Source organism: Poecile atricapillus, chromosome 2, assembly GCF_030490865.1.
Source record: "Poecile atricapillus isolate bPoeAtr1 chromosome 2, bPoeAtr1.hap1, whole genome shotgun sequence".
NCBI classification, from domain to species: Eukaryota; Metazoa; Chordata; class Aves; order Passeriformes; family Paridae; genus Poecile; species Poecile atricapillus.
Window position 1 is genome coordinate 55460690 of NC_081250.1, and position 65631 is coordinate 55526320.

General features: G+C 40.1%; 1 protein-coding gene across 1 annotated transcript; it reads left to right on the forward strand.

Annotated features, from left to right (window-relative positions):
- The first annotated feature begins 11888 nt into the window (after positions 1-11888).
- ITPRID1 (ITPR interacting domain containing 1) lies at positions 11889-59710 on the forward strand. Its single transcript, XM_058831103.1, is given in 18 exon segments — positions 11889-12005; positions 20331-20404; positions 20977-21179; positions 28688-28930; positions 29175-29392; positions 29942-30130; positions 37878-37991; positions 41241-41385; positions 52207-52284; positions 52700-52947; positions 54782-54970; positions 54972-55344; positions 55347-55496; positions 55499-55663; positions 56807-56894; positions 56896-56937; positions 58493-58603; positions 59491-59710. Coding segments are annotated over 18 exon segments (2967 nt in total).
- The last annotated feature ends 5921 nt before the right edge of the window (positions 59711-65631 follow it).

The following is a 65631-nucleotide window of genomic DNA, read 5'->3' on the forward strand; positions in this document are numbered from 1 at the left end:
GTACTAGCTGAAATATATTTATCATACTTCTAATTCTGGCAGTATTAAAATATTTGTTTGTATTGATGGATGAGTGAAAACTATAGATTTTTTTTCTCCTTCTAACTCCCCACATGCTGGAGAAGAAAAATCAAGCAAAGATGCTGCTTAACTTAAAGAACTTTTATGCATTTAGTTTCAACACAACCTGTGTAGATGTTGTGAAGTCTTTTGCAAACTCATTAAATGACCAGCTTTGATTCTTCAAGATTCCCCTGACTTCAGTAGCTGGAGCTATTGTGATACATACTTTTTAATGTAATACATTAATGGGATTTAAATGCCTAATAATGCATAATAGATATAGAGCTCAGACTCTAGGAGTGAGCTTCCACTTTTTCTGGATACACTTTGGGTTAATCAACCTGTAACTTCCTTCCCTTGTGGGATTTCCTGGGTGGGGGATGCAGCAGTCTCATTGCTGCTGATCTGCACTGCTCCTGCATCCAGTCTGGCTCTTGGTTTGAGGTTTTTCTGCAATGTCCTCCTTCCACACTGTTTAATGGATGTCCTTTATTGGCTGCACCATCCAAAAGTCCAGAGGTCCCTCTGTGACTGGAGTTGAGGTACCCTTGAAAGGGTAGAACTATGGCTCCCAGTTTGAAATGTATGCACATTAAGAGGTAATCTCTGAGCAGCAGTGTCACTAACCATGGGAACTCATAATTTCTTGTGTGTCATGGTGACCATTTATATTTTGTGAAAAAGTGTCCCTAAATAATTAATTATTAGTATTGGGAGAGTATGTACAGCTTTTTATAATTTAATAATAATTTATCAGCCTCTCCCCTGCAGTCCTGTGCTGGCTGGCTGCTCTAAAAGCATACAATCAACAAGACAACAATGAAGAGAAGTATTTTCAAGAGCAGATGGGATGTACCTTCAAAACAAGAACTGTCACAGTGAAACTGGGGCATCTGGCAATCTTAAAGAAATCTCAACTAGATTAAATTAAAATTATGAAATGGAGGAACAGAAGAATAGATTTTCACATTTATTAGCAGGCAAACTAATAAATCTCCTTCAATTCCTCTTTTGGTCCTTGATGTAAACCAAGGGGAAATAGAGATATTGTTTTCAGACTTAGAAAGGCTATTTCACACCCTTTCCACCCTTTTTCATGTTGTCCCCAGTAACAGGGTCTATGGCACTTATAAACAAAATCCATCCCTTGATATCTTTGTTTCTGGGTCCAATCAAAGTTTTACCATTGCCTTTCAGGTGCTTTGCATCAAGCTCAAGTCCATCTTTGCTGAGTGTGTTGTTGTGCAGGATATCACCTGTTCAGAGTCCAGTTTGCAACTGAATTTCTTTCCTGGCCAGCATATATTGGCCTTCTCAAAACACCAGACAGACAAGGTAGCATATCCAGCTGGTCTCTTTCAAGTGTGGGAGAGCCACATGTACACTGGATCTGCAATAAAAATACCATAGTGCTTTTCCTATCAGTTGTTTTTAACTGCATTATACTACTATGAAGTCAAATGTTACAGAGCTACATAAATGCATTTAGACTCAGTGATCTTAAAGGTGTTTTCCAATATAAATGGTCAACAATTCTGTATCTGTACTTTCATACACATGATCTAGTCTCGGGTTAGGTTTTGGGGTAGGAAGTCCACAAAAATGTTAAGTGTGGAAGACAGGGAAAATGGATCTCTCTGTTTAGGATGTATCTTGCTAGAAAAATGTGATATAATTACAAATGAATTATAAAATGATGCTTCTTGGATTGCTAGGAATTATTTAAATTTATATAGAAATTATTTCTACAACACTTAGAAGATTGTGTGCTTATAGACACAGTGTCTAGTGCAGTGGAATTCTCACCTCTGCTTGGGTGTGGGAAAACGTCATGTGATGTTACAGATGATAAACACTGCAATAAAGTTAAGCAGTACTGGTTTTATACTCCTCTTCATCAGCAGATAACACAATATATCCATAACAGAAAACTGTATTTTCAGTAAAGTGAAAAACTAAATAGTAGATCTTGGCCAGTGAGTGCTTGTATTTTAATGGCAGTTTGACAATATAGAGGGAAATGTTTCTCTAAACATCTTTTCACCCATAAATTAACAAGACAACCCAAAAATCAGAGCTCCCTGATAACTAGCATACATGTGTTTCTGAGTGATTATATGAGGAGTATGATCCCATGATTGTATGAGGAATAGCTACTATCAACCCTTCTCCCACACGTCTACTTACCCAAATCAGTTACCCATTTCCCTTCATTTGTATTTTTAATTTTTCACAGTACAATAGTTCAATGCTTTCTCACATTCATGCCATAGTTGCGCCTAAGAGATATTTCTTAAATTTTAATTTTTGTTTTTTTAATTCTAGATCCTTTTCTAAATAACACTTACTGTTGTTTAAGCTAAGAACCTAAAAGGAGCTACCTTCCTCAAACTCAAATATCAGTATGTTTTAGTTAATAATTTGATCTTCAGACAAATTATATGCATGCATATCCTTGTGAACACAGTCTGTTTGTCAGAGATGCCCCTCAATGACAGCCATGCCACCAGGGAAGTTATATGAGGGTGGGATTTGTCTTTCTGAGAAGGGAATCACAGCTGATGCTGGTAGACATAAGAAAAAGGGAGAAAACAGGTGGCTCCCTTTTGCCCACTGCATTTTTACTGAGACTTAGTGGAAATTTTAGTGTTGCATAGGAAACCTTTTTCCCAACAAATATAAATATTCAGGAAAAAATATTTAAACCAGCAAGGTCACTTAAATGTATCGATCTCATATATATAAGAAATGTGAAAACAGAGGTTTTCTTGATATCCCACCCAAGATTGCTTTGATGAAGAATATTGCAGAGACTGGGACTGTTTTTAAGATATTCCTTTAGCTAAAAAGACAGCCTTTTATGAACTCCTTAACTCATTTTAGAGTGAAAATGACCTCTGCTGGTGGAAATTTGCACATCTATTCAAATAATCATTATTCAGGTCTTTTCATAAACATTTGTGTCCAAATGCTGTTGCAGTACTTTCTCAGTATGTTTTTTTACAGTAATATTCTAAGAGGAACTGGAATATTTCAGAGTTGCTGCATGTTAGAAGATTATCACCTATATTCAGTACCAGAAATATATATGCCCAAGAAATATTACTGAGGGTGCCACAAATACTAAAAAAATAAAGAAAAGACAGAATGACCCCAATACTTGTTCTTATATAAAGCATTTTGCCTGTGGCATCCATTGTGGCTTCATCCTCTCCTTATAAGGAGAAGATTCCTGTAAGGATAAAATTAAATTATGTAAGTGATACTAGAATCATCTGCACAGAAGATAGATTTGATTTGGAAGACAATGGCCTTTGTGCACTTACTAATTGATTGTTTCTAATCTTTTTATATGATCCAAAATTTGTATTTTACCTCCCATGAATGGTACTTAAGGAGTGATAACAGCCAACACACTTTGCAAGGATCATGGTATTAATTTTTAGGCAAGCATGGAGAAATAGAAAATTATGGCCTCTAGACTTCCTAGATTATGTCTGTTTTGAAAACATTACCTAAATCTGGAATAATCTAAATTCCTAAAGTTACAGTACCATTTTCTAGCTCACTATTTTCTATGAAAATATGTGCACATTTCTGTTATTGATAAAGATCTGAAAGCAATAAAGAAAAAATGGGGGGTTTTACAGGTTTCCCTGTAGTTGCTGAGCAATGTTGCTAACATAGTAGCAGAATGGTAATATGCAATATGAAATGACTGGAGTATTTATAAATGTGCTTGGTTGTTTTTTTTTTTTTTAAAGCATATTAAAAAATCCCAGTTTGTGAAAGCCTCAGTTTCAGAAGACTCTCAATTTCAACATAACCCTGTTTTTTGCTGGAGAAAGAAAGTTCTTCAGAAACTTTCCAACCAGCCAGATATCTCTAGGGAGAATGCTATCACAGGACAGGGAAATTCCTGTCATTTATATGCTGTTTTCATAAATTGCTTTTAGCTCTCCATCTTCGAGTGTCCTGTATGACAAAAAAGGTAGCAGAAAAGGCATGGCAAGATATACTTGTGCCCTGGGTTGCAAGAGAACTTATTAGTTTTTCACCATCCAGATTTGTTCTTTATCAGGTTTCTGCCTAAGTTCACAGAGAATGCTGGAAAAATATACTTTCAGCACTTTCTTCTAATTTAGTACACTCCCCATATGCACCCATAGAAGAGCAGACACATTTACACATGAAAATAGCTCCTTATTAATGGCTGTTCTGTTGAAAAATGTTCTCTTTTTTTTGCCTAGTATTTTAGAAGGAGCTCTGAGAGGAACAGTTTCCTTCAGTGTCACAGGTCATGAACCAAACTTTTTATTTGTACAGATTCCACTTGTGGCTTTAGAGCTCTGAGAAAGAATTTGTGTTGTTGCTGTTGTGGTTTTTTTTTAGGGTTTTAAACCAGGAGATTGGGAAGGAAAATTTAAAATATTATCCAAGAAAAGCTGTTGCTGAAGGGCTGAGTTCAGCTTGCTGAGAGCAGCTTTATAAGCTTGGATTATTTGTTTGTCAGGCTCTAAAGTTTTTTTTCAAGTCTGACCAGAGCGGTTTTGTAGATTTTGGCTGTGTAATTTTCATTAGTTTTCCAATGCTGAGTTTGTTTTTTGTTAGCTCACCTAGTTTTTTTTTTTTTAAGTCTTGTTTATTATTGGGATTGATGTTTGAGAGAATTCTGTGCAGTTTCCATGAGTTGTGAAGGCATCAGGAATTTTTTCTGTTCTGATAAACTCTGTGATCGCTGCCATCCCTGGGCACCTTACTGACAACTGGTTAGGCTGACTTCTCACAGGCATCTGGTCCTTCATACCTGTAGAAGATAGCATAAACTAACATAGGCAATCCAGTTTTGGATGTCATTAGGGCCTCTTCCCAGTCTGTCTCTGCCTTGCCCTGCAGGATTGCCTAGAGTGTTTTGCATTCATATATGCCTGTGTGCAGTGAGGATGGCTGCCATCAGCAGGATGGCAGCACTCAAAATAGTTGTTGAAGGCCCTAAAATCTGTGCCACATCAACTTTTCACATCACTTTAAGAAAAAACTCAACAATACAAAACTTCCTGAACATGTCTGTTGTTGAAAACATTTTTGAAAACACTTACGTGACACAGAGTATTTGAAAAATGGGGAGGTTGAGCATTAATGGGTGGAGATTATGAAAATATCATCCCATGTTAGGCAAATGTTTGTTCTCTCTCCTTTAGAAACAGGAAAGCTGTGAGAGTTTTTCAGAGCTGTAAAGCTGAGACAGGAGAGCTGCTTTACAGCAGACTCTAACTTGTCCCTCTTCTGGCTTCTGAAGAAGCATTAGAGCATGCCCTGCAGTACCTGTGCTGGCACTGGTAAGACTTGTTTACTTTCCCTTATTCTTTATTTAAACATGTGTTTTGTACACCTACTCCACAAAAGCACTGCTGGCAGAAGGGTGATGCCAAGGGAAGTTGGAGGACAAAACTCCTTTTCTGCTGTCCCACTCTGTTCAAACACATTTAATAGAGAGGGAAGATGTGTCTTACACAATAGGACTGTCTCTCATACCATATTATTCCATGTGCATGGGACAATGCCAGGACCAGTGGCTAAAGCCTGAAACTTCAATCACTGAATAATTAAATATACACTATCTAAGATAGTAAGCTGTGTAGTTTTATTGGTTTGTATAAAGTCTGATTAAGTGATTGACTTATTAACTATACTCCTTGTTTTCTCAGACATAGAGATAGGAATAGTAATTGCTTAAATGAAATATCTAGTTGACTAAGGGACAAAAAATCTGGCCTACAACACAAAAGACTACATGTACTTACAGTGCCCCTCCCGCCCACTCCTGTATGCCAAATATGCTCTTATCGACACAGAAATGTTTGCCCTCAGGGTAACTGTGCCAAGTGGACAAAGTTAATGCTCATGAAGGCTAGCAGCATGATGTGAATGAAACCTTAACCAAATTTTCAGTGGTTAACTTTCAATTTACTTTTTTAGCCTCAGAATTAGACCTGAAGTGACTGCCAGTTAAATCAGGAGTAATTTTGGACAAAACCTATCTACTAAAAAAGTCAGTTGAAACTTTATACTGCAGAGAGAAAAAAGGAGTAATTACTGTTAGACACTTGTCAGGCCAATTCTGGTGAACCTGTAATATTTCTAATCTGAGATACAAGATCAACCTCATCTGGTTTCTTTCTGTATAAACTGACACACACCAAGCATGCTGGCTTCTGACTGAAGTCAGCCAGGCTGCCTGTGAACCAACCAAAAGTTATCTGAATCTGAATCCAAAAACAAAATTGTGTGGTACTAGCTGCAAGCAAGCTGAATCAGTGTTTGCTTCATTGTGTTAAACTTTTATTGAGATATTAGTGAAATGCTTACCCATCCTATAATGGCTTTTTGAACCATTATCTTCTAATAAGAAGTTTGAACTCATATGTAAAGATGAGGTAGGGATAAAAAGTTTGATGAGAACCAGATTCAACTTGAACTGTATTCCTATAAATAGCAACATGTAAAAATAGTTTGCACTGCTGCTATATCTTGAAATGAGTCCGTATACACTTAACTATTACTGTAACCTTTATGACTTACAGAGACTAATTTTATCAAGAAAAGAAAATGTTCTAACTTTTAGTTCTGGAAATTTAGCTTTGTCCATAAGAATGAGAGCAGTTATTCCTGGCTCTAATAACTCTAAAAATAAAAACAACCAGGCCATTTGCCTCTTCTGGAATATCTGTATGTAACTCTCTTGAAACCTGTAGAAATGGAAATAGCAGGATATTATAGATTTATCTTATATAATTATATATTTATCCTATATAGATTTCACTGTCATGCTGATATGAAGAAACAGGGAATGTTACTTTTGCCATTTCTCTTGAGGTTGTGCAGGATTTTTAAAGTACAATATGTTTTTTAATAAAATAAACAGAAGACTGAACACAGAGGGAATAAACCTATTGATTGGAAGACAGAGCCCAAACATGTTTTCAGACATTAAAGAAGACAGTACTTTTCATAGGTTATTCCCTGTAAGTAATTTTGTCATTCAAGAGACTTACCATCCAGTTTACCTCACTCATCTCTACTGGCTGGTGCTCTATTGTTTAAAGAAATGCCAAGAAAACTGTTTCCAAACAAATTTTGTAGCAGAAGAAGGAAAAGATCCCACAGGGCAGGAGGATGAGACTAACAGGAAACAAAATGCTAAATTCAGTTTTCAAGGAGACTTACACATAGTAAGGATTTGTAATTGCTTTGGCTTAGCAGGACATGTTGGCACTGGAATTTTCTATGCTTTCCTGTTGCTGCTGTGAAGTGCATATGGAAGAGCATTATATATGTGTGGCCCATGGGCAACACAACCGCACTCTGCACTGCTGCAAGGGTACTTGAAGAGAACTTGAAGCCCTGGAGAGCTGTTGCAGGCAAGCAGGGATTGCTGCTGGTTCAGCTGTTTGCTCCCATTTCAAATGGAGCTTCCTTCTTGACTTGCTTCGTGGGCTTCCCCCCACTTCCTTCTTGACTTGCTTCATGGGCTAGTGCAGAAAGGGAAGAGGAAAGAGTAGACCCAGGGCTTTATTTAATTGCCAGGTGCTCTGAAAGGGTAGACAAAGATGGAAGTATGTGTTCAATTGTCCTTACATAGGCAACATGAGGCTAGGGCAGTATTTCTGTGTTTTATACATGCTCCCTCTCTCTTTCACCAGCAACACGTGGCTGAAAGGCCTGACAGAATCTGTCCCCTCAGTAGTTAGTATTAGGGTTACTGGAAATGCCTGAAATAATCCTCAGGGTATCTGAAGATCTTGGTCTGGTGATGTTGCTGTCCACTTCTAAAACTGGCCTCAAGAGTATATATGACTGCTAAGGGGTCTGAGTTCAAGGAGCATGCTGAGGTGGGACAGAGGAGCAAAGAGGTAACTTAATCCACTTGTCAAGCTCCCTCTTCTTTGCTTCCAGTATTTGCTCAGGGTCACAATGGCAGCAGGCTTCAGCTCCCCATGACAACAGTGATAGAAAATACATTGAAGGATAGCCATGGTGCCAGCTGCTTGGTTTGGAAGAAAGGAAAAAGGCAAAGATGTTTTTTGGGGCTGATGCTTCTCTTACTTGCAGATAGCAACAGGAAACAAATCCACTGATGTAAGTGGGATTATATTGGTGCAAATCTATTATTTCATGGGCCCCTATGAGAGCAATTGAAGGGTTGATGGTCCTAATTAGCCTCCTGTACCCACAGAAAATGATGGTGTGAGAACAGAGAGGTCTGATTGCACTCTTCTTTTCAAAGGAAACCTACTTAGATGGTGCTGGTGCCCTGTCACCAATTGTGGGCCACTCTCCCTAAGTCAGGAAAGAAGAGTATCTTGGAATGGTATCGCTGACCCAACCCCATCAGAGAAGCACCTAGTCCAGTGCTAAGGGAGGAAAATATTTTTGCTCAATGTCTAACCTATTATTCTGCCTAAGATCGTTTGGAAAGAAAACCTTGATTCATATATGTGGACAAACCATTTGGTATCCAGTTCTCTTTTTGCCAGACCAATGGCACTTTCTTTGGCCAAGTCTCTCCATAGAAGCAGGGCCACATCATTTGTATTCCATGTCAGTTGGAATAAAAATGACACATGACTATATATATCTGGCAGAGCTTTAAGTAGTAATAATAAAAAATTCTAATGATATAGCAATCTAACAGCCAAACAATCATCCATGATTTCTTTTTGGGAAACAACTCAATTTCCCTCCTCTCTATTAATTGTACTGAGCTGGTTCCAACTAGATCTCCTTAGAGAACTGCTCATTTAACTGGACTTTTTATAACAAAGTTAAGGTATTATACAGTACTTCTGCAGAATGAAGAGGGCACTCGGCTAGATAAAAACTGTTGCAAAAAAGCCCAACAATCCTAAAATCTGGTGTTTCTTAAGCAATTCCAGTGCTTATGGAAATTACTTAGTCCAGGTTTCCAGCATATTCATTTAGCTTTAGTATCCCATAGGGAAAATGATAGAAAGCTGAATTATTGTCATACCAATCTCTTAGCTATTTCACACAAGGTTGTGTAAGAAATACCAAGTGTTCTTCAGATGTGGGTGATTCTGCCTCTTGCTTCTTCACCTGGAGTGCAACATCCCTTACCTTTTTTCTCTTCATAGCAAATGCAGACCCAAAGCTGGTGATTGTTTTACTTGTGATCAGTCACAAGGAAGATCCTGGGACAGTCTTTTGCTAGAATATCATATTCTGTGTCCTTCACTCCTCCTGGTTGTTTGCAATGCAAATTGTAGGCTTTGTCTCCTGTAGTGCCATATCCATGGTAACCAAATGAAGGTAAGTTTGCATTACTTCCTTAGTAAAGTGTAATCCTTCCCCTGGTATATATGCCAAGAAGGCATACAAACTGAAAGGGACAGTAATATATTTCAAAAGGAAGCAACCAAAGCATCTTCTGCTTTTTCTTTTTTTCAATTTTTTCCCCCCTGTGTCAGTTATTGCTGCACTCACTCCTCCACCTTCTCTCTCCTATCTTGTCCTTCTCTATAATTCCCATTGTTAAAAGCTAGACTAGTTCTGATTTCTGCTTTCCCTTTGCCTAGAGGCTAAGCAAACAGTTACCAAGTCAAACTGCCAACTTAAACACTGTTTATTGGCAAAAGCCTTTCTTTGACCTTCTTGGTATCTTAAAAAAAACCATAAACAATACGGGTGGAAAGCCAAGCAGAGAATGCCAGTGCTTGTATTCCAATTTTTCAGACCTTGGGTCTCTGGTAGAGCAGAGGTGCACTAGCCTCCTATTATTCCACTATATTAATAACTGGATCAAGCCATACAGGTTAAAGTTATCATTTCCTTCGTAATGGCAAAATATTTTAGAAAGACTTTTTTTTTCCCCCCTGATCTGTAAGATATGACATAAAACATAATTGTTTTTCTCTTAATTTCTGGTTTTAATTCCAGATAAAAGAGCTTAATTCCAGATTTAAAGAGCTGCTTTTTTTTTTTTTCATAGCTTCATAGACTCTCTTTTGACTGGATAGATTTCTGAGCAAAGGAAACAGACTCAAACTGAATGTACTGCAAAATTATTGCTGTTGATACTGTTTCCAATGCTGTTTTGGTTTTCTGCTTTTGACTACCTCTGCACTGAATTTATGAACTTTCCCTTATGTATCTGGAAGGCTTAAAATGCAACCCTTTCCCTCTTCAGCACAGCCTCAGGCTGTTTGAATACAAGGAAGTACTTCTTTACTGTGTAGGTGATCAAGCACTGGAACAGATTGTCCAGAGAGGGTATGGACTCTCCCTCACTGGAGATACTCAAGAACCATCTCAGCACAAACCTGTGCCAGGTGTTCTAGGATGAGTCTGCTTGAGCAGGGAGGTTGGACCAGATGACCCACTGTGGTACATTCCAGCCCCACCCATGCTGTGATTCTGTGATTCTGTGAGACATCTGTAGCTATTGTTATTTACCTTTACGTAGTGTTCTCAATTAGAGTGGACTCATGTAATTAAAATGCAGCATGAAGATATTATTATATCTTATTATTTAGACTGAACAACACTGCTTGTCTCAACCAGCTTTATGACTTCTACTTTGAAAACAGCAGAACAAGTTGATATTATGGCCTCTGGACAGAAATTTTGCCAAAGGCTTCACAAGGGTAGAACCATCTCAAAATTTATATTTACCAGCCTATGAGAAGGCTTGAAGTGTTATTACAGCATTCACTACCTGTTATGCTTTCAGAAAAGCTTAATTTCCTGGAGTCACTCATCCTTGTGATTTTTCACATAGATGTTCCAGCAGTGCTTTGAATATCAAACTGAGTGTCCTTTGTTTCTGTCAAAGCAAATGGCAGGCATGCTGAAGGGACAAAATAAATTAAATCATCCTACAGCAGCTATGAGTCCAGTGTGCTTAACAATTTGGATATTGATGGGCAGGGAAAGGGGACCTCAGCTTCATTTAGCTGCCCAAAGTCAGATCCTAAAGCTAAAGACTGAAAAGGTTTTTGTCATCTCCTTTTGCTTCTGATTAAGACAGAGAGAAAACAGTAAGTTTTCAAGCAGTGATTTGCCCTAGTACATGGCAACTGAAAAGAAAGAATAATACAGACCAGAAAATATGACTATTTTGTGCCTCAGGGCACCTGGCTAGATGCACATTTCTTCTTGTTTACTGAAGCAGCCACTGGTAGATAGATATTGTGCTCTTTCCCTGATGGAACTGCTATAAGATGTCTGGTTAAATCAGAATGCAGAACACAACTGTGTCACATAAGTGACTCCACAGTAGGAGTATGAAGGAGATCTGCTGTTTTCCTCCCATTTTCTTTTTCAAGTGTTACCTAAAAGCAACAATTAATTCATAAATGATACAGAGTATGAACTCTATACTTCATAGAGTTGATAATGGAAGAATTTTCATCCTAGCTATGGGATCTGAAAAAAGCATATTTTTTTCCTATTCATACTTAAACATACTTAGTATTCTGTTGTCATGCCAAAACAGCCCAGTTACCAAAAATATACTCAAATACAGATGACATTGAGGTGCTGGAGCATGTTCAAAGAAGGGCAATGTCTCAGTTTTGAGACATTTAAGAGAGGACACTCTGTAATGAGTAGTCTCCTCTAAAAGGTTTCAACAATCCCCCGCCACCGATAGAAAATGAATACTAATAGCAGAAAGTGAAAAAAAACCCAAACAACCCAGAAGTTTATTAACAAGGCAAGGAAGAAAAGTAAATAACTAGTAAACACCAAATTATCAGAACTCACACACCTCCCCCCCACACACACAGAGGAAAAAAGACCCAAAAATGCCTGGAAAATGGGAAAAATGTAGAAGAAATATCCCTTCCCGACATGTGGTGCAAGATGGCACCAGCTTTCACTCTGAAGAAAGTGGAGCTTCCATGCAGGAGGTCCAGCGGAAGGTGAAAACCTGGTGGTTCTCTGGCATCAATCTCCTCTCCACAATTGCCACAGTGGGTGAGGCAGCTGGGCTGGAGCCTCTTGGTGTGCTTTTTGTCCCTGGCTGGTCTCCCCAAGGCTTGGGGTTGGAATGGGATGGCCCACTCTGGCCAGTCCTGCTTCTCCATTCTCAGAACAGCAGCTGTTTAGTTAACCTCAAGGCAACTGAAAGATTTCTATTGCAGCTCCTCCAAGACATGGAAGGGAAAACCTTTCTGCCTGGGCCAAGAAAACCAAGCTAACTAAGCAAAACCTAACCACACAGCACCACAGAATGTCTGGGCAAGGAAGCTTTGAAAATGCTCACCAAAGATCCCAAAGCTCCCCCCTTCCCTGGTCCAGCACACATCCAGTCAGAGGATCATGCAATAGACTATCATCATAAAACACTCCAAGACAGGCTAGAAAGCTGGTGAAGGGTCTAGAAAATATGTCCTATGAGAAGCAGCTGAGGGAACTGGGGTTGTTTATCCTGGAGAAGAGGAGGCTCAGGGGGGACTTAATTTCTCTCTACAACTACCTGAAAGAAAGTTGTAGTGAGGTAGGGCTTAGTCTCCTCTGCCATGGCTCAAGTGAAAGAATGAGAGGAAATGGCCTTAAGTTGCACTAGGGGAGGTTTTTATTAGATATTAGGGGAAAAAAGTTCACTGAGTGATTAGTCATTGAAATAAGTTTGTAGATGTAGTCACCATCTCTGAACGTGTTCTTCGGGGTATTGTTTAGGGGTCATTATGATGGTTCTACACTGATGGGTTCACTAGATGGTGTTGAAGGTGTCTTCCAACTTTGTTATTTTGTGATTCTGTACCAGGAAAGCAATTTTTTTTTCCACCCCAAACATTTGTAGTGTCTTTGCAACATATTTTGCCTCTGCTGTTACATCTGAGCTGTTGTGCATGACTGTGGCTGACCTAGACACTGATTTTTTTGTGTTTCATGCCAGGAAAGTCATAAAATCACTTCTCTTAAATGCAGTTCACCTCAGGAATGGGGTTTCCTCAGGTGGTAGTGGCATTGTCCCAGGTGATGCAGATCGTCTCAGCAAAGTGAAGACATTTCTTCTGTGGCAGCTGAACTGTGCCTTGAACCAGCACTCCCAAGGTCAGACAAGAAGCTTCCCAAATTCACTGAATAATGCAGCATTTTATAAGTCTTCCCTTTCAACACCATGTTCCCTGATACCGAGACATTTAAAAGCTGCTTTTGCAGGGCTTAATACATTTTTCTCTCTGAATGCCTTTAACATAGCCTGGTTTCTAGCTCTTCTCACCATCCCAGGAACCTTGATGTGATAAAAAATTGCATTGAAGGAACATTGCTTTTGTGGTTTGATGGAGCATTTTGCATGGTCTGAGGGCTTGCAGCTGGACAGCTATGTCAGTGCCATCACACTAAACTCAAATTTGGTTGCAAAGGCATCTGACCATTTGGGAAAGGTTTAATTTCTGAAAGGCATGAGAACTGATAAAAAACAAGATGCTCCAGCACTTGCTGTTTCAGAGGGCTTCAAAAGGACAGAAATCTTACCATTTAAAATGATACTACTGGCAAGACAGAGTGTAGAAATGAGGAACAAAGAGACACAGACCCCCTTATGCATCCAAAGGAGATCAATTTATTGTAGAAATCATGCCCCCTTTTGTACCTCTAATTTCCACCAGACATAACCAAAATTAACAGAAGAAGGGCACCCATTGGCTGCTCAGCTGCAGTGCTGCTGTCCACACATCCTATCACCCAGTCAGCTTCCCATTCATGTTCTGTCCACGTGTTCCGCCTCATAACTGCCTCTCACCCCCAGCCGACTTCCAACCATCCCACCTGCAGCTGTGCCTGTCCAACAGAGCCTTCTGGTGAGCATAAGCCTCAACAACCTTAACAGTTATAACCCCATGCAGAGTATTATTACATTTGTGTCACACACAGGAAACTGATGTGCAACAGAAAGAGGAGATTTTTCCATTTGGAGCTCATGTTTCCAGAGTATCAGCCCGAAGATTCATCCTTAAAAAATATCTTCCCACAATATCATCAGCAATAGAGCCTTCTACTGACAGACTCTAAAAACACTGATGTTTCACAATAAGTAAGTGCAGGAAATTTTTTCTTTGGTTTCCAGACTTGCTTTTTGGGATGGCATCAGACCCAGACCAATGGATTGTACTGATGACAAGCATTTGTGCTTTGCTCTTAGTTACTAATTTCATCTTTGTTTTTATTCTCAATGTTTCTTTCTTGCTCACAGAGGTTCTGGTGGAATCTTTGCCCTTGTTTGTAATTCCTATTTGTTGTGGTTTAACATAGCTTGGTTTTTAGCTAAGGAGAAACCCATCAGTGATCCTCTGTGAGGACTGCTAACAACTTCCACCAGGCCCAACAAAACCAATCAGCTGGCTAGGTCTGAGTATTGACACCCTGTTAAACCACTTAAGAAAGCTGAACACGCCTCTGTGAAATCACATTTGAAAATGAACAAAGCCTGGGGAAAACCTTCTTGTTTCTAGCTTTTGGAAAGGTAACTGGGAGCCTGCATGGCCCAGCCTTTGTTGTGTGGCCCAGTTATAGCTAGGCAGACATTGACAGTCTTGAAACAACTCTGTTGCTCTGTAGGTTAACAAAAAAAAAAAAAAATAGAGTATCTTTGTAAATTAATATTCCACATGTCAGAATTAGGTCTCTAAAGACTTGAGTGTAAAGACTTGTGATTGCTGCAGTCTTTCCATATCTTTTCACTGTGCTAATGAGAGTTGCAGCATTGAATCCTGGAGTAATAATGCAATGAAGCCACCTCCCGCTTTATCTTATGTCTAACTCAGCCGTGTTGTAGATCAGCCCTTCCCTCCCTCCGCTGTAATGGAAAGCAAGGCAGCTCCTTAAACTGATAGTCTGAGTGGCTTTGGTTGAACCTGCAGAGAAAGAAACTGCCTTTGATATTTCTCAGCAATGACTTAACTGTCTGTGAGCCATGTTTGTTTATCTTTGGGTTAAAAAACTGAACAGAAAGGTAGGAGAGCTGGGAACCATTTCTGGCTCTGCTGGAGGCTTCCTCTGTGCTTGGTAAAAAGGCAATAATCCTCCCTCTACACAAGAGCAGACAGTCTCCACAATTCAAACTATGCTGGAACTGTGTATTGGGATGCATTCATGCAGAATAAGAAAAGATTGTTTTCAATTCTTATTAGGACTGCTAGATACTTACAGAGTATTTATGGCTGCATATAATAACGGAATGGTTTGTGATTTCATTTTGCTTTTAGATTTAGTTATTAAAAAACCCTCAGACCACCAAAGGAAATTACTAGACACTTCTCACAGTATTTCCTATCCATTCCAAGTTTCACCAAAAAATGAAGTCATACTCTAGGGTCATTGATATAAGATGATTTGGCAATGGTCTTCCAGAGAGCTCTACTTTTATCTTTAGAGGACTACATGGAAGAAAATATCCATCACTGGTTGCATTCTTGTGTTCTGTAAGTTTGTGTTGCTTTATTATACAATTATTTCTCTTTTTTCTCCAGTAAGAAATATAGTCTCTTCAGTATTGAAGATTCTGGTAGGAAAATTGTGACCAATTGTGAAAATTCAGAACTAAATGTTCTACTTTGGCTGATTTGAACCAAAGATTGAGCTTTTTATTTTGTTGAACTACATCAAAAAGCTTTTTTTCATAACTGTTTCTTCTGAAACAACCTGTCTTTCTTATGACACAGTCCCTCATGAGAAATGTGTCTCACTGCTCCATTAATTTCCAGGCTATTCTTTGAAGATAGAATTTCCTATCATGTGTCTTGATCTCTTTCTGATCAAATAATCTTCTTTGTCATGGGAATTTCACAAGGCTGTGTGCCCCACAGTAGATATAACACACTGTACAAGAATGATTTACAGCTAAAATTGTGGTTACACATACTGTACCTACAACCCCGTAGGCAAAGTACCACTATAGAGAAATACAGTTTAACCTTAAACTTACTAAAAATTAATTGAATTTTGATCACCAAAACTGAGATTTTTTTTTAACTTTTGTCCAACTTTGGGATAAAAACAAAGCCTGTAAGACTGATATTTCCTGTGAATTCTTCAGTATGACTTCATACATTCACTGCTTTTAAAGTGTAAAAAAAAAGGAACATATGGAGACTTAGGAATGATATTTGGAAGTGAGATGAGGAGCAAAAAAACAAAATAACAGTAGTCTTATATTACAGTCATAGCAACATTTTTCAATATTAGAGTAAGACCAAGTCAGCACATTCATAGAATGGAGAGCTAGCTATTATTGCAAGTGTCACTACTAATAGCCATGCCACTATGCAAATATGGAACAGTTAAGAGCTATCATACAGCTTCCTCTTAAGTGATACACTGAAAAGGCTTTTGCTTCCATTCTACTCACTCCTGGCCCAGATAAGCTGATTGAATTATGTTCTTAGTAACATTTAAGTTCAGAAATGACAGACTCTATTCATGCAGAATGCTAAAATTTCATGGGTTTTGTCTTAAGCATAAACTCAAGATTTGAATCTCAACACTTAACAGAAGTCAATATATATTGAGGGGAAAGTAGGTGATACATACAGGAAACATGAACCTATGGCTCTGTTTTCCCACAAACCATCCTCATCCATGTCCTGAATGACCTGTGTTGTGCCTGCTCATTGGACTGCCTCCCTGACCTTGTCTCTCCTTAGGACAGACCAGATGTTCTTCTTGGGGGAATTTTAGGTGTTTTATTATTATTATTATTATTATTATTATTATTATTATTTTCTTTGTCTTTCTTCAGGGGTTTTTATCTTGAAGTCTACCAACTAGGGGGAATAAGCTGCGAGGCCAAGAGCAGAAAGGTAAGACAGAACATCAGAACATTATTAATCTTTTCTAATAGGGACTGCTTAACAATAAAATATCAAGCACCACAGATCTCAGTCTGGGCTGGGGGCAGCTATTGGGAGAATATGATACCATGGATAAGGTGTATATTTTTTTCTCTCAAGAGCCCTTTAACTGAAAAGTTCCAGGCTCACCTTTTTCACTGGCATGATTTAATTTTCTTCTGCTGAAGGAGTAGAGGTTTCTAGGATGGGTTTGCAATGTACTCTGGAAATTATGGTATTAGATTATTAGATGACTGCAACTCTGCTTGACCTAAATGCAAAACTTCTCACTTGTTCTTACCTACTTTCCTGATCTGTCGAACACAGGGAATTCAGAGAATTTTTTTTTTAATAAGAAAGGAACTAGAAGCTCAAGTCACCTCACAGTTCTTCACATCCACAGAAAAATATTTTGGAAACCCAAAATATTATTTATCAGTCTTTCCATATCTACAGTTTTGGTTTATTAGTTTCACAAGCAGAAGATGCAGTTAAACGATTTGTGATTTAAATTTGTCTCTTGTTAATAAGAGATTTCAAAGGCTAACATGTCCTATCTTCCAAGTATATGAGGCCACATTTTGGTTAGAAAAGGTATACTTAGATGTTCAGTGAAGAGTCACACTTAGTACCACAGGTGGTTTTAGAAGCATTTTTTATTTGTTTATGTTGACTAGGTTTTTCTGACAGATTTCTAAAGGGCATTATTTCCCTTAGTATCTTCCAGTTTGGTAATGAGATTCAGTGTTTCTAGTGTTGGGACCAAAATACTGACGCAGATCAGGAAACATAAATACCATGCTCTCCCCATAACTATTTCTATGATGTCTTGAATATGGAGAAAACAAACTCTAATAAATGTCAACCTCTCTAATGAGAAGCCTTTCATGGGAGTCTTCTCAGTAGAAAAAACGCTGGAGACTAACCATGAGTGAAATTACCTGTGAAATTGTCTGTGTTACAGACATGCAAACTTTGTCCAAGTCATGAGGTGGACATGGGGTCCGGAGCAATTTATTACCACTTAGCAGGTTTGATGGTTTAGTCTCTGTAGAAGTGCATTGGCATGCTCTTGCCCCCAGAAATATGGGACGATTCAACTTACTTTGGCCTACAACAAAAGCTAGTTAAGGTGTCACAGCCTGTGTTTGCCTGATTTTAGAGTACAGCCACACCAGCTACTTCCTCTTACCCAACTTGCAATAACCTATCATGTTCTGCCCATTTGATCTTTTGGTGACCTACTACTGCCTATATCACCTATAAACACAGCATCATTAAAGTCATCATCAAGTTCTTAACACCCTAGCCAGTGTTTCATTGTCCTAGGTTTTTATTTTGCAGCATTTGTATTCACTGAGTCCTGGCAATGTGAGATACTGAGGAAATCACAGCAGCAGCCAGCTTGGTATAATGTTCTCTGACAGAGAGGAGTACGTATGTGCTGCTAGGGGAAAAATTGTATTAATTCTCACTTTCTAATCTTATTTTTTACATTTCAAAGGATTTTATACCGAATTTACAGCTTCCGTTGGCACATGAGTAGGAAATAGTATACAACTAACAGTAGATTCTAATTCAAAATATGCTCAGTTTGCTGCTAGAAAGTCTGTTTTATGTTACTACACAAATTACAGGATGTCAGCAACATTTATGTTCTCGATTTGGATGGATATCCTTTTAGTGAATAAGCCAGAAGAAACTCATGTTAGAATTTACAAGCAGAAAAATAATCCTCTGAAAGGATGTTTTTTACCTTCTTTACTGAGACAATTTTGTTAAGTAGAAGAGAAAACTTTAAAAGTTTTTCTTCTCTATTTATTTTTATAGATAAAAAAGCCCCTAGCATTTATCTTATGGAATTCAGGTATCTTCTGCTGCTCTTAGGCAAATGTTACCCTAGCTTTCAGAAGATCAGCAAGTGTGTTATTTCAGTGTTAGAAGAGGAAGTTACAACTACAGGCACTGTATATTTTCACCTAATTTATTCTTATCTCATCCTTAAGAAATAATCAAATATATACCTTACAGCTCACAGGTGTAGCACACTGGGAGTCCACTAAACAGTGTCATAAGTTCTTGGACATATATTTCCTCCTGCAGAAACTCTTGCAAGTGTTCCTCATCTGTCACTACCCTCAAACATATTTAGTGCATGATGCTAAGCCCAGAGAAATCAATATTCACAAATATTCACAAAATTTTGAATATACTTGAAAAACTATTATGTACCAAAAAATTATACCTGTATATGTTGGAAAGAGAATATAAAGTTATATATTGGAATGAGAATATGAAGTAATATATTACAATTGTGGCTTTTTTATTAAAAAAACAGGGATTGAAATTGATTTTAATAAAATTTACTCTATATATATATATATATCTTCAATGGTTCTGCAGCACACGGCAGAACCCAATTCATAGTGCCTACTTTTAAATACAGGGGCTTACAGTGTACTGCTACTGATTCATAAAATGTAAAGGTACTTATTTTCCCTTTCTTATTGACATGTATTGCATTATTCTATGACTAAACTATACTTTGTGCTTCCCACAGTGATATTGTTTGGCAACTTTGTCACTCACACTGAATTTTTTCCTTATTTCATTTAATCAGTATTTTGGTCTTTTCTTTAGTTTGACAGATTTCTGTTTTGAGGAGAAAATGTAAGAAAAATAAATTATTTTTAGTTCTTCTTTGCAGTTTCCTTCTCCCAAACTTATATCAACAGTGTTAGTTAAAAAATCTGCATATCCCTCTAGGCCTGTGTAATATGTGAGCTGATGGATAACTTGCAATAGTCAAAAAATTAACAATGCAATGCTTCCACTCTATATAAACATTTGCTATTGATCTTGATAGTTTATTTTGGGAATGTTAAAACCTGTTGACAAAGACTACCATGGTGTGGGATATTCCTTTACGGTGTGAGGGCTCTGAAAAGCAGTTATTTCTCTACAGATTAGCAAATATAGACACAATAAAGTGAAGAACAGAATCATTCTCAGCTGCCACTCGTACTTCTGCAACTCATTGTGCCTTGTCTCTCCAAAATTTTGTTATGAGCAATTATATCTTTTGAAGTAGGTGGCTAGAGAAACCATACTCCATAAAGGTTCCCCAAAGATTCACCATCTGTCAAAAGTGAGCCACTCTGCCACCTTTATAATTAACTGGTACCTTACACCTACATTCTCACACCTACTGTAACATACTGTTCTTGAAAATAAGTGTATTGCCTCACTCATATCAACTCCTCTTCTAAGACATTGCTATTATGTATCATAATAAACCAAGGCAAAATGCAAATGTTTACTCTAGGAAAAAATAATAATGACATCCCAGAGAAGTACGTAAGTAAACACATTTCATGGTTGCTTTTTTACCAACCAGGTCCCTGGTAGAGTTTTCCAGTTATGTCAAGCTGCAAGAATCTCAGCTTTTCCCACATGCTCACGCTCACTGGCCCATCCCAAAGGTTAGTTATATCTACAAACTACCAGCAAGGAATACAAGTTATTAGTCTGTCAAGAGATCAACAAATGTGAGTACAATTTTAAATAAGCAATCAAGGTCCTCATCTGTAAAAAGCATGTACTGGTTTATTTGAACAAGATAAAAATAATCTTCTCAGTAATAGTTATCTGATCTCAAGTGAATTTTTAAAAAATCAAAACCTACCTGAAGCTACAGTGGGCTTTGGATCCTCTGGAAAGTAAAAAGCTGTGAGACCTCATGGCAGCTGCAGCATGCCTTGTCTGTGTGTGTCTAGAGCAAAGACAGCCTGCAGAACTGTGAACCTACACCTTTTATTAATGCTCTACTTGCCAAGCTATCTAGATTATTATGGGGAGAGAAACATATATTAATCTTTTAGCAACATGACACAAAATGCAAAGTGACTACTTCCACTTCAGCAGTATTCCCCACAAGAGGGGAAAAGAAGGGAAGATAATTATTGAAAACAAGACCATATGATAGCTAGATAATCTGCAAGATAAAAATGGCACCAAGATAGTGATGTAAATAATTTTGATGTTTCCACCACAGCATCACTGAATGGCTAATGCTCTGGGAAAAGGATCCAGTGGAGATTCTGCTTAATCTGGGGTTTGGTAGAGAAGAACCTGATGTGCGCACAAAAATCCCTCCTCGGTTCCTCAGTGGTGTTTCTGTAGCAAAAGGATTTGATGTCCAAGCCTTTTTGGAAACTCAGAAGAAGCAAATGGACACTGAGAAGCCAAACTTATGTGGTAAGGAGAATTATTTTGGCAAAAGGAGAAGTTTTAGCCATAAATAGTGTGGGAACTGAGAGAGTAGAGAAGAAGAGGCTTATGAAAGAATATTAATGAAAAAGAGATCTATTAGGAGACATTGAGGAACCTCATGCAGCCCTTCGTGGCAATGATACTTCCTGATAGGGCTGAACTACTGTTTAGCTCTACTCAGCTATGGACTCTGATTTACGTGCTGAAGTTACCGGCTTGTGGCATTTTAAAACAAAACTGCATGTCCTCTGTAAGACTTACCCCTATTGCCACAACCAGAGATAGGCCTTGGTGTTGCAGAGGCTGCAGAATTAAACGTGTCCATTGACTCAGCCACTTCACCAGCAGTATATTATGTATATAATATGTACCGACCATCACTGGTGATGTAAGTCAGTAGAGAAGATACGGAACTCAGCCAGGCCAGACGTGGACCTATGTTCCCTTTTACCCTTGGCAGATTCCTCTCATAGGGCAGATAACAAGATACTAACTTTCCATGACTAGAGGTGCCAGAGCTTGTGCATTAGACCCTAACTAGAACCTAACAGTTTTGTGGCTCAAATATGTGCTAGGGGTAGATTATGATCATATTTTAAATACAACAAATTCCTTCTTCAAAATTGCACCATTTAAAGCACACAGTCTTGATTTTTATTAATTTAGATGCTTTTAGTTCTTGTTTTGTGTATTTTGCTATTGAGAAATGAATACAAGATCTTCATCCTTAAGATATATCTGCATTAAAATAGTATTGTTAATCCTCTGGTATATCATCCATCTGAAAAGTCCCTTTTTGACATCATATTCCCACAAGTTGAGGCACAGGATAGCCAGATGGCTCTTGAAATCTTCTGTTTACTGAAGATGCTCAGTGAAGCAGGATCTCTCACACAGCTCATGTATTGTTGTATACAAATGCACCAAGCAAGAAGGATGGATTGAGAACTGAAAGTGAAATGTCAAAGTATTGTGAAAAATGTGTTCCTCCCTGCTCCCCCCCAGCCCCTCTCCTTTTATAGCAAGGCCTATGCACACATTTCAATATTTACAGCAAATTGACATATCAAAGAGGTTTCTCAGCTCTCACTTTATTTCTCTCCTTAGAGAGAGGAAGAGAGGGATCTGAGCTATCGGGATGGAGATGTATTTGATAAGACTCTTAAATGGATGAGAAATTTGTTGGATAGATGCATCCAGAGGGTAGTAGTCAATGGCTCAGAGTCCAAATGGATTCTGGGATCCAGTGCACCTTCAGTAAATTTGCAGATGACACCAAGCTGGGTGGTGCAGTTGAAGAACAGGATGTCATCCAGGGGAACCTGGACAAACTCGAAAAGTGGTCCTATGGGAATCTTATAGTGTTGAATAAAACCAAGTGCAAGATGCTGCCTCTGGGTCAGGCTGGCGGATGAACAGATTGAGAGCAGCCCTGCCAAGGAAGAATTGGGGGTGTTGATGGATGAGAGGCTGGACAGGACCCAAGAATGTGTGCTTGCATCCCACAGAGCCAAATGTGTCTTTGGCTGCATCAAATCAAGCATGGCCAGCAGGGTGTGGGAAGCGATTCTGCCCCTCTGCTTTGCTTTAGTGAGATCCCGTCTGGAGTGCTGCATCCAGCTCTGGGATCCCCAAGCCAGAAAGGACCTGTTAGAGTGTGTCCAAAGGAGAGCTACCAAGATGATTAGAGGGATGGAGCTTTTAGGAAGATAAGAGAAAATGCTGTGATAAAAGCTAAGAGAGTTGGGATTGTTCAGGCTGAAGAAGAGAAGGCTTCAAAATTACCTAATTGCTGCCTTCCCTTCAGTACCTGAAGACAGTGACAAGAAGGCTCTTTTTTATAAGAGCATTTAGTGATAGGATAAGGGAGAATGTCTGCAAACGAAAAGAGAATAGCTTTAGATTAGATATTAGGAAGAAACCCTTTACTGTGGCATTGGTGAGGCACTCAAACAAGTTGCCTTGTAAAATTGTGGATGCCCCATCCCTGGAAGTCTTCCAGGCCAGATCAGATGGAGTGCTGAGCAACCTGCTGTGCTGCACTGAAAGATGTCCCTGCCCAGGGCAGGAGAGTTGGAATTAGATAGTCCTTAAGGTTTCTTCCAACCCAAGGCATTCTATGATCCTCTTATGGTGGATGGAGACTTAGAGAAGTAGAAGGGAATGAGAGCAGAGAAAAAGACTTTGAGGGAAGGAGTTTGCATAGTGTGGTAGACAGTCAGTAACCAAGGCGTAATTTAACGATTTGTCCTGTAGTCATTCTCAGTGTACAGAATTGTACAACTACAAATATTTTGTACAGTCTTCTACAGTCCCTGTAATGACAATGAGAAGAATTTTGAATGTCTCCAGAAAAATAATGTTTTCTGAAAATTAAGTAGAAGGTTGTGCTGCTTTTGCATTAATTGATTTGTGGTGAAGATGGAAAAAGTCAGCCATGGAAGTGATTCTCTGTGAGGAGCTGCTAGCAGCTTTCTCTGTGCCTGGCAAAACCAATCACTGGCTAGCTCTGAGAATTAGAAGCCAATTAGAAGCTGATAACGCCTCTATTATAACATATTTAAGAATGAAAAACCATGGTAAGCTCTCTTGCTTCCTGATCTCTAAAAGGAGGTGGGGGGCCAGCTGGGCCCCCTTTCTGGAGGGGCTACTGGACCTCATCCCGGTGCAGCTCCATGCTGCCAGGGGCCATCCCAGCACCGCAAGCAGCCATGCAGCCGAGGCAGCACCGCGTGGCCGTGGTTGTGTCAGCATGGTTCACAATGGACTTTACTTGCTTAGCCACTTTTAACCAGCCCTGCTGCGGACTGAGAGGTAAAAGCAGCAGCAGCAGCTTTTCTTTTTTCAGCATCCCGCATGAAGAAAAGGCACAGAGTGGAGCCGGCAGCTGGCGCGGTTTGTGCAGTGCTGGCAGAGACCAAGTGACCAACAGAGAGAGAAGCACAGCAAGCCATTCCCCGATCGCAGAGCCTGGACAAGGTTAACCTTTCAGCTCTGCAGAGCTCCGTAAAAACTGATAGAACTGATAGAACTCCAATTGGTAGAACTTGGGAACAAATGAACCTATGAACACCAGTTCTCTCCTGAGTCAGGAAAAATGCAAAGGTGAGGACACGTGAGGAGAACAATATGGTAACACTAAGGCTGGTGCAATGGGGAGAGGAGGAGGAACTTTGAGAGTCAGAGCTGAGATTTTTCTGCAAGCCATGGTGAGGGCTATAATACAACACACTGTTCCCCTGTAATTCATGAAGTGCACGGGGGGATGCATCATTCACCTGCAGCCCATGAGAAAAGGCACTCGTGCTGGAGTGTGTGGATGCTGAAAAGCTGTGATCTGGTGAGAGGCTTGCACAGAGAGAGAGAGAGATAATCCCTGCTTTGAGAAACAAAGAGGCCCCTTGCTTTTATACTCTAGATCAGCTCATCCTTAAAAACTGCACCCCATAAGCTAGATGGCTCATGAAAAGCAATTGTGGGAAGACTGTAAGCCGTGGGAGGGACTCCATATTGCATGCAGTTTCCAGGTGGACTGTTAGCTGTGACAATTAAAACCAGGATGGAAAAGTTCACAGGGAACTGTTTCCCATAGGAAGGGCACCATGGCATAGCAAAAGCGATTCCTCTCCCTAAGTGAACTGAAGAAAGATTTTAGAAGTGACAAACTGGCTAAAAATACCATGTTTTGTCTCCCTGTACTGTGGAGGAAAGAAGGCTGGGGTGGGGGGTGGGGAAAGCATTCTAATGATTTATTTTTTGTTCTCATTATCCTCTTTTAATTCTGATAACAAGTTTTTCTTTATACGTTTTAAAGTTTTAAGCCTGTTTTGCCCTTAAACTGTTTTTCTCCTAATACTTATCTCACCTTATGAATTTTCTTTACCCCTCTGCTTAATTATAGCAGAGGAAAATGAACAAATTATTTTTGTGAGTACACTGGCATTTGGCCAGCATCAACCCGTCACAAAGGTTCAGGTCTAGAGATGTTCTACAGCATTTACCTTTCTATGAAAAATTTAGGGAATTCCAGAGTCCTTAATGTTGGAGAATGCCAGAATAAATACCAGAATAAGGTAGACCATGTGCCACTTCTGGAGATCTAAGACTATTGAAACGCTGATTCCAGGGATGGTGGTGTTGGATGAATTCAGTTATTGTTACCCTGTTTGCTTTACTATCACTGGGCCATTTCAATGTTAAAGCATTCTGAATGTCTCTCATTTGCTTCTAAGAAGAAATGGAAGAAATTGCATAATATAATATATATGCATATATATGCATAATATAATAGTGAATACTTGAAAGGTTTTCTCATTTTACATTTACAAGTCAGTTTACTTCTTCATATTCTCTGAGTCAGCAAAGAAAGTTGATTTAGTATGATATGTGTTACTCTGAAAAGGGAAGAGATAAGGAGAAAGATTATAGATAAAACATGGAAGACAAGAAACCTTTCCTGGAGGAAAAAGGGAGAGGGAGGTGAGAGACTAAGGACTTCCATAGTAAAGTGATACCTCTCCATTTTCATATTTCATTCATTTCCTATTGCAGTCCTTCTTTGTTTTTGTCAGGCTCTTCCAGGAATATAATTTTCTAGGCCTCCTTCACTGCTGGTTGGATTTTTTAAATAACATGGATTGCTATAGAGTTACTAATTTTACCCTCACTCAGTGCTGTTTCCTCAGCATTGTCAGAGTTTTTAAGAGATTCAGTTAAAAAAAAAAAAAAAAAGTGTACTTTCAGAAACATCAGTCACCCTTTTAATTTCTCAGCCAGATCCAAAGGAATTACTATCCCTATCATTTGATGAAAATTTTACTGACCTCATTAAATATGAGAATATCAACTTCCTAACTGAAGAAATAGTTACTTAACTGTCAAAAATTTTAAGTGAAAAGTGATTATATTTCTGGATATATTGATCCCCAAGTTCTTTGAAAACTTCAAGTTTCTGAACATCTTAGTGCAGAAACATTGAAATGTTTCAATCTGATGCTTAATAATAAAAAAACCCAAGCCACCATATTTCAGTACCACCTTTCTGTAATGCCGTATCTAAATTTACTTCGGGTTTTGTGTCTTCTTTCTGTATATTTTTCATTCTCATTTCTGTGTGTCTTGGCTGCTGCATGCCCCTCACTGGAACAGTTCAAGTCTCACTACTCTCTGTGAGCTGAGTATATTGGGTATCTTTCCCCATGACACATTGCTATCCTGTGACTACCACAGGTTAGTTAGAACAGAGGAAATATGTGTCATCCACTCCTAAAAGAGGAAGGAAATGTAAATTGATAAATGCAGCCTCTGAAGCACAGCTTTGATTCAAGCAAAGGCAGTATTGCCAAAACTTGAGTTGAAACAATCTAGAAAAACCAATATATTTTAATATATGTCAAAGTAGACAATGCTGAAATGTCATTTTTAGTTCCCCTGAGAAAACCCTGAACAACTTCAGATGTCTTGATTTTCCCATTGAAAAGATAGATTTTTTTTTTATTATTTTTTTTTTAATTCTGCCATTTGCTATGAAAAAAAAAAACTTTGAAAAAAACTTTGAAAAAAAGTTTGAAAATTTTTTCTTGGCTCTGGAAATTTTGGGCCTACTGAAGACTTTCCAAATCTTTCACACAGATAATTACATCAGACTATGTAATCCCAGGTTTAGGGAAGGAGGAACAAAACTGTAAGTTTCTCCTCCTAAATTATAAAATGGTTGCTCATAAAATCATTAGAAACTCTATAAAATATACAGATGCTATTCTAGATTGATTGATCCTATTTACAGCATGATCACTTGCTTTTTTGGCTGAAGATTCTAGTGAAAATGAATCCATATTTATGTCATTTAATATGTTATCTGCATTACAAATTTAGACTGTTTTGCAGGGATTAAAGAGACCTTTTTAGCCTCTTGCTCATTTGAGACACAATACTTGGAACATACCTAGAAATTAAAGGAGAGAAATAGTCCATGAAACAAGGCTATTCTGACATAATTTCTTCATGACCTGAGTATTTATTACGCTGCACATGAGTGAGGTGTTTATTTTTATGTCATTTATTTATAATTTATCTTGTTAATTTTGCTCTTTAGGTGTCTCAAGATCTTTGAATTAATTTACGAAATCTAAGCAGCGGGTAAAAAAAATTCAAATTGCTCTGGTTCAAATCAAAGAATGACTGGACTGCTGTGCCACAGTCAGTCAAAGGAGATTAGCACTTGGCATGTTTATGCTGTGATGTAGTGGGATACAGATGAAATATTGAGAATAAAATATGGTTTATATGGAGAGCATGCAGTAATACAATGGATGTACAAATCAAAAATTATTTTCTCTGAGACCCTAACACAAATGGAAAGTATACAATACTGTGGAACATGTAGTGTTGATCAGATCAGATCGATCAGATAACTCTGCTAAACAGCATCAAGTGAAACCTTTTTTTAAAAAGTGACCAAGTTTTCTTCCAGTGTTAAAATGTAGGCAGGGGAAAATACAGAAAGAAGTATTCTTGAAATACAGAAACTATCAGGAATCACATGTCACGGTGTTTGTCCTCGGTGGACCAACCCATATCCATGTTAAATATCCCCTCATTGACTAATTGTCAGTGAAGCAGCTTTACCAACAGCCTGCATGCCAACTGCATAGAGAAAACGTGGCTGCTCTCTGAGTGAAACAACAGCCAAGAAAGTTAGCATTTTGCCATCTACTGTCCTCAATGAATCTTTCAAGGAAGTAGAAGCTCTGGTGACATATTTGTTGCCTCAGGGGATAGGTACTGACACAACATGCAAGCAAATGTGTTGTGTTGTACTGTATAAATAGCTTCCTAGTACTGTAGTGATGGAGCTCTCCAAGATACCTTAGATAAAACATTATTGGCCCAACTATATGTATTATATCATGGAAAAAATGCCCTGGAAATAACAGGAGGTTAGCACAATGAAAAAAAATTGGGAACTTCTATGCAACATCATCTATGAGTTTCTGGGGAATAATTGTTTTGCTTTGTACTCCTATGAAAACGAGAACATAGCTTTTATTGTGAATTTTCATCAGTTAATGAGTATATACATTTTACAGCTATCCTGGACAGCTGGCAGCTGTAAATTTTTGAGGTCAGACTTAAATAACTTTCTTCACATGATTTTTACTATGTCCTGAAATATGGCATCCAAGTCTGGCCAAACTAGCTAGAGAATTTCAGGGTGGGTTCTATAATCTTTTTTCACAGAGAGCAGTATTTAGCTACACTTGACCCACTGAATTAAACATTGCATGATTTTCTAATATAAAGAACTATATACTGATGTCTCTATGTAATCTGAACTGATCCTTTGCAAGCAAATGGAAAAATATAGCCATTTTTGAATGAAGTAATTAGTATGTGTCTTGGTAATGACAAGCTTGAATAATCATTGTACCTGATTATTCAAAACTATGAGTTTTAATAACCATGTTGCCTTCCATTTTGGCCACCTTATGAAGATTTTTTTTGACAGCTAGAAGTATTTGACCATGTTATCAGTGCCCTCTCATCTTTGCTGACCTGTGTCAATACCCAACAGATCAAAGCACAGGACATTAGCAGGGGTGACACTAGTCTACTGGACACTGCAAAACTCAGACCTGCAATCAGCTGAAGTGGAAAAGAATGTCAACTCCTGTAAAGGGCTTCTCAGCAGCCAATGCTACTGTCCTGGTTTAAAAGACAGATGTCTGCTAAGAAAGGTGGGAACCTTCCTGGAATGGAAAGATGACACAACCCCCCCTGCCCCCCCCCCCCCCCCCCCCATTATTATCATTTCGAAATTATGGGGCTTCCAGGCAAAAAATATGGGAAAAAGAGTAACAATTCTTTCTTAGACTATATATGTAACAAGACAAAACAAACAACAATTGCAACAGCAACAAGCCAAAGAAAACCCAGCAACAGCCTTTTCCTGCCCGTTAAGCCATTTCCGCTTTGGCGCAGTTGCAACAACAACCCACAGGGGGCACTGCTGGCTCACGCTGAGGCAGCGAGGCTGTAGTACCACCCTCACAGCCTCAGGGGGCGCTCTCATGCAAGCACAGGACCTCCCTGGTGGTGAAGACAGATCAGATGAGGGAGAAGGAAGAGGAGTTGATTCCCCCAGGCCCCCACACAGACTGTCCTGGTGTCTCTTGGAGCTGGCAGCTGGCAAAGTCCATGTCAGTGGAGCATCTGGGACTCTCTTTTTCTCTTGCCAGCAGCAGGCATACAAGCCGGCAGTGGACAGAGCTCCATGGCAGTGTTAAAAATCCCTGTGCAGGAGAGGTCCAAATCAAAGGAAAAACCACACAACTGTCTCTGCTCCCAATGGGTGAAAGACTGATGGCCCACCCCAGCTAAGAAACTGCCAAAACCACACCACTTCCCCCCCTCCCCCAGAATCCAACAGTATGCCAAGGCACTGAGGCAATTTTTCTGTATCTTAATTGTTCACCATTCATTCCCTCCTGGGCATCAACTGCCCCTTCCTTGCAATGTCCTCCTTTTCAGGTAACAACAAATGGGAGAAAATTCACCAGAAAAACCAAACCTGCATCAGCTACTGAAACAGAGCTCACAAGCCAATTTGCCCATATTCTCCAGGAAAAAGCAACCTTGTGCTTGTACAGATTTTGCTGAGGGGGGGAACAGTCCAGGCATACATTTCCCATGTATTAAATTGGGCTGTCTGACAAATCAACACATTTCTGGAAACAAATGTGCCTTAGCATATCCTAGGGCCCATCAAAGAGTGGGCTTCATTGCACCTAGCTTCAGAACAGTCCCACTGTTCCCCTGCATGCAAGGTGCCTGATATAAACAGGCCAAGAAAAGAGTCCCCATTTCTTGTGGCCCACATGCTCAAAAAAGTGGCTGACTTAACCTGCAAGCTGCCAGATTAATTTGAAATCTAAGAGGTAACGTGGATTTTGTACTTTATCTTCATTCCATTTACAGTGTAAGTTTGGATTCCCTTTTTCAGGATGGAAGCTAGAGTAAATATTTTCAACAAATACCATGCAGCAGCATTATGGGGAAAATTAGTAGAATTCACACTACTCATTGCGAGTTTGATAATTTTAAAGTGTCTCTGTGTTAGGATATTGTCAAAGAAGTTACCACTGAAGTTACTGAGATAGGATTCATTCAACCAGTATGATAGTGTAAGATGCCAATATGTTTTTATGCAGTGCTAGGTGTTGGGATTTTTTATAGAAAGAAGTTGCAGGGACACTTATACATATGGCAAAGAATATTTTTATAGATCCAGTCATTAACCAGGGCTGATCCTTTTTTCTTATCTTTCTTTTTTTCCCCAAAGTCGTTTCCTAGTGTGCTTTTTCAGAAGGTTGCATGGCAAAATAAGCCTTACTTTATAGCACTGATTGAAATAATCGATCACTCTGTAAACTATACTATAACCCAAATAAAGCATCGGGAAAGTTTAGGCTGAGGAAGTAGCATTCTTCTCAAGGAAAATATATTTATCTTTTCAAGCCCTTTTGAAAGTGTATTTTTCTGTGATTAGGTTGGTGCAGATTTTCTCTCAGTAGAGCTGATTCAAGAGTTGGAGGACAGATCTAATTATCAACCTCGGTGGGAAATAAGAGTGTCTTTTACAGATCTGCAGCACTGCAAATTTATAGTCCTGGAGCAACCTCTGTGTTTCTCTAAAGCATTTAGCATGCTGAACTTGCAGCGCCATACTAGAAGTTCACACAAAAGTGAGGGCATTGGCAGAGCAGTAAACAGTGGTGATCACAAACTCTCCAGTTTGATGTCTAAGACAATTTGGTAAATGCTGTATTCTCAAGTTAGATAGGGTGTATATTGTTTAACTTCTGAGTATTCTCTACCTCATCATTAAATTAAGACCATACACTGTTTGAAACCATGAGGCCACCTAAATTTTTAGTCTGGCAACGGCCACTAGCAGATGCATTGGGAGCAGAACCCAGGCACATACAGAGTGATCCTTCTCTCTTATTCTAGCCTTTGAAAATGAGAATTAGAGATCCCTTAAGCTACAGATTGCATGGAGAATACACCCAACATCAATGTTGATGTGTTACTTGTATCTAATTGATGCCCTCCTCTCTGAAATTTCTTTTTCTGAAGTACTTTATGCAGCACCATGGCATGATATACTCATTGACATGAAAAAGTCAAATGGGTCTAGAGTAAAAAAAATTCTGACCTTACATATACTCTTTGGCAAAAATATATTCTCAGATTTCTTCTGCTAAGTAATATCCTTTTCTTAGAGACATTTCTCTGAGGTTGTTCAAACAAGATTATTAGTTATGGATGCTAGCTCTGAAGCAGGCAGCAAAGTGCATGTGAAACTGCAGGCCTGAGAGCTAGCCTGAGAAATTCATGGGAGGATTTAAAAACAATCCTCAGAGACAGAAAACAGCCATGCCAGGTGCTGTTTGTCTGTCTCTTGTTTTCTTTGCAGGAGAAGGTCAGAGGGTGGTGTTCACCACTGACCAATGATGGTGATATAGTGGTTTGCTAACCAGTAGGAGTTTCCTTTCTGTACTTTCCACGAACCAGTCTATAAAACAAGCCTGAAGTAATAAACTAGAGAAATTCTCCTGTTCTGACTCCATGAGAGTCTGTCGTCTCTTCCCAGCCGTTCCTAATAGAGCGACAATTAGTGTATTATAACCTTTATGAACTGATTACTTTGACCAAGGCTTGGAAATGTTCTGAGAAAGAGAAGAGTGCAAAAAGAGAACCATATGAAAGATGTTATGTTTTCACCTTGAAACATCCATAATTTTTTTTTTTTGTTTAATTTTTTCTTTTGCTCCTAACTTCCCCAACATTAAAAATCATTCCCTTCACTAAGAATTCTTCCTTCTCTCTTTTCAGATTCAGATTTTGAGGATAAAAGTCTATGTGGAAATGCTCCCGACACCTCTTCAGCTGAGCGTTAAGAAATAATTTGGCTATTTTTATTTTTAGAACTCTTAACATGTAGCTGCTTTTAACATTTAGCCGAACAATACATTTTTCCTCTCTGCTCCCATCATCTCTGGCATTTGAATGCATCATTCTAGACATGATAGTCTAGATGATACGACTTGCAAAACCATAGGGCTGTAAAATATTCTTAGCTTGCCAAGGAGACTCAAGGAGTGCACATGAAAAGGGTATATCTCACATGCACAGCTTTGAGTGTAAAGTCCCAGGCTAATGCTTTAAGCAGACTTCTCTGCTCTTCCAAGCAACACTAAAGCTGTGCTTCTGCTTAGTGAATTATTTGTCAGACTCAGATTATCTTTATACACCAACTCTCAGATCCTTATGAGATAAGAGACTGAACCTAGTAGCTCTACGGCTATTCTGTACTCAACTTAAACAGGACCATTCAACCAAATTCTCTGGTGGCAGCACTGCCTCTACCCCATGAGCTGACATAGTAGTTATTATAAATTATTTGAGGAGCCTATAAAAGGATCAAAGGCAATGCTGTTGGACCAGATGTTACACTGTTATCATTTGGGGTAATCTGAGTTCAGATCCTGAGCAGCATTTGCTGTCAGGGATGGTGGTATTGGGGAAACGGCTGTTCAGTCTCCAAAGCAGGAAAGTCATTACTTTCTGTTGACCCTTCCTATTTAGTGTTTAGAGAAGGATGGTAGATTTTAGTTTGTTTTTTTTTTTAAATGCGATATAAATTTAATGTAAAGAGAGAGTAACTAGCAAGGGACAAAGGTAGGCTACATTATTTTACTTTTGTGAAGCGTGCACAAATAAAACTGCAACTCAAGTTCCTACACAGATATCTGTACTAGTTTAAAAGACAGGTGTCTGCCAAGGAAGGTGGGAATAGAAAAGATGATCCTGGAATATAAAAGATGATCCCCTCCCTCCAAATTACTATAATTTTGAAATTATGGGCCTGTGAGGCAAAGATGGGAGAAAAGGATTTCTTTACTAATTTTTTACTAGAATACATGTATGCACACACATGCATGTTTACGGATATAGATAGATAGATAGATAGATAGATAGATAGATAGATAGATAGATAGATAGATAGATAAAAACCAGGCAAGCAATAACAACAAAAAGCTAGTAAAGCCCAGTAACAGCCTTTTTCTGCCTGTCAAGCAATTTCCTCTTTGGTATAATTAGGACCACAACTGTTTCCCCTCCAAGCCAGGCAAAGACTGAACACTCCCAGCTAAGAAACTGCCAAAACCACATCACTTCTCCCCTCCAAGCCAGTGCCCATCCCATGACCTTCCTCCCTGGAAGATTTTAGTAGAACAAAAGGTCATTGGACTGTTCTTTTGTATTTTGTCTATCACTCATTCCCCACCACCCTGCTCCAGCTTCAACTGCCCTTTCTTTGCAGAGGCCTCTTTTTCATGTAAGAAATGGAAGAAAATTCACAAGAAAACCAAACCCACAACAGTATCTAAGAAAAATCTTCAGGTACCCACAGGTGCTGGGCATTCACAGGTGCCACTGACTAGAGTGGCAGCTGTGTTTTCAGGAGTGAAATCATGAGCCTGTTGAAGTCCTGCTGACTTCAGCGAGGCCAATGTTTTCATCAAAATGTGTGGGGTTTTCTTGATTAATGCTAGAGCTCAGGAAAGGTGATAGAATAATTAATTAATTACTGAGTCCTGAAGTGTTTATTTTTGTTTTCAAATTATCTGTAAACATATTTGCTGTTTTCCTGAGGGAAAATTATTGTTATTGGTGGTGTGATGTTTATCTGTATACAGGATTGCATACCTATAACCTGTTGCTTTCAGTTGCTCTTGCCATATCTTTTGTCTTTTTGTATGTGTCCAGTTTGGCAACATGTGGTTTCATCAACCTTCAGGACTCAATGTCAAGTCGTTGCTATTCAGATTTGTCACATGAGTTACATGAGGTTACTTTGGGTTTGTTTTCTGATGAATGTCTTGATGTTCATGAACAAAGATGTGAACCTATACCAGTAGTCTTGCCCATAGAAGTATCTGCAGAAATATTAGCAATTCCCTTGGACTGGTGAAACAAAAAATACCATTTGGGTAAACCTTCACTGATAAATTAAAGAATGAGAATGTGGACATAGCCCAATGGGTAAAAAAATTAAAAATGTAACAATACACACACAAATGCTTTTTTGCACTCTTTGTCCATCTGTAAAAAATGTCTGTGCTATTTAATTAAAGGATTTAACAGGTAGTATAAGTATAGTAATCACAGAATAAAGGGCAAAAAATAACAGTATATCCTGAACACTCTTTCAAGACGTATGAATAAACACATGTTTAGTGGTAATTTCATGACAGAAAACAGAGACTGCAATTACTTCTTTTCAATTCAGGTAAGACTGTCATCCAGTTAAGTGATCAACCAAAATTATACAAGTAAACTGAACTTATGTAAGATTTATGCCTTTATAGAACCATATTACTGTTTAGACATTTTTTTAAACACCATAATTTTTCTCTCTCTTTTCTCTATTGTTTCAGAGTCTTTGATGTTTTGCCTAAATTTAGAGATTTCCAGCTTTTTAAACAGTTTTTTTTTTCATATTCTTGGTCTTTTTTCTCACTGCTATTAAAAGGCAATATCCCTTCAAACTCAAAGAAGTATTTCTGTGACTTCAACTTGCTGTGCATCATGGAAATAGCAAAAAATTTTTCAGTTGTGAATTAAATATTGTTAGTGAAAAATACCTAGCTTTTAAGAAAGTTCCTATTAAATTCAGCAGGATGTGTCTCAGACCCATAAGAGGGGTCCTCAAAATAGGAACAAGTGGGAAATAGAGCCCATAAGGAACCTACACAAATAAAATCTCAGCTCCCGCAAGCACATGCCTGAATTTATATTTGGCTTCCAAATCCCCTAGGGCACAGGCTGCCTATTTTTCGAGTCTCATGCAGTGCCTGATACCATAAGGGTCCACTCTGATTTGGCTGTGGACTCGCTCAGAAAGGGTGTGAGTAATGATGAAGATGTGGGTGCCTGACATGACCCTGCTGAAATGAGAGCTTACCTGAGTGAAAGTGTGAAGTGCCCAACATGAGATGAAATAGAGACAGTCAGGAACAGACTGCTTTGCCTAGATGAAGCATATTAGAGAAGACTCTTAGAAGTACTTGTCCCAGTGGTATTATTCCTTGGCTTTGTAGCCTGGCCTCAATTTCAGTCCAATTGCTTAATTTTCTACATTCCCCATGAAAGCCAATTCCCTGACTGCAGTGTGTCTTCTTTATATTTCTCCATAATGTAGAGTCTGGCTGTTTAACTGCAGTAGACTTTATGATAAGGCTTTTTCCTCCTCTTTCTTGGCAGAATACCGAGACTTAATTTTAAAAGACACTCAAACCTTCAAAAACCCCTGAATTACTTACAGGAAAAGCAGAGTGTTTACTATCTCTGTTTTTAAAAATATGACAATTTTTTTTATTAGGCAATTTTATCATTGTTATAAATAAGTAATTGTACTGGGGAGAAGGGATAATCCTTATTTAATTAAATTCATCTATACTCCCAGGTTGGCAGCAACCACACATATGTGAGACTAATACCCACAGCCTGCCAGTATGCATGTGCAATTAAAAATTCACTCTACAGTAGCACTGGCAGTTTAGTGTTGCTTTTGGCATTTACAAATTCTTTTATTTTGTGACTTTTTTTTTAGCATACACATATGCTGGAGCAGATGTTGCTTATTTGTTGTTTATTCAAATCTGTAGGCTCTGGCAGCTAACTCCATTGTTCTGTAATGAAGCTTTATTCACTGTCCTGTATTAGGACCCAGCAAATGCATGATGGGCAGAGTCAGCTCTCAGCAGGAGCTACAGTTATTGTCCTTACTTATTGGCTGTTTATACGCTAAAGCTCACAGTTAAGAAAGCTGGCTGGGCAGGGAATGGGGCTAGATGCTATGTGCAGGGAAGAAATACTTGACTCCACTCACTGTATCTTTGCCCTGATGAGGTGTGGGCTTGCATGTAAACTCAACTGTTGCAGAGATTTTGCATTCAGCACCTGAAAAATAGAGCTGTTCTCCCTCTCTACACCCTCTCTCTCCTTGTTCTCCCCCTTCCACCCCTGCTGCTCCTTCCTTTTTTCAATTACCCTTTGTAAAACACTGAGTATAACTAAAGGATGTTTCAGTGTTGCTCACCCCATTAACTCAGTGTGTGCCTGAAAATTCATTAACAGCAGCTCCTATCAGGGAAGCATGGGAAGTCAGTGTTATTTGTGTGCGTGTTGTAGTCACTCACTCCCTCTTACTCCTTGCTTACTTGCCTCTCGATCTGCTGGGTGGCCATGCACCGGAAAGGCAGCAATTCCTGTACAGTGCTGACCCAAGCGGACACATTGCTCCCACGCACTCCAGTGCCAAGAGAAACTCATTAGCTTGCTGGAAGAGCCCTTGGTAGCCCAAGAGGTAATCAATCAGGCAAGTAACCGCCTCCATCTGGCTCACTGTGACATGGTATCTTGTGATATATCTTGTCCCAACTAGTGGTGCTGGGGATCACATACATATGTTTTTTGCAGCAGCTGGGAATGTCCCAGCTTCCCCACATGCTGAGCTAACACGTTAGCTCCTGTGACTTATCATGTAGCAATTTTTTCAATTATCATGCCTTCAGTCTTCCTACTCACCAGCTCCTCTGATGGTTGGCACCATTGCAATACTCACAGAATTCAATTGGTATTTCCTTTAATTGACTGAGTACCGAGAATGCAAATTCTATTTATTATCTGTTATCCATTGTGAATTCTCCCTGTAGCTGAAGGAGCAATGTCTTCAAAAGTACAAGAAAAAAAGGTATGTATATTGCCTATGCTTTAAAGAGTACAGGATTTTCCATGTGCCTTTCACTGGTTTCAGTATTAAGAGGTGAACAGCTGTTTCATATTTCATATTTGCTGTAGTGCCAACATAACACTGTTTTTCTTCATGTATATAACACAGTGACTTTTGGTGTTAAGTATATATTAAAGAAAAGGAAAAGACAAAGAGACAGACAAAGGGAACACTTGCTAAATCTGCAGTCAAAATTTGGGAGCCTTTACAACTATTCTTGTATTGATACCACCTGACATTTACATTAAAATTTGTCATTGGTTAATAAAAACAGTCTCCAAATATAAATTCTCCTTTCATAAAACATGATGAATAATATATTCATAATAGATAAATCCCTCTTTGCAGCACTTTCATCTCCTGCAGGTGACCTGGCACAAAGGAGACATACACCTTCTTTAGCTGCTTTGTGTTGCTTCCACTTGTTTTAGGATGCCACAGCCTGTATTTTTCCCCTCTTCATACACATGAAGCATGTAAAGGCCTTCTTCTTCTTCTTCCCTGTTTCTTACATAAGGGATCTGTAAATGGGATTAAGAGGAAGTTGCTGCATTTTAATGCATGTTATGTACTGAATAAGTCTGAACGGGAAGTCCTGTGGTCCCAGAAAGAAGCAGAGAGAAAAGAGCAAAGTTGTGAAAGGATGAGTCTTCAAACTTTCCTGTATTTTTTCCCCTGGAAAAACATCTCAATTTGCCTGTTTTCCCCACAGAAGTCCTGCTGGAAAAACAATTTACTTTTGCAGCTCTTAGTAATACCTTGTCTGCTTCACTTTATTATGGTCGTTCTTCATGTATCTCACACACTTGTATATGCCTAAGTCCAGCAATGGATATAAAATGGAAGCTCGGGATGCTGTGATGTCACCTTCACCAGTACAGAAACTAGATGGGCAGCAAAGAAAGGAAGATTACTGGCTTTCTGAAATGGTTCCTGTAAGGTTATGCCACTCAGCAGTGGTGCAAAGATTCCCTGTCTGCAGTCCTTGAGTCTAGAAGCATCCCAAGGCCTTTAGAAGCTTGTGCAATTTTTAGTGAGAACATTCCTAAAAGTCATTGCACATTTATGTCATTTTGTTGCATATGTGTGTCATACTTTAGGTTCTACTTCAGCAGGCTGATTCATTCTAGTGGAAAAGGATATGCACACACTGCATACTTAAGGCAGATGGCCTTGTGAAGCTTATAGAACCTGCTGTTGTTTAAATCATAGGGGGAAAAAAAATCATTACATATCTTAGGTATTCAGCAGGACAACCAAATACTTAAAAAAGGAGAGATTGGTTTAGATCAAGTGATAGCCTTTAACACAAGAAAACTTCTGAAGTGAAATCTTGGTCTTTTGAAGTTGTAAAGTCCTTGAAAGGCCTTTTCTATTATTTTCTTTATTTTCTATTATTTCTCTCTCTGCCTTTTCTTCCCATAGCCTCCAGAGAGCATGGGATTATCAGAGACTGTGCAGTCCCAGAACTCTATGTTGATGCCTTAAGTTTTAGCTTTCATATTTTCCAGATTCTGTACTGCATTAGTATATAACTCTGAACTCCATAAAAAGTGTTAACAAGTTCTCTTCACAGTTTAGTTTGACAAAACAATCCTTTTCCAGCCTGAGAACCAAGTACACTGTTACAGCTTCAGGCCCAAAAGTATAAACAATAGCAAATTGAGGAGAGCAAACTGGGAAGATGGGACTTCATAACCTGAAACTGTAATTGGACAATTAACCCCAATATGGAAATGGACCAAAACTTATAAAAGTGTGAAAACGTGTGATCCATCATCCACTTTGAGTGTAGCCTTGGCCAGGCTCTTGTACTGCCCAAGGTGTATTATTTGAAGGTCTTTATAACAGACATTTTATTCCTTTAACTCTGTCTAGCCTCTGTTCCAGGTAGCCTCTCAAGGCATCATGTTTCTATATTAATTGTTCCAGTTGACTGATCTGATCTTTTGAACCTTGCTGCAAAATTCAAAATCCAAACCCCACATCCAGCTCAGGCTTTGAGGCAGGTTTTTAGAACATACATACTTTTTCTAATAGCACCACATTGCTTTGAGGGAATTGGTTCACTTCATTGTTGGTGACACCTCTGACCTTGTTATCCTGAATGTATTTTTAAGCTCTGGAGAACTCTACATGATTTCTCTTCTATAGGTCTTCTACATACTTGTTATAGTCATCAACTACTTGTTAAAACTTAACATTTTTCCTTGGGAAAATATCACTGGCAAGAGAGAGGCAACCTTACTAAGCTGGACAACCTTAGTCCCCCTGAACAGAGTTTAATGGTTATTATCACTGAAATAGATCTGTTGTAATTGATTTTTCATCCCTAGAAAGTAACACCCAAAAATCAGTACATGTTCTAGCCCTTCAATTGCTTTGGGCACTGCTGACCAGAAGTAACAGCCAGGACGGACACAGCTGGGACCCTGGGTTATTTGGACACCACCTCAAGACATATGCAGAGGGCACAAAGAAGGCTAGGTTTTTTCCAGTGTTGTTAGGGTGTGCAAGGTGAGCAGTTGGATGGCACCAAGATCCTCAGTTCTGCATGGCGAGCAATTGCATGTGAATCTTTTTCCCATTTTGTACGCTCTGTATGCTGGTTTGAAGGTAAACCAGAAGGAGGAATTAACTCCACACAAATGCCTTGTGAGAGATTTCAAGATGGAGTTCAAATTTACCAGGAAAGTCACAATGAAGGCAATAGTACAGAAACACTGGCTTAAACCAAAAAAGTCAGTCACTCTGTTGGTCAGAGTGGTGGTAGCAGTCCAACTGAATGGTGGTTGCAGTCCTGTTGAAGTGATGGATGTGGTCTTGTAAAAAATGGTGGTCCTGTGGTAAGGCCTAGTCCTTCTCTGGAGGTCTAGTGGTGGTGGTGGGGAATTCTTGTCCTCTGGGTGTCCAGTGGTGGTCGTGGTGTCCCAAGTCCCAGATTAAATACAGGCAGGAATGTCTGGTACCTCCCACAGGGCAGGGGATTTCTCAATGGATGGTGTAATTCCATGCGTCATTCTGGGGAGTCCTGATGGTCCATTAGCAGAGATGACCCCCACACCCCCTACCCACAAAGTGGGTGGTGCTGCTACTTCCCTGGAGTTAGCACAGTTCAGTCATAAAGATAAGATTCTTCAAAGATATAGAAACATGGCCCCACCTATCTTAACAGTTCATCAGAAGGTAATGTAGATGGTGGTAGAATTTATACTTTGGTTACACCCCACACAGTAATCCAGGACACTCTACTATTAATATTGCTGTAATGACTTGATGGTTTTCGTATTTCATTGCTGTTTCTAGTAAACTGTTCTTTATCTCAACCCATGATCTTTACTTTTCTGTACCTCCAATTCTCCTCTCCATCCAGATGCAAGAGGTCTGGGAGTAAATGAGTGACCAGCACATGGTCTGAGATGTTTCAGTGGGAACATTAAATTGGGGAATATAATTCCTAAACCATGACAGGATCTTTCACTCATTTTTGTCAAATGAGTAAAGGTTGCTGGAAGTGATCCTCCCTTTTTTGAGGTGGTTTCAGTTGCAGAGAGACCTATGAGGTTCCCTGTGATCACTTATTTTTATTCATTATCTCTGTGCAGGTGCTACTGGAAGCAGTTGTGATGTAAAGTGATCTGCAATATAGGATGATGACATTCAGCTCTACCTCTCATTTTCATCAGAAGCAGATAAAACATCACACAATTCTCAAATCCAGTGGTCCAAATCTGATTTAAAGACTGTTGGCTGAAGCTCAGTGAAAATAAGACAGAAGTGATACTGACTCTCAAGGCAAAGTAGGAGGGGGATCTGGCAAAGTTTGAAGCTGTTTCATTTGCTGAGGGAAGATAAAATACTACTATCAAAATGACCGCAGTTTGAGGTTTTGACTCACTATTTAGATTCCTCACTACTCCCAATTTCCCAGACTGCAGAAACTTGATTTATCACAGAGAACTGACTACAGTTTTCTCTCCTTTCCTGTCAAATTCAGAGCATAGATTACTAATTTTTTTATATGAAAGACAGGTGCCTGCCAAGGAAGGAGGGAACCTCCACTGGAATGGAAAATATGATCCCCTACCATCCAAATCATTCTAACTTTGAAATTAAGGGCCTTTCAGGCAAAGACATGGAAAAAGGAATAACAGCTCTTTACCAGAATATATCTGTATAACAAGGCAGACAAACAGCCACAAGGGCAGCAGAAGAAGCAGCACCACAAGCCCAGTGACGCCTCCTCTGGGCCGCAGGCACTTTCCCCTCCGGTGCAGTTCCGGGCACAGCCGACAGGGGGCGCTGGTGGCTCCCGGCCAGGCAGGGCGGGTGCGATGATTCCCCCGCGCCGGCAGGGGGCGCTGTGGCGCGGGCCCGGCTGCCTCTCCCCACACGGGCAATGGCCGCGCTGCCGGCGGGAGAGATGGAAAAGTGGTTACCTTTACAAATTCTCAGGAAGCAGCAGGTCTCCATGACCATCCAGGTTGTGAAATGGACCATAGCAAGAATCTTAGATCACCAGGCTGGAACAGTGGAGACAAGCACACCCAGGATGGCAAGCAAAGTATAGCAAAAACTCCGAAGCTGTGCCAGGAGCCGCTGGCTGTCCTGGTTGACACAGGGGTGCTGGGTTAAAGTTCAGCAAAAAGCCCGTGCCGCAACAGAAAACAGAGGCTGGGCAGTAGCAGCCGGTCTCCCACAAGCAGCTAGGGAGATGCAACTTCCAGAGGGGATTGGGGATCAGGGCCCCAGGTTTTTCTGTGTGGAACCCAACTAGATGGTGAGGGTCCTTTCCAGTGTGATTGGGTGTTGGAAAGGTCCCAGCTCAACAGCCGCTCTTATGAGCAAAGGTTCACCCAAGGTAAGGAGAAGCTGTGCAGGACAGAACTTCGTGGTAGCAGCAAATTATCCCTGCAGCAGCAGCCTGGCACCATCAGTGACCATCTCCCCTCTGAGCCTGAAGGCAAGAGAGTGAGTGAGGGCCGAGCCCAGACCCTCACCCTGCAGCCAAAATCCTATGCTATCTCTACACTTCCCAAGAGAAAACTGCCCAGCTAAGAGATGGTAGCACACTTCACCCTTCTCCCTCCTCCTCCTTCCATCCACATCTTTTGTCTCTTAAATGTCATAGTTATCATTTCCTAGGCAACAAATGGGAGAAAATTCCCTGAGAAGAAAAAAGAAAAAAAAAGAGGAAAAATCCTAACCTCCAACAGTCGTTTATACCTTTACCATTTCTAGGGTGATGTTTTCTTGTATTCAGGCAGGAGATCACAGAAATTTCTGATTTGCTGAATAAGCAGATGCCTTGCTCCTGAACCCAGCAGTTTGCAGCTGCAGTGTGGGAGATTCACAGTGTCAGTCTGTATTACCAAACCTGACATGACCTCTCTCTGTAGCTCCAGCCAATCTGGAAAAACAAATTTTCCAGAGCTGTGGGCCAGTTTGAAGTGGGGATATACTTAAAAGAAGCAAAGGACTGACCTTCTGGATGGTGAACCTCTTCCACCAATGCTCACAGACAGAAAATCTTACCCTCTCTAGAGGGAGCAGGATGGTTCACTAGTGGTGGAAATGACATCCTTTTGGGTGATGTACATAGTAGAGAACATGCTTCCCTTCCCCATATTAATCTATGATTTGGGTAGGGAGGAAGGGAAACAAACTTTTTTTTTTTTTTTTTCTTTATTGAGTATCTTTACAGTTTGTTATCAGCTGTTCAGAAGTTCAGTTCTTCTCTAAGGCTTCCTTCTACAAACTAGCTCAGGAAAACCTTTAATGCAAAAGAGTAAAAGAGCGCAAACCAATCCACCCACCAATCCTAGGCACTTTATGGAGAAGTGTATTTATACCTGCTTTTAAGACACTGCCTGAAATGCACAGTTAGTTTTTAACCTGTAAGTACATGCACCAGCTTTGAATATGCTAGCATACAATGCAGGTGCCAGTGGCAGACTAGCCACCGCATTGGGGAGCTCTTATGCTGCTTTTCACACTTGCTTTTATCCAGTTTTTGCAGCCTGGGCATCACTCCACACTGCTGTTCTCTGGCTGCTGGCTCTGCTGTGCCATGAGCATGCTAGACATAACCATAATATACACTGAATCTTAAGCCAAAAGCTTGCCTGAAATTTGGTGCAAAACTTGTTCAGGAGGAAAACTCAAGCTGAATTCTCTGATGATAGACATAGATTTGCTACATAGTTCTGTCATGTGCCAAGCCAGTGCAATTTTTTCTTTAACGCTCCATGACTTGGCTCTCTGAAGTGCTTATGGCTAATATCTGGTGATCATCTAGGCAAATGTCCTTCTTGGGGAACATGGGTTCGCAGAGCTCTGCAGGCAGACAGGCACTGGGTGAGGAATGTGAGGCTGCACAGGAGGCTATGAAGCACAGTGTGTGCACTCCTAGTGCCCCTGGAAGTATATGTCTCCTCCTATTGGTGACTGTGACAGGCAGACCCCAATGATAACCATGTAAAGAAGTGTAGGCTGAGCAAGGACATGATGCAAACTATCAGTAGCTGTTACATGACATGTACCTTCTGGCCCTTTCTCAGATCTTTGGAGTGCAGCATATGTGCACCCTTGTGTCCCACCTGAGGTGGTTACAGTCATGGGAACTGCAGGGCTTTCCCCTCTTTTTTGCAATGAGTCTGGAGACCTTCACAAAAAGAAGAGTATACCTGAAGTCCTTTATATGTCAGTGGTACCCAAAGTGATGGGGAGAAGAAAATTGCAGACTATGTGAGAGTTGTAGTTTATTATTTCCTTCCAAATAATATAACTACTCTAATAAGATGGTTTATTTACCTATTGTCTGCCAAAACATCATTGGGAAGTGAAATTTGCAGGACGTGGTTAAAAACTCGACAGTGCCAGCCTTTGGAAATAGTTAGTGTTTTGTGTGCTGCTGCCATCTGATGGTTATTCTCTTGAAATGCTGTACAATGTGGAGACACTGTACAGGAAGGGGTCAGTGCTGCTGCGCTAGAGACAAGCAGGTCTGGACTGGGCTCCCCTGTGAGCAAGTTGTGGAAATGTGTATTGCATTGGCTAGAAAACAAGTATAAACTAGATCATTTTTCTTGTTGGCTGCCATTTCTACAATGTGTGAAGTGAATCAATGTTACAGAAGTTTACAGGTGTATTTTTAAAAATTAATTTCCTTTGAAATTTCAATGGCACTTGCTGAAATGTTTACCTTTATAGTCAGTGATCAGTAATCTGTACAGATGCTGATGGGGCAGCTATGTCTTAGAGAAAGGAAAGACAATTCAGTATGCTGGGAACAATCAGATTTTATGGAACATTTACATAGGATTAAGGTTTTTCACACACATGGGAACACATATTCACATATGAATAACAATATTTATTTTCCCCAAATCTTGAAAGTAGTACAAAATAATTGCTTCTGGTGTATCAAGGTTGAGTGAGCTTCAGAAAGTCCCTGGTTCTGGGTAACAACAATTTAAAAAAGAGGTGTTTTGTGGCTTATGCAGAATGCATATTTCAATGAAGTTTTGCTATCTCTTAAGCACCAAATTGTAGAATGGCTTGGGTTGCAAGAAGCTTTAAAGACCATCTAGTGCCAATCCCCCTTCCATGGAGAGGGACAGCTTTCAGTAGAGTAGCTTGTTCAGAGCTCTGTCCAGCCTAGTCTGGAACACTTCCAAGTGTTCCAGTGCCTCACCAACCTCACAGTAAAGAATGTTTTCCTAATATCTAATCTAATCCTACTCTCTATCAGTTTGAAGTCATTCTCCCTTATCCTGTCGCTACATGCAGTTAGAAGTGCCTCTGCATCTTTTTTGTAGGGTCCCTTCAGGTACCTGAAGGCCACAATTAGGTCACTCTCAAGCCTTCTCTTCTTTGAGCTGAACAAAGCAAATTATCTCCACTTTTCCTCATAGGAGAAGTGCTCCGTCCCTCTAATGATTTTAGTGTCTCTGGACATAGTCCAACAAGTTGATGTCCTTCCTGTGCTGGGTACTCCAGAGCTGTATGCAGCACTCCAGGTGGGGTGGGGTCTCAGCAGAGCAGAGCAGAGGGGCAGAACCACCTCCCTCGCTCTGTTGACCACATTTCATTTGATGCAGCCCAGGACACATTTGGCTTTCTCGGCTTCAGGCACACTTTGCTGGATCATGTCCAGCCTCTCATTCACCAGTACCCCTTTCTTGGCAGGGCTGCTCTCAGTCTGTTCATTCCCAAGCCTGCATTGATACCGGGGGTTGCCTCAACCCAGAGGCAGGACCTTGCATTTGGTCTTGTTAAACCTCATGAGAATCCTATGGGCCAAATTCTCGAGCTTGTCCAGGTCCCTCTGGATGGCATCCCATCCTTCAGATACGGCAGCCACAAGACTCATCTTGGTGTCATCTGCAAATTTTCTAAGGGTGCTCTTGATCTCTTTGTCCATGTCATTAATGAAGATATCAAATAACACAGGTCCCAATACCTGCTGCAATACACCACTTGTCACTGATTTCCATTGGGACTCTGAGCCATTGACCACTACCCTCTGGATATGACCATCCAAGCAATTTCTTATTTATATAATAGTACATTAATCAAAACATCTCTCTCCAATCTAGGGAGAAGGATGTTGTGGCAGTGTCAAAGGCTTTATAGAAGTCCAGATAGGTGACATCTTTAACCTTTCCCTCTTCTACTGATGTAGTCATTCCATCACAGAAGGACATTAAGTTGGTGAGGCAGGACTTTTCCTTAGTGAAGCCATTCTAGTTGTCTCAAATCACCTGTCCTCCATGTACATTAGTATGGCTTCTGCAAGGATCTATTCCATGATCTTCCCAGGCACAGAAGTGAGGCTGACAGGTCAGTAGTTACCAGTGTTATCCTTTCTACCCTTTTTAAAGTTGGGTACAATGTTTCCCCTTTTCTAGTCACTTGGGACTTCACCTGACTGACATGACTTTTCAAATATCATAGAGAGTGCCTTGGCAACTACATCAGCCAATTCTCTCAGGCCTCTAGGATGTATCTCTTCATGAATGTTTCAAGTCTCTAAAAGAGTCACTGGCAAAAGTATCAGTAAAAACATGTTTAATATAAAAGTGACAGCACGACAAAGTTCATTAGCCAGGTTCACTGTACTACTTACTAGATGGTTAAGGCATACCAAGGAAAATCAAGCAAAAATCCAAAGTCAATTAATCTAAACCAAAATAATCCCAAAATTATCTATGTGGAGGTGTGGGGAGAGAAGGGAAGAGGAGATAAAACAATAGAAAGGGTAAGGATAAAAAGGAATACAGCCTAAAGGTGCAATGGCACTTAACAGCACTTAAAGGTACCAACATTTAATTTAAGCTTAACAGCACTTAAGGAGTATTTAATTTTTAGCTTCAGTTAAACCATTTAGTGAATGATTCATATAGGGTTTATTACATCACAACAGTAACCTACTTAAGGCCTAACTTATAAACCTAAAGTACTTAGGAATCTTGGAAAGCAGCATTTCTCCCACATTTGGTATAGCATATGCACACTCGCATGCACACAGACAAAAAGAGTTTCTACAAGGTACCTGTTAAAAATTTCCCTTTCAGGTAGTGAAATACTCACTTCAGATGTCTTTGCATCTTCTCAGCAGGCAAAGGGTTAAGTATGGGAGCAGCCCGGGATCAGTCATTGCTTGGCGATCCTCCAAGTACAACAGACTTGTGAGTTTGCTGGCTCTGAGGAGTTTTCGGAGGGACTTTGCTGGTCACAGCTGCTGCAGTCCGGGAAAGCTCAAACATCTCATATTGGACTGCTGTTTATTGGGCTGCAAGAGGGTGGGCTTTAGTCATAACAATGTTTCATCCTGGACACACTTCAGGTCAGAAACTTTCTTTGAAAGATTGCAAAAAGTTTCTAAGGCTGTTGATTAAAAAAACCCCAGGAGCTCATTAGACAGCACAAGTTCCTGAGAGCAGACAGTTCTGACAAGCTCAAGAAGAGCTCAGCCCAGGTACTGTTCGAAGCCGAGGGTTAGCAAACATTTTTCCAATCTTAGCCTAGGGGGAAACAGATACACCAGCACAGTCCCATAGACTTACATACTTTCAGCTTCCTCAGATGGTCATGAAGCTGATCTTTTTTACAGTGAGAGGGACTTTGCTCTCCCAATCCCCATCCTACTGTCCATCCACTTGGGAGATGTGGAAAGAGAGAGTATCTCGGCCTTCTCATCCTTTATCAGTTTTCCAGCATTGTTTATTGGCAGGGGGATTGCTGTGTACACCTTCATTGTTCTTCTTTTTCTGGCTAACATTCCTGTAGAAGCTCTTCCTGTTATTCTTTGCATCTCTTCACTGATGCAGTTAAGCTTAGCTTTGGCCTTCTTCACCTTATCCTTACTCAATTGTACTTAATCTCTATACTCGTCCCAGGTCACCTGTCCTAGCTTCAATTGTCTGTATTTGCTTCTTTTCCCTTTCTTCAGACTCCATAAGAGCAGTTCCGATTTTAATTTGTGAATTTAAAGTTCGAATTTGTTCTTGAATTTGTAGTGTTTGTTCCTATTCTTTCCCATATACTCAAATGATGTAGAAAACAAAGACTGATATTGATATACATTCATCGATGTTAATGTGATTCAAGAGACATGCAAAAAATGTGCTAGTATTTAGAAACAGTGTAGCAGCTCTCAGGACATCTTCTGCAGTTTGCAAGTATTTTCCAGACTGAAGACTGGAAAGAGGTTATGTTGTTTGCATCCAGCTGCACAGAAAACCATCTGTGGAGTCTTCAGGAGAAAGCAGAACTTAACTTCAACAATTATTACTAATTAGGAAATATTCTTTTCATTAATTGAACCTAGAAGCCCTATAATTGAACCTAGAAGCCCTATAATTTCAGAAAGTTACTGAATGTGAATATATGTGAATATAGAGAGAGGAAAAGTTTCTTAATGAAATTGGATTGATTAAAAGGGCTAGAAAGTTGGGGCACCTTTGATTTGGAAGGCATGTACTTACTCATATGATCTGAAGCAGAAACCTGATTAGTAATTTCCTTCAAGCTATTTTTATTTGAAATTCAGGCAGAAGATAAATGGGATGCAGGAGCTAAATTATCCCAGTTCTTCGGTGAAGAGCTGAGGTTTACCTCACCAAGATCTTCAGGGGCAATTCTCAGGTTTCCCCTTTCCAACATAGCCATATGTATTCTCCGCAAGAGATCCAGACTTAGAGTTTTTAATTCATGGTTGAATACTGGACTACTTCTACTATCTACTTCTTCTCCAAACATGTTTTGTCTTTCCTTGGTGCAATTCTCTGCACGTATTTGCAGAATCTCTACAGACCTGAGTGTCTCCACACATTAGGAGAACTCAGTAGAACTACCCAAATAATGGATTTTTTGGTTTGGTGGCTGAACTGAGGGAAAAAGTGCAGTTTGGGCAGACTAGAAATGAAAGCCCATTTTTCTTAATGTTGGTGATTTAACCCCTTCCCTTTTCTTTTTCATACCATTGCCAAAATTATTTTTGCTTTTATATTTTCTTCATATATTTGTACATCTGTAGACTATAGTTGTATAGTTATATAGCTCCTAGCTAGCTCCGGTGCTTTTCCTACCCAGACAGGCAGAAAGACAAAACATATCCCAAAGACTCCAAGCCCCAGGGGGTCCATGGCCCCTATCCTATCTTGGTTCTTCCTGGGAGCCAAGATTGAAACCAGCTCTTTGAGACACATTTTCGTAAACAAAGTTTAGTTCCTGTCTAAAGGGGAGCAACAGAAGAGGTGGAACCAAAAGGAGGGAATTACTTCATCACCTGTGCTTCTAATTGGGGATTCTTGTCAATTATGCTAATTTGTTAAACTTATAAAGCTGTATTCACTCCATGTGGGTTGGGTGCTTTTCCATATCTGCCCCTTGGGGGTCTCCAATAAAGACCAGCCATTATATTACCTCCTATATTAATGTTGTGTTGAAAATGCGTTGTTTCATTTCTAGGTCTTTAATTCATCAAAACTAGTCTTCAAATTAAAAAAAATAGTGGTTTCTGGGGAAAAAAAAAAAAAAAAAAAGGTTAAAAAACCTTATTTGAAAGAGAAAGGTGAGATAGTTTAAAAATGTTGAAATAAACTATGCTGATTTGGCTGACCTCCCCCTCTCCCTTCTCCACCTTTTTGCCCAACTTCTAGAGACAGTATTCCAATTACTAGATGGTTTAAATTAATTTAAACATGAGTAATAGTTTCTGTGAATAAGTGATGTCCCTAAAGGTGGCCTTGACCACTGCTGAAGAGGCTTTAGAAGCTTGTTCATTCAGGGAAAACCACTACAAACATTCAGTCTGGATATTTTCGGAAACTTATGAGGCCTAGCAGAACCCTCTTTGAGCCCCTGAAGAGTCAATCTCCTAACAAAAACCTGGGCTATAGGAATCCTTGCTGGTTATTAGAAACTGCCAAGAAAAAATTGACTTTTACCATTGGTGAGCTATTAACATTAGTGAAAATTTTCCAAGGAGGGAAACTCTATTCCTCCTCAGGACAGGATCAAGCATGGTCTAATTGACAGTCTCATTTAATTGCTATATGGGACACTACGAGGAAATGAAACAATAGCTTGGTCCACTGCTCAACTAAAGCACAGTTTACAGGTACACAAATGTTGACAGCCATTATGAAAATTTTTCTTGGCTCCTGTATACAGACATTAAACCAAACGACATTTACATAAGTTTAGAGTTAACTGCCTCAAGTTGAGAAAGCTGTCACGTTTAATCTAATCACAGCCACAGTCTGCCTTCACAATGCAGCCCTCAGTTTTGTTTTTCCAGGAAGCATGTCATTAAGTTTGAAGTCCTAGTGAGAGCACTGTAGATATCTCTTCACAACTTTTTACCTCATTTGGAGGCAGATATAAATTTTGATGATGTGTTTTTTTAAATTTGGACTTCATTGAAATCAAGGCAATACTGCTTGGCTTTGAATAAAATGTTACAGAGTCAGAGAAACATATAATCATTTAAAGAGCCCTTACTTTCACAGAATCACAGAATGAATGAGATTGGAAAAGACCAGTAGTACAGTCATCAGGTCCAACTCCCTGCTCAAGGAGGGTCATCCCAGAGCACACTGACAGAATTGCATCCAGACAATTCTTGAGTATCTCCAGAGGGGGAGACTTCACATTTTCTCTTGGCAATCTGTTCCACTGTATGGTCATCTGCACAGTTAAGAAGTTCTTCATTAAATTCAGGTGGAACTTTCTCATGTTTTTGACTGCTGTCACTGGCCTTATTGTTTGGTACCATTGAGAAGAGCCTGGCTCCCTCCTCTTGACACCCTCCCTTCCTATACTTACATACATTGAGGAGGTCCCTTCTCAGTCATCTTCTCAAGGCAGAAGAGCCACAACCCTTTGTTGTCCTCTGCTGAACGTACTCCAGGAGCTCCATGTCTCTCATGTCCTGAGGGGCCCAGAACTGCACACAGCACTCCAGATGTGCCTCACCAGGCTGTGTAGAGGGTCAGGATCACCTCCCTCCACCTGCTGGCAATGCTCTTCCTAATGCACCCGAGGAGACCATCGGTCTTCTTGGCCACAGGGGCTCACTGCTGGCTCATGGACAGCTTGTTGTTCACCAGGACCCACAGGTCCTTCTCCACAGAGCTGCTTTCCAGCAGTTTGGCCTCCAGCCTTACTGGTGCAGGACTCTGCATTTGTCTTTGTTGAACTTCAGACAGTTCTTCTCTGCTCTTCTCTCCAACCTCTTAAGATCCTTCTGAATGTCAGCACAACACTCTTGGATATTGGCCACTCCTCCAGCTTTGTGTTGTCAGTGAACTTGCTGAGGAGGCATCCACCCCTCCCCCCAAGTGAATTGTTTCACTGATGAACAAGTGAAACAATTGTGGACCAAATAATGACCCTTGGCAGACACCGGTAGTGACAAACCGCCAGCTAGACCCTCTTCTATGGATTTTGTCCCTCTGGATGTGCCATTCAGGCAGTTCTCAATCCACCTTGCTGTCCACTCTTCCAGTCCACACTCCTGAGTTTATCTATGAGGGTATTGTCAGAGGCAGTGTTAAAAGCCTTGTTAAAGTTGAGGTAGCCTGCTTTGGTACTCTGCATGTCTCAGGAGAAAAACAGGCACCTTAGAACACTATGAAAGTAGATAATGTGGTCTTTTAACTCTGCAAACTTTAAAGCCTGAAGGCTTTTAAATCTTCAACTTTATCCTGCAATCATAACAATTATGATTGTAGGATACAGCTATGATTGTAGGATAAAGTTGAGTACTTGAGAGCTGCAGCAGCAGAAACATTTCAGCTTTTTGAAATTTTTCCTAGGATTTTGTTCTTCATTTTCATATATGGAAAACTATAGATCAGACCAACACACTGGAAAAACATCTAGCTAATGTGCAAAGGGTAATTGAAATATCTTTAAACAAAATTTAGAGACTCTGTGAAGCAATCTCCATAGGGAAGAAGCTGAACCATGATGCTATTTGTGGGAAACTGCAAGGATGAGTTTTGAGAGCACCTAAAAGACAGGAAATTTTCAGCAATATCAATTAATAGTTGCTGTCTACAAATAGATTGTGTGATTTTCTCTGATTGAATAAATCCAAATTACAGTTTAAAACCCTGTTAATGTATTGTCCCAGTTTTGGTTGGGACAGAGTTAATTTTCTCACATTTGCCATGTGAGGGGTGAAGCCTAGACAGTGCGGGCATGTCTAGGTTGTTTATTCTACCCAGCTCGCATAATCTCTGGGAGGCAGGGCTTCATGTGGATGAAAAGGCCAAAATGCAGCAGAAGAATGACCATTTATTTGCTCCTTTTTCATCCTGAGGGAGCCAAGTGATGAATAGAGTAGCGTAGTCGGTGCAGTCCAGGTGTGGTCAGTGTAGTCCAGGCAAAGTAGAGCGGTCAGTGTGGCACAGAGAGTCCAGCCTGTGGGTTTGTTTATTATTGTTTTTCATTGTCTTGGGCTCAGGGGAAAAGAGGGAGTGGCTGCAGTGGTGTTTGCCATTCTCTCCTTTATCTCGGAAGGCTGCATGTTGTCATTGGGCTGTGGCAATGTCCACCATTTTCTCCCTTGTCTCAGGAAAATCCACATGACCATTGGGCTGCAGGTAACATTTTCTATTTTCTCCTTTGTTTCAGGAAGTGCTGCACAACCATCAGGACTGCAGTGCCATGTACCACTTTCTCCTTTGTCTCAGCAGATGGTAATGGAACCAAGTAACTGAGATCCCTCTTGTGGGATGCAGGCATTGGCAATAGGTTTGGAAAGAGGACAGAAACTCTCAGCCTCTGGAAGTGACTCCTGTCAAGCATGAAGGAAAGGTATTCTCTTAAGGATGAGCTAATAGTGTACCCAAGTAGGTGGAAGGCCATGGAGAAAGGTATGCAGTACCTGAGAGAACTGGCTGTGCTGGAGGAAATCTGTAGGGATTCAAATAACAAGCAGTCCACTGTAGATCCAGATCAGGTCCAGTTTATGAAATCCAGAAGTGGCAGAAATTTTTATGGAGTGCACTATTGTCATATACCAAGTCATTGACATTGATGTCAATGAAAGAAGGAGAAGAAGCACTGCTTCAAGTGATTACCCAACTTTGACAATATGAAGATCATCTCTTTTTCTCCCTACCAGCCTGCATCTTGGCTGTGAAAAGACTCTACAAGACCACAGACAGATTTGAAAGACTTGAACAAGCTAGAGAGAAAATGTCCCATGTCCCTGCCAATATGGACTGGTGTCTCTGCTATTGGGAGCAGGTACCCCTGTGGTGGAAAGAGGGGTATACACCATCAGACAACCAGCAGTTTTACCTGCATGACCACAGAGAGGACATGAGAAAGTGGGATGGAACAACACCCATCTCTGCCCTAGAAGCACAGGTATGTGAGTTGAGAGAAAGGGTAACCACCACAGGAAATTCTTCAAGGATAAATGCCATTCCATTTTCCAGTGGACAAGTCCTTAGACAGAAGGAAATGAATGTCTATTCATTCTATTCAGAATGGAAGGATTGAATTATTTCTGACCCTCTTGAAGGGATCCCTTTCCCCTTTGCAGTTCATATTTACAAGAAATGAGCAATGAGTTCTATGACAAGAACTGCAAGGGGCCCTGTCTTCAGCCAGCTAGGAGAAAGACACAATTGGATCTATTGGACTGTGTGGATCCCATGGCCTGGCACATCAGACCCAAAAGCAAGTAAGGCTTTAATTTTCATGGCACACAATGTACCCTGATGCCATCAAGATCTGTAGGGGCAGAATCTGTCTCTGTTTCTGGGGTGATGGGGGGATCCCAACAGCTGAGAGTACTGGAACCTGAGGTGAGGCTGATTGGGAATGAACGACAAAATCACCCCAATTCTGATTGGTCCAGAGACCCTGTGAATCCTTGGCATAGATTAACTCAGGAAAGGGTACTTCATGGACCCAAGAGGGTATCATAGAGATTTTGGGATAGTTGCTGTGGAGGCAGAGGAAATTAGACAGCTGAATAATTTGCCTGGTCTCCCTGAGGACTCTTCTGCTGTGGAGTCCCACAGAGGCTGAAAGAACAACAGGTACTGATCACTATTACAACAGTGCATCATCAACAATACTGCACCAACCGGGACTCTGGGGCCCTCCTCCATGAAATGATTTGTGAACAGGAGAACCAGGGAGTGGTCAGAAAGACTCACTCACCCTTACTGGTACCATATGGCCAATATATAAGTCCCAAAACTGGTTGTCAGAAGTATGTGGAGGAGGGGTGCACATGTGCCAGGTGCAGGAGGCAACCAGAAGAAGCCTTGTCTCTGGGGAAATTTTGGCAACACTTCACATTGGACAGGCAGTTAGCAGGACCCTCCAGAGAGGCTCTCCAATCAGATGGTGAGAGGTCTCCACCAGTGGACTACAGTGGGACATTGGACTGGGCCAAAGGTCTCCTGCCAGCAGACATACTTTGGGAAGAGCCAGAGGGCATAAAAAGTAACTGCACCACGAGCTGTGGGGGCTTTCAGGTCTTATGCCTTTTGCTTTTTGGGGCTTTGTGAGTAGGGGCTTTTGAGACTTGGTTTGTTTGGGGCTCGCCGTTGTGCCCTTGCTGGGTGGCTCCCTCCTTTGCCCTGGCCCCAGCCCGCCTTTTGGCTCTCCTGCCCTCACTAGTTCTTGCCCGTCCTCGTGCCTATCCTGCCTCCCTGTCCCTGACCCTCTCGCTTTGCCCCGTGTCCCTGCCTGAGCCACCCACATTCAACGCTGCCACCCCAATCCAGCCCATCACTACAATCTTTGCTGCAATCCTGGACCTCCAGTCCAAGCACCCATTCACTCTGTGTCTGGCTGCCTGTGGCCAAGGGAGCTGTGCCTGTGAAGCCGTGACTCTCCAAAAGCCATGCAGCTCCTTAAGAGCCAGCCCATCCACCCCACCCCATCACATGGATGCTGATGGCTCTCCCTGATCTGCTGGTGGTAACGCTCCCATCTCTTTCTGTCTCTTCCCTCTCTCTCCCTTCTCCCCCAATCCTTTTCCATTTTCCTTCCTTCTTTCCTGCCTTTTCTCGCCCTCTTTCATTTGGGCAACTCCTTTTTCCTTTTGTCTTTTGCTACCAACAAACAGTTCTCAGATACATTTCCTTGTTTGGCTTAATTTCATTCCTGACCATCTAATTCTAGAAGGACTCCTCTCAATTCCCCTCAGTGGAATGTGACAACATGAAATATTAAAGAACAGTGCTATGATACAGAAATGGGAAGCAAAAATAACACCTCACTTGCAGTGAATGAGACAACAAAAGGGCTGAGGTTCTGCAAAATGGATGGCGATACAAAAAATACAAGATTCCCCCCCAGAACGGGGCTTCCAAAAACTCTGCAATGGGGCTCAGCAGCACAAAGTAGAAGCAATTCTTCTTCAAGCTCCTTCTGTGCAAGTTTCTTGGAGGCCTCCCTGCTGCCCAGTGGAAAGGCCTGGATTAAGTTCATCTGAAGATCAAGAGGCTGGTATCATAGTGGAGATGTTAGGTGCTAAAAAATCCAGTCAGGAAAACATTGTCCAAAATGATTAAACAGCTTCTTCTCCTCTGAAATCCGTTACTGTTTCACTGTCTTTAGGGCTGGAGTTTATGTCTAGAGTAGAGAGCAGAGTATACTAAAGTATTCCTCTCAGTGGAAACTTTTCTAGGGATGATCCTGTGGTCTTCTCCAACATCTTAGCAAACTGTTCTGAGTGTGGTCCTCTCATATAGTCAGATCCAGGGGCTTCAAAGGACGGTGTGAAGCAGACCACAAAGCTTTCAACCAAACTGATATCCCTGCCAGGAAATTCAGGTGGCCTCAATTTCTTTGTCCACTCCATAAACACCTGACAAAATCAGTCTCTGTTGACAACATGCTTAAATACAGGTCACACTACTGGGGTGACACCTCTGGCACAAAAGCTATCCCTTCTGTCACTGCTGCTGCTGCTGCTGCCAGCACTGCTGCCTGTGGAATTTCCCCATGGCAGTCTCTCCTCAATGCCCTGAGGACTGCTGCTCCAACCATGCCACAACTGTACTGTAGCTGTTGAAAATGCTGGTGCTCCTAAAGGCTCACAATGCATAATCTTGCACCCATGAGGTTTCTTCATCTATGTGGACAGTTGACACTTACAAGCTGCCTTTTCCTTTCCTCTCTCCCAGTGCTTGCTTCCTTATCTTTGGAAAATAGCTGAGAAAATGGATAGGGAAAGAAGCACTCCCTTCTGGGAAAAAACATCAAACATATCTGTGTACCGTCAGTTTTGTTAGGCTGCTTCTTTTAGTAACTTATATACGTCAGTTCAATGTTAAAATGGTTAACCATCAACTGGGAGGTAAAGTTTACAGTCAAATGAAGAGCTGAGAAATGAGAACGAGTTTCAGTGAATCAGCTCAGTAAGTAACTTACTGGTTTGCAGAAAATGAGAGGTTACATGATGTAGTATAATCCTTTGAACAAAATAAAACTCATTTAAGTTATATTACTGACTGCTTATTCAAGACTAATTGTGGACATTCAGATACATACCATAAGCCAAACTGCTGTGAATCAAAATGAATTGTTGATTCTCAGAACTTCAAGCTATTTTACTTGGTAGAATAAGAAGCTTGTATAAAATCTAAAGTCCCAGTAAGATTAATTATTCCAATAAAAATACCAATAGTAAAAAGTCATCAGATATTTTATTTCTTTGTTCAGAGATGCTGAGTATTCTCCAAAGTTGTGAAAGACTCAGGGTGTGATAGGGATGAAAGCAAGGAAGGGAATCAGGAGTGAGTTTTTATCCTGGTAAGCGTGGAAGGAGCAGCATCACCACCTGCTAGTTTTCAGGCATTTCCATTTTTCCTCTTCTATTTTCTCTTCAAAGAAAATGAAACTTGAACTGTTGTAGAAATTGGGGAAGCAAATGATTAGATAAAAGTTCCAGAAAGTGAAACTGGTGAATTTTAAGCTGCTTGTCATTGAATATATAAATCTGCAATGTCTTTTCTTTGGACAGTATTTTAGAAAATATGCTTCTTTGTTGATTATCTTGCAGTAACTGGGTGACTGGGATGTTAGTGATGCACCCAGAGCAAACTCCCATGAGGTGCCATCTAAATTTTCACAGCAGCTGCTCAGAGAGATCTTCTTGTGAGCGTAAGAGGACACATTCCATTTAGGCTGTCAGCTTTAAATGCACTCAGCATGGAAGTGCTCAAACAAACATGGTAAAGTGGGATGTCTTTTTGGTTTTTTGTGTAGTGTATCCTTCATGAAATAGAAGTGATGAAGAGCTCCTGCCAGCACTTCCAGGAGAAGCTAAAAGAGATTGAACAGCACCTAACAGCAGACACTGTTTTCTGGTGGTATGTCAGATGAAGAAAGGTAATGACAGCCAAACACACCTAAATCCAAAGATGTCATTGTGTTACTGCATGACTTCTGGTCAGTGAGGTACAGCTGTGGATGTCCCACAAGTGGAGGAGAAATGTTTTGTGATGTGATTTTTGCTCAGAGGAAGTCCAGCTTCTCTCCACATCATTCAAGGTGCTTAAACATGAGCATTTTGAAGGGGAATACTGCTACATAAATTTGGGCTAGATTTTTAGCACACAGAAACCATGTTCTAATAGCATTAAGAATGCAGCAACAGATATCTGTAAGCTGGAGCATAGTGTCCTAGGTCAATGGGTTCAGGCCATGTAATTAGTGCTCATGATCAATGCAGTGAAAAGGCAGGAAAATTTAAACTAGTTCTTCATGGATTCAGTGCAAGTTCACAGTGATTGCCAAGAAGCCACAGGTTTATAAAAAAAGCTACTAGGGGTTTCCAGCCTGGAGTTGCATAGAAGTAGGGCATTTATACAGTCTTTGTGCTTGTCACAAATCAGAAATGATAAACCTGCCTGTACTCAGAATCACAGAATAAGCTATGTTGGAAAAGACCTTTGAGATCATCAAGTCCAACCTATGACTTAACACCTCCTCATCAACTAAACCATGGCACTGAGTGTCATGCCCATTCGTTTTAATAAACATGTCCAGGGACTGTGACTCCACCACCTCCTGGGAATTCCAGTGCCCAATTGCTATTTCAGTGAAGAACCTTTTCTTGCTGTCTGACCTAAACTTCCCCAGGTGCAGCTTAAGACTGTGTCCTCTCATTCTGTCAGTGGTTGCCTGGGAGAAGAGACCAACCCTCGTCTGCCTACTGTCTCCTTTGAGAGAGCTGTAGAGTGATAAAGTCGCCTTTCAGTCTCCTTTATTCCAAGCTAAACTACCCCAGGTCCCTCAGCCGTTCCTCAAAGGGCTTATGTTCCAGACCCTTCACCAGCCTTGCTGCCCTCCTCTGGATGCATTCAAGCATCTTGACATCCTTCATAAATTGAGGGACCCAGAACTGACACAGTACTCAGCTCATCTTTTGGCACATAGGGACAGTCTGTTCCTGTGCCTTCAAGATTTGTTTGAAGTATGCCCATCCTGCCTGGATTCCTTTGTTTTTAAGGAGTCTCTGCTTCACAAGAAACTCTCTGGATAAGTGTCTTGAATAGGCCAAAGTCTGCCCTCTGTAAGTTCAATGTGGAAGTTTTATTGATGCTCCTTGTTTCACCAAATATTGAAGACTCTGTAATTTCATGATCACTGTGCTCCAGACGGGCTCCAACCACATCTCCCACCGGCCCATCTCTGTTTGCAAACAATAGATCTAGCATACTCAAAATGGCTCTGCAACTACATTTTAAATTTTGTGACTGGGATAATAAAACAAATGAGAATCAAGCAGACAAGGTCTCTAATTCATGATTTTGTCAGGTATCCTGTCATCATTAATAAAAACAAGACTGCAACAGAGGAAGATACAGACATTATGCTGGGGCTATGAAAATGGAGGGTGTTTGCTGCTTACTCCAATGTGCTTTCACTGCTGTCCCTACAGGAAGGAAAGAAGACATCTGCAGTTCTTACAGCAAGCCATTGGTCAGGAGGTTGCAGAGCTGGAATTTCAGCAGAACGATTCAATGTGTCAGGTCAGAGAGAGCATCCTTATGCTATGTTACACAACCACTGCTTTGGGTCATGTGGGAAGAACTGAATGTCCTGTTATTCAGTGTTCGATGCTAACTCTGGAGGTACATCTGAAAACCCTTTCAGAGCCAAGAGGAGGATTTTTAAACACAAGACTTACAGTTTACATACTTGACCTTTTTTCTCTTTGGCTATGCTACTTGAACTCAACTACCCAGGAAAAGTGAAGTATTCATAAAAGGGTCTGTATCCTACCCTCTCCTTGATTTCTAGAAAAAAGGTGACACACAGCCTACAAAATTTTTGGGAAATGGTTACTAGCCTGATGCTTTTCTGGATTGTCTCTCAATTTGATAAGGAAGAGTAAAGAAATGTTGATTATGGGATTTCTCTTTTGATTCTTTTCTGACAAGCTTGGGTTAGGAGGTCTCAGCATTGCAGAATAGGTATGGTTTCCTCATATTGAGTTGGAACTCCTTGTGTTTTACTCTATAGCCTTTCCTCCTTGTCCTGTTGCTGAGCTCCACTGAAAACAGTCTGGCACCATCCTCTTGACACCCTTCTATGATATATTTGTATTTATTGATTAGATCCCCTCTCAGTCTTCTCTAGGCCAAACAACTCCAACTCCCACAGTCTGTGATTGTAAGAAGTTCCAGACAAGATTGCATTGGCCACAGACTGAAGTCTGATTGCAAATGATCCCTTAGGCAATTAGATCTGTTGATATAAAATGTCCTTTAGGGTTTTCGCCTCCTTTTTATGACAGCATCTCAGTAGCCAAATATTGCATGTCTTCTTCAGACTAAGCAGAAGCAGGCATGCTTCATATACTCTTGTGTATCTTGTTTGATTCCTTTTATTATATTTTTATGATTGCAATATGCTTTTCCTTCTATTTTCTTTGCAGCAGCTGGACCAATTACTAGCAGAACAATCCCATCTGTTTTCTGAGCTCAAACTCTCTGACTGAAAGGAAGAAAGAAAAGCCCAGAATAAACAAGTATTTCCAGATGCTGCTGATGCTGTGCATCCTTGAAGTGGGTCCTCAAAAATAATGCACAAAAGAGCTCCTAGAAAAACCATGACAGCAACAGGCTTTCTCTGTCCCACAGAGATACCAGGATAGTACTTGATCCAAATTCATCTGAGCCTGCCCCACGGAAGCTCTCCACCAGTGATAAGGAAATAAAAGGACATCCACAAGAAAAATGAAGTTTAAGACATTGATATACTATGTAAGAAGTTTCAGTTTCAGCATCAAGGTTTAAGTGGAAGAGATCATTGATCTGCAGTACAATTTTAGTATTCTCTGTCTCATTGTCACTGTCTAGCTCAGGACTTCTTCCTTCTAAGTCATGTATTTATCTGAAGGGATTAAGTCAGTGTTTCAGTGCACTTTCAGTCTGCATAGACAACACAGGCAGAACTGAGACTGGAGCTGCCTTGGTATTTCTCAGTATGCTCTGGCAATGATCTAGATGCTCCAGAGAGAAGAACATACAAATACATGGACTGTATTTGGTTTACTTGAACCTTGAAGGCAATTTTTGTTTGAGTAATTTGAGTAATTAACTTTCTCTCCTGGTGAAATTAGTAATTTTTGGCTTCAGATTTTAGACCTAATTAACCAATTTTACAAGGGCAGTAAAGGCAGTGAATTGGGAGATTTGCTGTTTTTCTGAAGAAATTCCAAATAAGCATATATCTCACAATGTAACCATAAAACATTTTGCCTGATTTTAAAAATATTATATAAACCTAGAAAATATAGTAAACAGCTGCCTTATGAATTAATGGTGTCTTCTATCTAAACAAGTGTCCCAACTTATAAAGGATTTATCATTCTCTTAAATGAAAAATTAGTGTTAAATTATTCCCTTCATTATACTGCTATATTGATTTATATTGATATTAACACTGATGTTATCAGTGTTAATCAAATCAAGTTCCTCAGCCACAGACAGTGAGGAACAAGGAACTGAAATATTTAAGATAATGTTGTCTTATGTTTTGCACCCATTTCTTTTTAAGTCTGGTATTGGTCATTCTTTCAACATACAAAGAAAATAGCATTTTTTTCCTTTTTTTTTTTTTTTTTTTTCTGAATGAAGAAATCTTTCCAAAATTTTTAAAGCAATGATTCAACAGAAGGAAAAGACTGATGGATGTCAGACTAATGGATTTTGTTTTTAGTAGTTATGGCCTTTATCTTGAAAGGCATGGTATATGACAGAAGCAAATGAATGAAACATTGGATTATTGAAATTTCTTATCCCAGCAGTTTCATTTGCCACAAGATGGGTGAGCAGAAAAGCAGGAATTTTTAAAGGATGTTTTTAAAAGAGGTGCTATGTATTTTTCTATTCTGTGATTACTAAACTTATTATGTTCCTATTAGCAATTACATGGGATAGGGCTGTCTTTTGAAAAAACCTTTAAAAAGGAAAGGGGAAGTCTTAATTTTTTCTGAAGAAACTTAAGAACTTGCAGATAGACCAGGAAATAGTACAAAAAGGTATTCTCCTTATAATCAGTTATTTTGATACTCCTTCAACCAATACTGGTATCAGGTGCAAAGTACCTTGTCTAGCCACATTATAAATTTTAACTTCTGCTAGCTGCCTCTGACTATTTGTTACTATCAGCTTCACATTAGAAGCTCACTGGCAGTGCATAGAAAGTTAAACTATTACTGTGCAAAGTCACCTGGCTGTACTCTTCCTTTTCATGTTTGCTTCATATAAACCCAACTAAAACCAAAATGATATAAGAACCACAGGATTTTCTGCATTATAAGCCTGGAATCAGAATCCTGGTTCAGTTTTCTGGGAAGCACACAGAGCCTGGATTTATGTAGAAATGCCTCTCAAGTTTGGATCACAGCAAAGAAATGCAATTGGTTCATTTTCAAAGCAGTGCAGTTTTCAGTTTAGGGCTTCCCAGACTGTGAGATGTCCTACTGTCTTGCTTATTTAATGTTCTAAAGGGATCTTAGGTATCATTTAGGCTTTGGTGTCGCAAATCACAGCTCTGCTAAGGTGCAAATAGAAGTAGCATTTGCACATGTTTAAGGAGAAAATGCAGTCAAACATGCTGAGCAGCCTTGAGGCTCCTTGCACCTCCATGTTTCCACAGATGTTCAGGGTAATAAAATGATTAGAAGAGAGAAGTACATAACAGGAACTAACAAGATCCTCCACAGCCTGCTGGGCTATGAATTTTACTGGTTGAAATTTGCCCCTTTCTTGAGACCCCACATGGGATTTGTACACCACTTCCACACTATCAAAGTTTTAAGAGTTTATATGTCAAGGTTGTGATTGTGAGAGTATCTTTAGGCAGCATGAAAACAGGACCAAAACATCTTCCATGGAAATTTTTTGTGAAATAAGCAATAAATGTGGCATAGTGTTTTCTCTCTCCACTGGCTTAGAAACTGCACTTGCAGATGTTGTCTCTCAGCTTGTGGAGGAAAGAAGGAGCATGGTGAAGGACAAACAACAATGCCAATGCTGAAGGTCTTCTGGAAGAAAGGATGACTAAGAAGCTTCCTTGCCTCAGTGACACCAGTGATTTCTCCCATGAAACAAGATGATTTTTGCAAGAGTCACTGCAACCCAATGCAAAAAAGCACTGTAGGAGTGTGATGTTGCAATTACTGTTGGCCTGTCTTATGCCTGTGTGTAGAGAAGATGGTATTGGCAGGTGGCAGCTGTTCTTGATTAAAAAGATGATGCAGACCCCTTGTCCCATTTGAATTCTACCATTTATATTGATGAGGACTGAATCTGACTCTAATTAACAAAACTTTCTTATTTGAATGATCTTTTAATTGGTATGTGCAGTCCAGCTCCTCCTTTCAATTCAATTATAAAGTAGTTTTGTGCAAGATATGAATGGTACAGGGTTCCCCCATATGCAACACTTAAGACACAAATATTGTTAATGTGAAGGTGTTTGCATGTATAAATAAAAAACCTTTCAAACTCTCAACACTATTTTAATTGTTAAGCTGCAATCCTATAGCAATAAAAAACATACTAAGCAATGGGAAAGCATTTCTTTCAGAATAGTCCTAGAGCCCAAGTGGTGTTTCACTTCATAACTCCTCCAAGCCTGTTACAAGGATGACTAGACTGCACCTAGCAATGCTGTTGTTGAAGATTGGAGAGAAAAGAAAACAAGCAGTAATTTTGGGATCAGGAAAGTCTGGGGGGTAGTGCTGGTGAATGTGACAGCCAGCTGTGTACCTATTTAAATTCACAGTCTTACCAACATTCTAAAATCCATCATTTATTTCCCTTTGGGGCAGTCATATGCAAATGTGGTGACAATCTTAATGATGACTCAAAGAATTGATTAAAAAATAATATATCTGATTGAATATCACAATTGCTCCAGCTAAAACACAAATTACTTTGCGTGCTCATATCCTGGAGGAGTGGGGAAGCTACATTACTTGTGAAAAGCATTAGCATTAAGCAGTTTTCAAATCTGAAGAACACTGACCTTGTGACACTCTAGGACCTCTGACAAAAAGTAAAACAAAAAGAAACAAACAAACAAACCACCCCCCCAAAAAAGCTAAAAACCAAAGCAACAACAAAAGCACCAAAAAAACCCCAAAAAAAAAAAAAAAAAAAAAAAAGGAAAGAAATTGAAGTATTTCAATAAAATTATGCTTTCTTCCTCATTTTACCTCTCCAAAACTAAAGTAGGTACAACTACTGGCTCTTTTTACAGGACTGATGAGGCTTCACAAAGGTCCATGTAATATATATCAGACCAGGTTTGGAAAAGGACACACATAGGGTTACAGCAGAGTTTTCTCCGTGCTCTCTGGTGCTCTTTCAGTAGTATCTTTTGCCTCTACTAGCACCTGAAACTAGCATCTGAAATCCTTATAACTCTCTATTAAAGAGACAGTTTAGCATTTTCTTTGTACTGGTTCCAGTATCTAGAGTTCAAGGGCAACATGCAACCTCAGCAAAGCAGGAGGGAGGAAAGGAAGGAGTTACAAAGGGGGAGGAATATTCAAAAAATATTCTCTAACAAAGATAGAAAATACAAAATCTAATGATTGCTTTTACCTACCTAGTTCAGTAGCAATTTGTGTTACTTGGATTTTAATTCTTTTGTCACTGTCTTTTGCCTTCACTAGTTTTCCCTGATGCCCCCATAAATCTTTAAACCCTGAAGGTAAAAGAGGCTAAAAGAGTCTGCTTTTTGCACCAGCTTCAACACTGATTTTGCTGAAGAGCAAAAAAATCTAGTCAGATAATAAGGAAATTAATCTAAGGTACCCTGCCAAGAGCTCCCATTAGTTGTTGTATCAGGCATCAATTCAACCAACCCTTGAGAGCATCACATGAATAAACATCAAAACATCTCTGGCATGTTAATGCATTAGTTGCCTTACTGTCAATGCTGCCATGGCATTCCAAGTAAAGTACTATCTTGGGAATTCAGCCCCTTCCAACTTCAAGTCCAAAGATGATTTGACACAGGCTCAGAAGAAGGCAGGGTTCAGGAGAGGGGACGTCACAGCCAAAATAATGTGGGCACAGCTGCTTTAAAAATAGCTTCAACCTCCTGCTAGATGCACAGTCCAGCCCCACCCAATCTGGCCATACTGCCTCCCTCTTGCATTGCCCAGTGCATGGTGATGCAGTGCCCCAGGTAAGGCCCAGGGATGACCTGTGGTGGAATTTGTATTTGAAAAAAACCAAAAAGTCTCAAATCTTAGCCTCAAGCAATACAAATAAACTGTTTCTGAGCTGCTAGATGTGAATTTTGCTTTCTGCTCTAGTGCTATCTGGAAGCCTGGTGTGCAGGACGTCCTCCCCCTTGCTCTACCACAGATGGCTGGTGCAGATGGAAGAGATAACCCAGACCGGGTCAAAGGCCCAGCAAGGGATCATCTCCTGGCACCAAAAAGTCTGCAGCCCCAACCAAGAATCAACATCTTGGTATGGAGAGAAGTAAGAAGAGATAAAAGAAAAATAAATATCATTGACCAAAGACACTGTTCTTTACAACTATAAATGTCACACATATTAACACGGAGGTAGAAGCCTCTTGCACACTCCCTGAAAACATGTGAGGCAGCTTCTGCTCAAAGCATGGACACACGTTTGTGGTTACTTTTCCAGAAATTGAGAGCAAAGGAATTAGATCTGTGCCCTATCAGCAACAGGATGTTAAGATACATTGAATACTAATGTATTCAATTTCTTTGTTAGCTGTAATATAGGTACCTTAACTGTGCAGTGTATGTTATCTAATAGTTCTTTTTGTTTTATTCTTTTGTAGTAAATAGTCTGTTTAAAGTCTTATGTCTGTTAATTTTGTGACTATTAAATAAATAATTAATTTTGTAATAGACTTAATTTACCATTATTAAAGAACTTAAGAACAAGGGTGGCTTTTAGGGTGCTGGCCACCCCAATAAAGCTACTACCTGCTGCTGGAGGCCTGGCCGAAAAGCAGGGACTTATCTAAGCTCCCATCTCCATTTGTAACACCTGGTGACAAGAACCCCTCATCTGATTCCAGGCTGTACCATATGTTTTTTTTCTGTGATCAGGGTCTTTTTCTTCACCCTGGGGGGACGCTTATCCCTGGCACAGCTTCCCTCTGTCTTATCTAACAAGGTTTTAAATTCATTGCAGTGGAGTTATTCTCTGCTAATATGTTCGTAGAGTGCCTGGCACAATAGGGACCTAGTATCAGTTGGGATCTTTACTTTCTGCTGTGATAATAATTTTATGAGCAGACTTTCATTAAGATCCATTGCTACTTAAGGAACAGCTGCACTGTCACTTTATAAGGCTGTTGACTGTTTTAACTCTCTTCTCCAGAAACAAGGTTTCAGTTTTCTCTGTAGAAATGGATATGGGTAAAAGAGGCTGAAACATGAACAAAGGCAATTTGGCTATTAAATGGGAAAATTCAGAATCACAACATCTGAGACTGCCAGAAATTAAAGCACTGTTAAACAACACTGATCTCACCTCTCCAGAGAGGTGCATTTGAATTCATCCATCT